Source organism: Trichosurus vulpecula, chromosome 4 (assembly GCF_011100635.1).
Source record: "Trichosurus vulpecula isolate mTriVul1 chromosome 4, mTriVul1.pri, whole genome shotgun sequence".
NCBI classification, from domain to species: domain Eukaryota; kingdom Metazoa; phylum Chordata; class Mammalia; order Diprotodontia; family Phalangeridae; genus Trichosurus; species Trichosurus vulpecula.
Window position 1 is genome coordinate 56095192 of NC_050576.1, and position 72089 is coordinate 56167280.

At 37.6% G+C, this 72089-nt stretch overlaps 1 pseudogene; it reads left to right on the plus strand.

Moving 5' to 3' along the window:
- The first annotated feature begins 21470 nt into the window (after nucleotides 1–21470).
- LOC118846727 lies at nucleotides 21471–27112 on the plus strand (annotated as a pseudogene).
- Nucleotides 27113–72089: the final 44977 nt, after the last annotated feature.

Genomic DNA, 72089 nt, shown 5'->3' on the forward strand with positions numbered 1-72089 from the left:
TTAATGTCTACAAGTTGGTTTCCTCATATGTAAAATGAGGATAATACTAGTACTTCCCTCACAGACTTGATGTAAAAACCAATGGAGACAACATATGTAGAGCACTTCGCAAGCCTTAGGGCATAATACAAAAGGGAGCCGGTAGCAGTTGTCAAAGCAGTAATTATCTTCATAGATGTAGCCAAATAGCTTCAGTTTCATAGTCCATTACAATAATCCTTATAGTAATTACTTCAACGCTAAGCTTTCCAAAGCACTATCCTCACAACACCACCAATGACGTGGCATGTGCAAACACTGTTAGTCTCATCTTCTAGGTAAGGAAACTGAGACTCAGAGAAATTGAATGACTTCCCAAGGGCCATCCAGCTCATAACTTTCAGCAGGTGTAAAGCCCAAGGGACTTGGAATCTTGTAGTTAATCCCACAGAATCTAACACATTCCAAAGAACTTAATGCCATTTTTTAATTGATCCCCACACTTGGAGGTGGAGGGAGAAGAAATCACCTCAAAAAGGAAGCTAAAGTACAACAGGGTGCTCTGTCTCAGGAGCCTGAATAAAGATGGCAAGCCTGGCCCAGAAGGACGATTCAGCTCTGGGGAGAGAAACTATTTCAGGATTGTTCTCTTTGGTCAAAACATAACACAGAGTATTGATGGAAAATAGGTCCTTTGGAAGACCTGACACTCTTCTCCTCTCCCAAGGACAGGAATGATCTGGGATCTACTCCTTATGATTCTCTGGTCTCCAGCCATACATTAGAGAAACTTTTCTACCCCTTTAGTGCAATCAGATTGGGAAGAGGCCATTTGTCTGGTGGATTCTACAATAGGAACCCAAACAATGTTCAGGGAATAATCACTGGGGACTATTTTTAGTCCTGCAGCACAAACAAGCCAACAGTAACCCCACGGGAATGTGTTCTGTTGTAATGGGTAATGAGCTGAACATATTTGGTGCTATATTTTAAATGTTAGCCCACGTTGGAGCAGTAGCTGGTTACCCCATGAGGGAGTGTGCATTGCACAGTGCTGTGAGAACAGAGACAGATGGTAGAAATCAAACAAAGCCATAGACTCCAAAGAGGGAATGCTTTTCTTCTCTGCATTGTTAAAATTGATATTCCTTTCAGAACAATGACAGTGACCTTCAAAGTACTGATAGGAATCGAAGATCTCTTTCCCCTTCCTTTGCAAAACCTGGCAAAGGGCTATTTCTTTAGTTGCCAGGCAGAACGCAGCCAAGGACCAACTCATTTAATTTTCACTTGAGACATTGGGCACCCTTCTTTCTGCATGCCAGGATAATCAATGAAGATATTTCTTGATTGCTCTCAAGGAAGCCATCATATAGAATGATCAAAGCTCTGGAAGGCTACCAGAAGAACTATTCTTCTGCAATATGGGGCTAGACAAAGTCCAGGTCTGCCTTAGCAAGAAGTGATTAGATCTATGTTCAACCTTCTGAAGGACTGTAAGATTTCTGTTGGTAGGGACAATGCCTCATGATATTTGTATATTCCTCTACCTTCCAGCACAGTTCTGTGTTAGTAGTGTTCCACAGTAGATGTGCAATAAATATTCATTAAATTGGCATAGTAGCTTGACAGAGCCACTGAAGAGCAAAATCAAAAGTCACTGGGGAAAACAGATTGGAATCTTTGGTAAAAAGTACAGGTTGAAGAGGAGGAGAAGGGAATGAGGCAAGAAGCATTTGTTAAGCACCTACTGTAAGCCAGGCTTTGTGCTAATGCTTTAAAGTGATCTCATCTGATCCTCACAATAACCCCGGCACTATTATTATGTTCATTTTATTGTTGAAGAAACTGAAGCAGACAGAGGATAAGAATCTTGCCCAGGGTCAGGCAACTAGCAAGTATCTGAAGTCCTATGGGAATTCAAGTCTTCCTGACTCCAGATCTAGCACTCTATTCACTGTGCTACCTACGTAGCTTATGTTAAAGCATGTAATATAAAACTGAGCTAAGGACATGGGTTTACACGTTTTATTCTTTTCCTTTTTCTTTTCTTTCTTTCATTTTTCAGAAGGAGTAGGATACCAGGCTTGCAAGAGAGGAAACTCAGGATCTTTCATGTGAAACAGTTTGAACAAAGACAATAGAGGCAGGTAGCTAGATTGCAGGAAGCAAGTAGCTGTACGTGCTGACTGTCTGAGAAGAGCTTGTTTTAAGCTTAATCTTAAGGCTCATATAGATAGATAGTGCTCCCTGATTGGATGAAAACTCTTCTTTTGCAACAGAGCTGGACCTGTTTGACCTGGTCACAAATAGGGGATACAGATTCGACCAGATTTGAGGTGGGACAAAGGGAACAAGAGAGAGATGAGATGAAAACAACACCAAGGGACTTTTACAGAGAAAAAGTTTTAGAACTTCTATATGGGAGGGAAATTTCTAGGCCCAAAAGAATGTGAATATTAGTGGTTAATTATGCATGCATAAAATAGAGAGACCAGATGTCCACTGGGGACTGGGTCATAGGTAGATAGGGGGTAGAAAGAAGGTAGAAACTATGTATATGCCTTGGGCAGTCAACTACACACATGTGAGGCAGCCAGTTGGCACAGTAGATAGAGTGCTTGGTCTAGAGCTAGGAAGACTCATGTTCCTGAGTTAAAATCTAGCCACAGACACTTACTATCTGTGTGACCCTGGACAAGTTACTTAATTCTGTTTGCCTCAGTTTCCTCATCTGTAAAATGAGCTGGAGAAGGAAATGGGAAACCACTCCAGTACCTTTACTAAGAAAATTCCAAAAAGAATCACTGAGAGTCAGACATGCCTGAAAAACAACTTAACACCTACACATATGTAAGCTATTTGGATGAGACATTTAAGTTTCTGGGTGCTGCTTTAATAGGACACTGCTAAGACACTGGTCAGCACATTTACCCTACAATATAGCTTCACTTGCCACTGTTTCCCTGGGTTTGTGAACTTTGGGTGAATAAGCATAGGGCTTATTGGTGGGGCTGTTGAAGGGAAGGTTGGGTGAAGAAAAATAAGGGGGTGGATCTAACATGACAACACATGAGTCATGAGTCATCCTCCTGGATACTGTGGAAACTGGGATTTCTTCTGTTCCTTGCTGAGTTTGGATATTGGATATTGCTAATGGAGCATATTGCTGTGGGGCAGAGATCTCATTGGTCTTATTGATTCCTGGTTTGTACAACCCATGGGGATCTGGGCATCTTCTGGACTCTCTGCTTGAAAGCAGATCAGATCAATACAATCACAATCCACACTTCCAGAAGACTGAAGATGATGCAAGCCCTTCATCTCTTGACGAAGAAACTGTGGATTCAAAATGCTGAACAAGGGCGAGATTTTTGGACATCACCAGCAATTAGATTCAATTTGATCAACCATTCATGTTTGTTACAAGGGTTTTCTTTCTTTCTTTTTCTTTTTTTTTGTTGGGAGGAAAGCATGTGAGAGGGAGGGAAAAGAAAATTGCTTGCTAAGTGAAAAAATTAAAAATTAAATTAAAAACAAAACAAAACAGAATTTTTGGCTTAAGCCCCAAGCCCAGGAGAAAGAATTCTTTCAGACCATTCTTCCTGATCTTGAAGACTCATTCCTGTAATATCGATACCTTTTTCTCCATTGACACAGCCATCAACCTAGTTCAGCAATTTGTCACCTCTTGTCTGTACTTTAGAAAAGTTTTTATAAATTTTATTTATTTATTGCTATTTATTTATTTATCATTTATAAATAAACACTGTGCCTGGCACATTTTCGTTGTTCAGTCATTTCAATTGTGTCTGATTCTTCGTGACCCATTTGGAGTTTTCTTCACAGATATTGAAGTAGTTTATATTTCCTTCTTCAACTCATTTTACAGATGAGGAAACTGAGGCAAACAGGGTTAAGCAACTTGCCCATGATCACACAGCTAATAAGTATCTGAGGCTAAATTTGAACTCACAAAGATCAATCTTCCTGACTCCAAGTCTGGCACTTTATTCACTGTGGCACCTAGCTGCCCCCATGTGCCTGGCACATAGTATGTGCTTAACAAATATTCATTGATTGACTGAAGAGTCTACTAATTGGTGTCCCTGCCCTGACTCTCTCCCCACTTCAATTATCTTTTATTCCCCAATTCATCCTCCACAAGATGCCAAAGTAATTTTCCTAAAATTCAGGTATGACCACATCATTCCTCTGTTAAATAAACTCTAGCATTTATTATGACCTCCAGGATCAAACATAAACTCCTCTGACATTTATGGTCCTTCACAATCTGGCACCAGTCAACCTTCCTGCCTTCTTATACATTATTCCTTTTTACACATGCTACATTCTAGCCAGGTTGGCCATCTTAATGCTCTTTATACATAGTACTCTATCTCTCATTTCAATGCCTTTGTATTAATTGTTCCTGATGCCTGGAAAGTGTTCCCTCCTCATGTCTGCCTCTTAGGACCCCTAATTCTATTCAAGGATCATCATATGAGCCTCTCACTATGTGAACCCTTTCTTGATGTTCCAAACTACTTGATCTATTTGCCCAAAATTGGGAGAATTTAAGCTCCTCTGGGGGCAGAGACTGTTTGATTTCCATTTTTGTTTACCCAGAGTCCAACACAGTGCCTGGAATCCAATAAGCATTTAATAAAGATTTCTTGACCAACTGTCTGGGCCATTGATTTTGAGAGTCCTTGCTATGAGCAGATTTATTTCCTTCATATTTTAATTTTATAATATTAAATAATTAATTTTTGTCTGTATTATTAAGACGAAGCCTTAGTAATCATTAGCAATGCCTCATCTGGAAAAAAAATATAGAGGGCTGCCAAGGGTGAGGACAAAATGAGCCCCAAACTACTGAGCAATGGGGAGTATCTCCCTGTTGCCTTTTGGGTCCTCTGGTTAGAGCACACATTTCTATGAGTACCTACAAAGTCGAATTGGTTTCCCCTCAGTGGCCCAATTATAATTATATTTATATTATTGATTAAAAAATAGACTGACTCCATACCTAGTCCATGGTCCCAAAATGATCATAGGAACATAGATTAAGACAGGCATGTCAAACTCAGAAAGAAATGGGGATCATTAACTGTACTTAAAGATCCCTGAAGATTACATATTGACTTAGAAAACCTTGTGTCTGTGTGTACATACATATATATATGTATATACACATATATGTACATATATGTATGTACATATACATGCACAAATATGTATTAATATATAAACATTAGTTAAAATTAATGTATCAACCTTAAATTAAATTAAAATTAATATATCAACATTAAAATCAAATAAGAACTATATTTTAATCTGGTTCAGCTTGCACTAAGGTATGTTGTGGGCCACACGTAGCCCTTGACGCTGATGGTTTGAGAGATGAAAGGGTCTTCAAAGATCATCTATTTTTCCACCCTTCATTTTTAAAATCTGATACTCAAACTCAGGTCCTTTGACATCAAATGCAACATTTTCCATTAAATATGACACTGCTTTGGAAAAACAGAAACAAACAAAAACACATTGTGATTCACTACAAAGAATACTTTGTATAGACTGTGCTCAGGTGTCATACAAGTTATATGGGAGCACGTGGGATAGAGTGAGACTGAAGTTGAACGAATATAGTGCCCAGAATTTGAACATAAGGAGTCCACAGGTATATAGGAATGCTAATAAAGGGAAGAGAGTACTCAAAGCACTTAGTATTATACTTTCTTAGGCAACTGGTGTTCTTTGGCTTATTTTCATTGATTGCATCTCATATCACAAATGCATTGAAGACCTCTTCATTCAACAAATATTTTTAAGGGTCTACTATGTGAACATCTATTAAGTGCACACGATACAAAAAAACGAAATGATTCCTACCCTTACTGGAGCTTACAGCATAATGGAAGAAGAAAGAAAGTTTTAAGCATGCTTTGAGGTTTAATGAAAATGGAGAGACATAGTGTTATGAGAAATTCCAGGGAGAGATCTGACTTTGAACTGAAAGCTTCACACTACACCCGTCCCCCCACACCTAAGTACAGTAAAATAATTTGAACACCTTTTCTGCCTCAGTTTCCACACTCTGACATCAGTGGACCATTTAACTTGGGTTGGGAAAATCCCTTTAATTTCCTTTCAATGGTCACCACACCTCTCATAATGCATGTAATAAGAATTATAAACTGTTATCAATCTTATGAAAGAATACTCCAAATTACTATTAATAAGATAAATGCAAGTCAGATCAACACTCATGTTTTACCTCACACCCTGTAAATTGGTAAATATGACAAAAAGATGGGAAGAATCAATGCTGGAGGGATTTTGGGAAGGCAGCACACTGGAGCATTGTTGGTGGAGCTGTGAATCAGTACAACAGTTTTGGAGAGCAATTTGGTAGTATGTGGAACAAATGACCATAATTTCCATACCTTTTGATATAGATTCTACTACTAGGTATATACCTTAAAAAAGTCATTGATAGGAAGAAGAAAGTTCTAATATACACCAAAAATATTTATAGCAACACTTTTCGTGATAGCAAAGAATTGGAAACTAAATAAGAAATGAAAATGGAAACAACAACCACAAGACATCAAAACTGAATGTTGTAATATTTACAAAGAATAATCAGAACTCCAAAGAAATATAAGACCCCCTAGGAATGGTAGTAGGTCGATAAGTGTGGTATATTGCATGTATTTGCAGTTGTTTTTGATATATTGATCATTTATATTGATTTTTCCTCTTCTTTTCATTTACCTTTAAAATAGTACTTCTTGTTTGGCTTGGGATAGGGGTCAGAAAGAGGATACTAGGAGAAATTGCTGTGATATAGAAATAGAAGCCATAAGACTTATTTAAAAGCCAATTTTATCTAAAATCTTGCAATTCTAAAAGTAAAATTATTTGGTTTTAAATCAATAATATTTCTTAGGCTCTCCTAAGAATAACTTTGGCAAGACAACTTGGTATGTTAAAGAACAAAACAAAACAAAACAACACAAGTACTACATATTCCTCAGAGTTGTGAGAAATATACTTTATAAACTGTAAAAAAAAATTAATACCAGCTATTGCTTTATTTCTTTGGCAGACTCTTAACATTAATCACAAATCTGGAGTAAACTTTTAAATAAAGAAAAATCAAGACTATGTTTTCTCTTAAGTACTTTCATTTCTTTGTCTGTTTCTGACATGAAAGCTTATTTCTTGACAGTTATTATACTGAACACCAAAACAGTGTCAGAATTGACTTTGTTCTTCCCACCTGAACTTCTTTTTTTGTATACAAGAAATATCTAAAAAATAAACATACAGAATGAAAATGAAAGGGTGGAACAAAATTAGCTATACAGTTGCTGAATCCAAAAAAGCATGAGTTGCAATAAGCTATGCTGTTACACCCACCAAAGGTAAAACTAAAAAGACTATAACTTAGATTTAAAAGAAAACAGAGAAACTACAAGCAACTTAAAGTAACTATGGACAATCAACTAATAATACTAAAACATGTATACTAAATTCCACTGCATCTAAATTCACAAAGAAAAAGCTAGCTGAACTATAAAAAGAGAGACAAAGATATAATTGTATGAGATTTTTAATGTTACTCAAAACTGGACGAATCTAACAGAAAAGTAAATAAGACAAATAATGAACTAAAACCAATGGTTTGTATCATTTACTTATTTGGCAGATTGGTGAAGCCTTTGGACCCCTTCTCAGAATAACGCTTGTAAAGGCACAAAATAAATAAGATTACAAAAAATCAATATTATTGAAATATAGTTATTAAAACATTTTAAAAACCAAGTCTACAGACCCCAGATTAAGAACCTTTGAAATGAACAAAATGTTACAGAAGAGATGAAAAAGCTAAGGTGCCCTCTGAATAGAAACATTAAAAACTATGTATTTCTCATCACCACATGATACTTTTAAAAATGGAACACATTTTAGAGCACAAAAATATTAAAAAGCATAACCACTAATTAACTACATTCATGATGACTATAATGGAATAAAATGGTCATTAATAAAGGAACATAAGCAAAAATATGAATCTATTTTAATAGTGATATTGTGATTGAGTGGATCACAAAACAAATGATAGGAACAATTAGTAACTATATAAAAGAAAATTTTATTAAAAATTTGTGAGACAATGAACCATAATTTCTGAATTGCAAGAAAAGCAATTCTCAGAGGTGAAATTATAGTTCTTAATACATACCTTCATAAAGTAAAAAAGGAAAAGATGAATGAATGGAATATATGCTTTAAGAAACAAGAAAACCAACAAATTAGCAAATAGCGAGGATACTAAAGAGAAAAAAAATAAAAATGAAAGAAACAGATGAAATTTTAAAAAATTAAAAAAACCTAAAAGCTGGCTCTTTGCAGAGACTAAGAAAATTAATAAATGTCTAGCCATCCTGGTTAAAAAAGATAATAAAAATAAAAAGTGAACAAGGCAAAAGTCACAACAGAGAAGAAATAAAAATGATCAGAACCTACTATATGTAATTTATATGCCAGTGAAATTTAGAATTTCTAAAATCTAGAAGAATTAAAAAGGAATGGAAAATTATTTATAAAATTATTAAAGACTCAAATTATCAGAACATCAAGTAGGTGTCTTAAATAATCAAATGTCAGAAAATTAAACTGTATTAGCTATAGACAAATTACCAAAAGAAAAAACAACATCCTGTCATGTGGGTTTACAGGTGAATTCTAGCAAACATTTAAAGATCAATTAATACTTATGCTACACAAATTATTCTATGTCACTGAGAAACAAAACTATCTACCAAAGTCCTTTTATAACATAAATATAGTCTTAATATATTAACCAGAAAAGGACAAAAGATACAGAACTTGAAAAGAAAAAGTCATGAATAATAGCATAAATTTTTAAAATAAATTACTAGAATGAGAACCAAAAAAACCTTCACTGAGTAATTATTCATTATAACCAAGTTGGACTTATATCAGAGGGAAGAATAGAAATGATCCATTTTAACCTGATTTTATACACACATACACATACATACATACATATATGTGTATATGTATGTACACACACACACACACACACCCCTCAAATATAACATTATTTGTATTGGGGAAATACTAGAATCTTTCTCAGTAAATATGAGTAAAGCAAGGGTTCTTTCCCCATTTTCTTCCCTCCTCCATTTTTTATTTATCAATGTTCCAAAGATTCTAGTCAAAGAAATGACAAGAAAAATAAATAAAAGGCGTAAACATCAGCAAAGAGGAAATGAAACTACTCTTTTTGTTGATATGATGATTTACTTAGAAAATATCAGAGAATTAGCAAATAAACTAATTGAGACAATAGCTTCAAGACAGAAAATAAAGCCACAAAAATCAACAGTAATTGTTCATAGCAAAAACAAAATCCAGGAGGAAATAATAAAAAAGAGAGAAATTCCACTTAAAATAACTACAAAATGTATAAAATATCTTGGAGTAAATCTACCCAACTCACTCACTTGGCATGTTCAGGGAGGATGAGAACCTCTGGCATGAGGGCTTGCTGAGCCCTTTTCAGGGCTGTTCATCTGTCCACTTTTGATGTCCATCTCCACCCAACACTCACCTGTGGCTCCAAGAATCTGTAGCCATGTGCAGTGGTTACACCCCAGTAAAGTGTTTCAATAGATGGGCTAAACCAGGTTGAGGATAACTGACAGGCTTCAGATGTGTCAATGAATTAGAGAGATGACTACTCCAAGCATATGAAGAATTTCCTAGGTGGAATGGACAGATTAGAACAATTCGTCCCAAGAGCCATGAGGACAGCTGAAGCAGGTGCTATGGAGTACTTAGATCTTGGTCGAGCATTGAGGATTCCAAGGTCACCCACTGCATCCTGGACCATTGTCAGTTATCTTGACTTTTGTCTTGCCACTAGACTTTGATGACTCTGGAAGAGAGAGTGAGGTTGATGGCTTTATGTAGCAATGCTTCATTTAAATCTAACTCACGCATGAATCATGTCATTGGTCACTCATGATGTCATTGGTCATTTTCCAAATCAGAGAATGAACAACAATCAATTTCCTCAAGACAAAGATAATACCACAATACTATCCTTTCAAGGAATAAAGAATGGCAAATAATTGAAATGATACGAATTGCTCATGGTTGAATAATAAAAATGGCAAAATGACTTAAACTAAATTAAAATTTTACTGTTATACTCATTAAAGAACCAAGGAAATAATTTTATAGAGCTAGACAAAATAACATCAAAATTCCTCTGAAAGAAATAAAGGTCTGAAAATTTAAGGGAAATAATGAAAATAGGAGGAATAATTTCAATTTATACTGTAACTATGTGCTGAAAAATATTGAGGATTGGTTAAAAAATAGAAAAGTAAATAAGTAGATAAGGAAGAATCAGAAATAAATGACTTCAGTAACCTACTGTTTAACAAACCCAAGGCACTTCAGTTAATACCCTTTATTTGATAAGAACTTCTGGGGAAACTGGAGAGCATTTTGGCACAAATTAGACTTAAATCCATAGTTTACACTACATACCACAATAAGCACAAAATGGATATGTGACCTAAATATTAAAGGTGATGTCAGAAACCCATTAGAAGAGAATTAGAGCAAATAATTTTACAACTATGCCTAGGGAGAGATTTCTTAAACCAACAACTGATAGAGATGCAAGAAAGTCCTGCAACTAGCTCATACTGACTCAGCTCATACTGATTTTTCCCACTGTCTTGTAAGTTCATTGCCGCAGCAGTGGCCAAAGCAGTGGTGGTAACCATGGTGTTGTGTAGCAGATAGTTCTCCCATCTACCTCCCTTCCCTCTCCTTCCCATCCTCTGTATCTCTATTCCTATCTCTTTCTGTCTCTATATCTTTTGGTTTTATTCTGTCTTGACAAGCTTCTTTAGGGACTGCAGGTATAATTTCCATGCAGCATATATTACATACACATGTCATAGTGGTACATGCAGATATGAAGACCAAGCAAATATCTTTAACAGCAAAGCAAAAACAAGGCAACAATAACCTGCAGAATGACAAAATATGCAAAATATCAGTGTATATGCAAATACACTAGCAAGTAAATATGAATAGTTGATAGACTGAAGTCGCTACGACACATAACTAACACAAAAGCAAACAAACATGACAAAGAAAATGATAAAACAAAATTAAAAGTATCAGTAATTAATAGATGCATTAATGTATGCAATTTGTTCAAAACACACATTATATAGGTAAATATTAGCAGTGTCATCAGGTCACATACGTACCTGGTTCTGCAGTTGCCCCAGTAACTTTGTAACTTAGTGTGGTCACTGGCTGAATAGACCCAGCTCTCTTGTGACCTGCTGATCAGTCTGATGCACTCATGAACTTGTTAATACAAACCTGAAATAAAAGAACATAAAAATGAATGTTTTAAAAGTCCAAAATAAAATTTCAAAATACAAGTATCTTCAATGCTTGTAGCAGCAATGGAGAAAAATTTTGCTTTAGGTAAGCTTGAAGGAAAAATTAAAGCAATGTGTAAACTCCCAATCAGAGAAAAGAAAATTTTAAATTCAAAGAAATTGATCCTCAGATAAGGCTCCATATGTCACAGTGACTGGGGGTTTAAGAGTTTGGCTGAAGGAAAAAAAAATATCTTTGGCCCTTACCTTAATGTACATAGAGCTACTCTTTCCCATCTCCTCCATTCAAGGAGTTTATAACTTAGATTTGTATGATGCTTCAAAGCTTATACTTTTCTCAGAACTGTAAGCTAAATAGAGAAGCATTACTCTAAGTTTAAAGATGAGTAAACTGTGCCTCAGTGGCTAAGTGGCTCATACAGCTAATATGATTAAAGTGAGGTTTGAATTCAGGTCTTTTGGTCTCCAAGTCTGACACTATCTCCACAACTAGGATAGTCTGGTGAGTCTCCAAGGTTCTGATTATAAGAAGTCTTTTTAAATTTAAAATAATTTTACAGGGCAGAGCCAAGATAGCAGCTGGAAAACTCCCTGGAGCTCCCTGCTGAGTCCCTCCAAAAACCTACAAAAAATGGCTCTGAAACAATTCTAGAACTGCAGAACCCACAAAACAGCAGAGGGAAGCAGGGCTCCAGCCCAGGACAGTCTGGATGGTCTCTGGGTGAGGTCTATCCCACATGGAGCTGGGAGCTGGGAGCTGAGAGCTAGGAGCTGGGAGCTGGGAGTGGAGCAGAGCAGAGCCCAGCATGAGCTGCTTGGATCAACCAGACCAGGAGCTGGGCGGAGCGGGCCCTAGCGCCCTGAATCAGTGAGCTGCGGCAGTTACCAGACTTCTCAACCCAGAAACACCAAAGACAGCAGAGAAGGTTAGTGGGAAAAGCTGCAGGAGTGGAAGGAGTTCCCTGTTCGGCCACCACCCTGAGGGCAGCAGAGGTGGGGCAGCTACAGCTGCAGTTGCTTCCGGCCCCAGGCCCACCTGGTGGGAGGAATTAAGTGGCGGATCAGAGAAGAAGTGCACAGCCTGCTGAAGATCTAAGCCCAGTCCGGGTTGGGGGTTCTTGGGGAAGGAGGAGTGCTGGTGTGGCACAAGCCCCCCTAAATGTGGAACATAGAACTCTTTAGTCTACAAGCAGTCACACCCCGCTGAAAAACTCGAGGGTCAAGTTAGTTGGTTGGGAATATGGCCAGGCAGCGAAAACACACCCAGATTCAGTCTCAGACTTTGGATTCTTTCTTTGGTGACAAAGAAGACCAAAACATACAGCCTAAAGAAGTCAACAAAGTCAAAGAGCCTACACCAAAAGCCTCCAAGAAAAACATGAACTGGTCCCAGGCCATGGAAGAGCTCAAAAAGGATTTGGAAAAGCAAGTTAGAGAAGTAGAGGAAAAATTGGTAAGAGAAATGAGAAGAATGCGAGAAAACCATGAAAAACAAGTCAATGACTTGCTAAAGGAGACCCAAAAAAATACTGAAAAATACACTGAAGAAAACAACACCTTAAAAAATAGACTAACTCAAATGGCTAAAGAGCTCCAAAAAGCCAATGAGGAGAACAATGCCTTGAAAGGCAGAATTAGCCAAATGGAAAAGGAGGTCCAAAAGACCACTGAAGAAAATACTACCTTAACAATGAGATTGGAGCAAGTGGAAGCTAGTGACTTATGAGAAATCAAGATATTATAAAACAGAACCAAAGGAATGAAAAAATGGAAGACAATGTGAAATATCTCCTTGGAAAAACCACTGACCTGGAAAATAGATCCAGGAGAGACAATTTAAAAATTATTGGACTACCTGAAAACCATGATCAAAAAAAGAGCCTAGATATCATCTTTCAAGAAATTATCAAGGAGAACTGCCCTGATATTCTAGAGCCACAGGGCAAAATAGAAATTGAAAGAATCCACCGATCGCCTCCTCAAATAGATCCCAAAAAGAAATCTCCTAGGAATATTGTCGCCAAATTCCAGAGCTCCCAGATCAAGGAGAAAATACTGCAAGCAGCCAGAAAGAAACAATTTGAGTATTGTGGAAACCCAATCAGAATAATCCAAGATCTGGCAGCTTCTACATCAAGAGATCGAAGGCCTTGGAATATGATATTCCGGAGGTCAATGGAGCTAGGATTAAAACCTAGAATCACCTACCCAGCAAAACTGAGTATCATGCTCCAAGGCAAAATATGGATTTTCAATAAAATAGAGGACTTTCAAGCTTTCTCAGTGAAAAGACCAGAGCTGAATAGAAAATTTGACTTTCAAACACAAGAATCAAGAGAAGCATGAAAAGGTAAACAAGAAAGAGAAATTGCAAGGGACTTACTAAAGTTGAACTGTTTTGTTTACATTCCTATACGGAAAGTTGATGTGTATGATTCATGAGACCTCAATATCATAGTAGCTGAAAGGAATATGCATATATATATATATACATATATATATATATATATATATAAGTGAATGTGCATGTATGTATATATGTATGTGTGTGTATATATATATATATATATATATATATATATAGAGAGAGAGAGAGAGAGAGAGAGAGAGAGAGAGAGAGAGAGAGAGTGTGGACACAGGGTGAGTTGAAGATGAAGGGAAGATATCTAAAAGAAATAAAATCAACTTAAGGGATGAGGGAGGAATATATTGAGAGAGGGAGATAGGGAGAGATAGAATGGGGTGGATTATCTCGCATAAAGGTGGCAAGAGGAAGCAGTTCTGTGGGAGGAGAGGAGAGGGCAGGTGAGGGGGGGAATGAGTGAATCTTGCTCTCATCAAATTTGGCCTGAGGAGGGAATACCATATGTACTCAATTGGGTATCTTACCCCACAGGACAGAAGAGGGAAGAAGATAAAAAAATGGGTGGGATGATGGAGGGGAGGGCAGATGGGGGTGGAGGTAATCAAAAACAAACACTTTGGAAAGGGGACAGGGTCAAGGGAGAAAATTCAATAAAGGGGGATGGGTTGGGAAGGAGCAAAATATAGTTAGTCTTTCACAACATGAGTATTGTGGAAGGGTTATACATAATGATACACATGTGGCCTATGATGAATTGCTTGACTTCTTAGGGAAGGTGGGTGGGAAGGGAAGAGGGGAGAGAATTTGGAACTCATAGTTTTAAAAACAGATATTCAGAAACAAAAAAAAAGTTTTTTGCATGAAACTAGAAAATAAGATACACAGGCAATGGGGTGTAGAAATTTATCTTGCTCTACAAGAAAGGAAGGGAAAAGGAGATGGGAGGGGAGTGGGGTGACAGAAGGGAAGGCTGAATGGGGAACAGGGCAACCAGAATATACGTTATCTTGGAGAGGGGGAGGGTAGAAATAGGGAGAAAATTTGTAATTCAAACTCCTGTGAAAATCAATGCTGAAAACTAAATATGTTAACTAAATAAATTTAAAAAAAACAATTTTACAGACCCTCACATGGTAGTAATTCTATAATTAGTGTTAGTTGCTCAAGAAAGTAGACAGTGATTTAAAAAAGGCTGCTCAGAAGTCAGTAATGCATTGAAAGGATTTTTAAGAATATAGGGTTTCCCCAAATTGTGATTTTAAGTGAATGACAAGAGGATATAGACTCCTTGTCTACTGAAGACCAAAAAGATGAAAGGCCTACACCCTACACCCCACCATCTCCTATTTAAATGTTTTTGTTTGCTGTATTGTCTAAGTGTTTACTAAAAGAAACTTGTTTATCTAAGATATTGGTGTGTGTGTTTGTGCGTGTGTGTGTGTGTGTGTATGTGTGCATAGTGTCATAAGAAGTAGTGGATTGAAGGACTATAGTTGCTCTGGAAAACATGTAAAAAGAAAAGGAAATTCTCTTTCTCAATCAGTGGATGTATCCTCTGGCTACTGGCTCAATATGAAGCAGAGACATTACTCCTTATAAACTGAATTATAAATCTCCCTAAAATATCAGGAAAAAAGAAAAATGCCATTCAAATTCAGATATTATTACAATTCTGAGCACAATTAAGCTAAATAACGGTGTTAGGGCAAAAGGTTTGGCAAGTAATGCACAGGAGATCCTTTCCTTGGGAGACAACTGCCTTGGGGACCTCAGATGCATTTGCCCTTCTCTGAAGGTCTCTTTAGAGTCTCATTGTTTTCTCCCTCATAGTGGAGGATTAGAATGTGGTGACTAAGCAAAAGTCACAGCCATAGAGATGCCAGAGGGGAGGAACTGATAAAGATTTGCTCTGCCCATACAGGAGTGAGGGTCAGAGAGAGGGAGTAGATAGTGTTCCTCTTCATCCAAATGCCTTGAACTCCCAACTAGTATGCTTAATATTGTTATTCTTCACTAAACATAATTATTTAGCTAAAGCTCTCCATTTCCAGCCAGAGAGAGAGAGAGAGAGAGAGAGAGAGAGAGAGAGAGAGAGAGAGAGAGAGAGATTTACTTAGGTGCATCCTTGACTTTTTATTCATTTAAATAAATTCAGGTAACTCTATTAATAACCAGGAGGAGAAATACAAATCTCAGAAACTTGAAGGAATGATATTCAATAAGTATGCACTAAATATTAAGCTGGAAAACACAGTTCAGACCCTTCATTTTATGGAGTAAGGAAAAGAAACATATGTATCTAGAAATGTGAAGCAGCTTCCCCCAATTTCAAATACATAATAAAACAAATACATGAACTGGTATTTAAACTAAGCTTCTCTACTGCTTCTCAAATGTGTGCTCTATTAATTTAACAAATATTGATTGAGTTTCCACTATGTACACATGATGGACAATATGGAAAATACAAGGGATAGATGTAAGAAGCTTCCTACCCCACTGAAATGTGTTAAATATAATACAGATAATGATGATGATGATGATGATGATGATGATGATGATGATAGTGATGATGATGGTTTCTGACTTTTATATAACACTTGACACACATTATTTCATTTGAGAAGTATTTCATGAAAGCCAGAATACAGAATATAAACACTGAATGTTCTTAGACACACCCATTTTTTGTCCCATTTCTGTTCGTCAAGGGCACCTTTTGCTAGAAAGAGTGTGGACTCACAGAATTTTAGAATTAGAAGGCAGCATAGCAATAATCAAATCCATGTCCTTATTTTTATAAATGTAAGATAGTTTTGTGGTCACTGTCTAAAAATTAAAACAAAGAAATGACTGCCTAGCACAGGGCATTGATAGATATTTGATCTGCAGTCTGGCCCCCTCTCTCCAAGGGATACTAAAATATCTATCTTGAAGAAGGAGCAGGAGGAGGGCTCAAACAAGGCATTTGCTTCTTTCCCCTTACCTCTTTCCAAGAGGGATTTTAGTCTAGAATTGTATCCATTCACCATACATCAAATAACTGCAAACTTAAGGCTATAACACTTGGAGTTGAGCCTCAGGATATATGCCACTTTCCCCAATTACTATCGAGAGGAGAGTAATAGCTTAATATCACCAAATTAGCTCTCTTTCAGCAAACATTAGTTATATAGACAATCATCATGAACAGGGAATGGTGAGGAAACACATTTTTGGAAGCAAAACAGTAAATAGAAGTCAGGGAAATTATAGAGATTAGAATAGACCAAAGAATATATAAGAGCAAAGGTGCTATTTTGTTAGGAAGATGTAAGGCACATAAGTTCCACCAAGTGAAGGGGAGAAAATAGACCTTTAGTGGAATAAAGGATTTTCAAGCAATTCTGATAAGAAAGCCAGAGCTGAATTGGCACTGTGAAATATAGACATAAGAGTCCAGAGAAATCTAGAAAAGGAAATTTATATAAGAAATTGAAAGGAGTTGTATATAGTGTACTCCATCAATAATGCAGCAATGTGCTGTTTTCCCATGGCCCACTAACAAGTTATTTTCTCACCATCTACCTCACAGGTAATTTTATTCCATTTCCCTAATTTGTTTATGATGTGACCTTTTACATCTGGTTCATGTATCTATTTGGAGCTTATTTGGTATAAGGTGTGGGGTGTCTGGGCAGTTGTTTTTAATCAAATAATTCCATATCCTAGGAACTGGGGTCTTTGTGTTTACTGAACACTAGGTTAAAAAATTCATTTGCTTCTATATGTTAGGTACCCAAACAGCTGCCTTCCCACACTGGAACTTTCCTCTCTCCTTGTGGTCTTCTTACCCTGGGCCATCCCTCCAACTCTGCAACCCCTTTCTTTTATTGGTAATCTTTCCTAGAGCCTCCATTTTGAGGAAAGGCACAAGACAGCCATTCTTCATCCCTGCCCCAGCTCTGCTGCTGATGCTCCAGACCTCTCTACTGCCCCCCTCTTCCTTTTCAGCTTCCTTTTATGTTATCTTTGCCAATTAGGATGTTTACTATTTGAGGGAAGGTACTCGCTTTCCTCATGTCACATATCACCAGTACTTAACAGAGGGCTTAGCACATAGTAGGTATTTAATGAATACTTATTGACTGGCGAACACAAAGGGAAAGTATGATGGGGGGAATGAGTAGACATTAGATCAGCCTCACTTTTACCTGAATGAACACAGGAGGGTTGAATGCACACACACACACATACACACACACAGAGTCAATTTGATGTAAAAATACATGTAACTCAATAAAGGAAAAAACAGGGATAGGGCAGGGAAAGGAGTTGAGAGGGGAGATAATACTGGGGAGGAAGTAGCTGCAAGTATAACAAATTTCTTATTCCTTAAGGAGGAACTTAAAGGGGAAAAGGAAAAAAAAACTAGAATCTAAAGGATGTCTTAGATTGACTCTCAAGACAATTGAGGAATTGTTGAACAAATTTAGGTTTAAGAATGGAATGCAATATTATTGTGCTGTGTTTTTGTACAAAAAAAGCCAATGCAACAAGAATTAGGAGGGAAGCAGAAAATTGGGAGAAAATCTTTGCAACTAGTATCTCTGATAAAGGCCTCATCTCTAAAATATACAGGGAGCTAAGCCAAATATATAGGAATACAAGCCATTCCCCAATTGAGAAATGGTCAAAGGATATGAACAGGCAGTTTTCAGAGGAAGAAATTAAAGCTGTCTACAGGCATATGGAAAAATGCTCTGGATCGCTGCTGATTAGAGAAATGCAAATCAAAACAACTCTTAGATACCACATCTCTCCTGTCAGATTGGCTAAAATAACAAATCAGGAGAATGATAAATGCTGGAAAGGATGTGGGGAAATTGGAACATTGTTGCATTGCTGGTGGAGTTGTGAGCTGATCCAGCCATTTTGGAGGGCGGTGTGGAACTATGCCCAAAGGGCTATACAAATGTTCATACCCTTTGACCCAGTAATACCACTTCTAGGGTTGTATCCCAAAGAAATCACGCAAGCGGGAAAAGGACCCATATGTACAAGAATATTTATAGCAGCTCTCTTTGTGGTAGCCAAGAATTGGAAAGCAAAGGGATGCCCATCAATTGGGGAATGGCTGAACAAGCTGTGGTATATGAAGGTGATGGAATACTATTGTGCCATAAGAAATGGGGATGATGCAGACTACATAACAACCTGGAAAAACCTACACGACATAATGCTGAGTGAGCGGAGCAGAGCCAGGAGAACGTTGTGCACAGCCACAGATATGTGGATTCCGTGAGGACCAACCCTGACATACCGCGCTTTTCTCAGCAACCTAAAGGGCAAGGACAACTCCAGGGGACTCACGATGGAGAATGCTATCTTCATTCAGAGAAAGAACTGCGAAGTTTGAATACAGACTGAGGCACACTACATGCTCGCCTTTTCTGCTTCTCTTTTGTTTTTGTTTTTGGGTTTTTTTTTTTTGTTTCTGTTTCTTCTTTCTCAGGATTCATTCCATTGGTCAAAATTCTTCTCCACGACCTGACTAGAGCATAAATTAATTCAATGCGAAGTAATACATGACAGTTATATGGGACTTCATGCCGTCTTGGGGAGGGAGGGGGAAGGGAGGGGAGAAAAACTGGAACTCAAAACTATGTAGAACCGTGTGTCGTAAACTAAAAATAAATAAAGAAATTTAAAAAAAAATATTATTGTGCTGTAAAAATGACAAAGGGGATTGGTTTCAGGGAATCCTGGAGAGTATAAGTTCTCATCAATGACATGACCAACCATGTCTCCAGAAGACCCATGAAGGACCACATTACCCACCTCCTGAAAAAAGGGTGATGCAAGGCAAAAGGGTGACAAGATGGGTGCAGAAAGAGATATATATTTTGGACATGGCTATTGTGTATTCATTTTCTTGAATTATTGGCCGAGGGGATTGGGAGACACTGAGGTAAGAGGGATAAGGGTAGTCTAGTGACATTCCTTAAGCTGAATGACAGTTGGGAGGGGGAGTGGCTTTTCCAAAATCGGGTGACTTTCATGAAGTTGAGACTTTATTTCACAAAATGGTGGATAAATGGCCAAATGAAGCTACTCATCCTTTTTTAATATAACAGTTAAAAATAACTTTAAAGGGAAAAACCTCAAATTATTTTTATTGAAAATTGAGGATTCTAATACATTAAGTAACTAGCTCCATTTAGTTTAATTCAACAAATATTTGTTATATGCAATATTTATCATACCAATAGTGAAAAGAAAAAAATAATATAACTTCTTATTTCTATGAGAATATTGATTTCTTCTGCATCGATTCTACAATGTAATATATTTTGTGCTGTAGTGATTTTTATAGTTGAGTCTTCATTTGCCTAAAGCCACACCTTTCCATGTTTTTGTGCTTAGGAATTTGGATTTCCCTCTGAGTTAGCTTAAAAGGAAAGTTGTTATCTCTCATACTATTATCCCCTGGGATACTTCCTGGATATGTTTGTTAAGCCCAACAAGTTAACTTATCATCCCCCAAAGCTATGTAGTCTATCCTTGTCTGTCTGTTTAATTTAGGGGAGTTTTTATTCTCTTTCAAGGAGACAGAAAGTCTGGTAGTTTACATCCCCTAGCAAAGATTACATGTATAGATGGGTCCCATGAATCAATCGAGCATTCCTTAATGACAGAGAGGAGTGATTACTAGCCCCATGTGGGTGCTAGCTTGCTGTCCTTGATGTAACCAATTACGCCATTTTCCCCATCTACCCAACTCTATTCTTTGTTCTTTTGTACTTAGCAAAACTATGAGGGTTAGTAAGCCATCCTTCCTGGTCTTTGGTTATTGAAAGGCCATAGATGCAGTTTATTGGTAACTGCTAGTGTAGCTAATAAATTGATCATGGTCAGACCATTGTCTCTTAATTTTCAAACATGGTAACATCCATGATTTTGGTGTTCCCTCTGCTATTGGCATTTGCAACCATTTAAACTTTCTCATCCTCCCTGATCCTTGTTCATACCTTTCCATATATCTTCCACAGATGATTTACCTAAATATCCTGGGAGTGTTCTAGATCTTTGCCTATACAGTTGTACTGGACATCTTGCATCCTTGGTCTTGGTCTGCAGTCATATCTACTTATTCTTTTCCCATGAAACATATACTTGATAATGTTTTTTCTTCCTTTTCTGCTTCAGTTATTGACAACATGCTATGATCTACTTAAATCTACTATGTATCTACCCACATCCATTTGAATTACCTAAAATTTTGATTCTTTGTAGATTGTTTCATTCAGTGATTCACTATCACATAGCATCAGAGTTGAAAGACAAACATTTGTGATAGAGGTAATTTTTAAAAAGCTCTGGAGAATTTCCCTAATGAAATCTAGCCTACATGTTCTTTTTATTCAACCCTGGGTTCATGCCATTTTCTATTTGTAGTCTCTTTCTAAAATATATCCATTGAGAGTTAGGCATGGGACTAGCCAGAGAAGCAGTAGAAGAAGAGGAGGAGGAGGAGGAGGAGGAAGAGGAGAAGGGAGGTGGTAGCTTTGGCAGTCAGAAAGCAGAGCCAGAGATGGGGGAGAGAGAGCCTGGCTCTAGAGGTGGTGGCACCCTGAATACTGAAGTGTTGACTACAACCTTTCACTATACATGAATAAAAGCTGGTTGTTCTTGGCTCAGGAGATGTTGGAAAATCTGCCCTGACTACAGTTTGTCCAAAAAATACTTGTTGAAAAATATGATCCTATGATAGAAGATTCACATTGAAAGCAAATTGAAGTAGATGCTCAACAATCCATGCTTGAAATCTTGGTGACTGCAGGAATGGAATAATTTATAGCAAGGAGAGATTTGTATATGAAAAATGGACAAGACTTCACATTAGTCTTCACCACAGCACAGCGAACATTTAATAATTTACAAGATCTTCCAGAACAGATACTTCAAGTAAAAGACATTGACGAGGTGCCAATGATTCTTGTTGGTAATAAGCATGACTTGGAAAAGAATTGAAAGAGTTGTAGAAAAAGAGCAAGGACAGAACCTAGTAAGACAATGGAACAACTGTGCATTCTTAGAATCTTCTGCTATATCAAAGATAAATGTTAATAAGGTCTTTGTGACCTAGTTGGGCAAATTAGCAGAAAAAAAACTCTTTTATCTGGGAAGGCAAATAAAATTGCTTTAATATACAGATGCATTATAGCTCTAGCCAGGTCCAAAGAACTGTTACTGTCCAATTCAACGGGGACAGCAGAATTCCAAATTTGTCAAACCTACCCAACATTTTAAGTGGACTTTTCCTGTGGCAGTACCCTTTAAAAAGTCGGTGAAAGCTACTGTATCAGTTTGCACATTCTAGTCACTTTGCAGTGTCTCAGGAGATGTTTGCTTATAATAGTTTAAGTATGCATTTAGTAAAGCCAGAGGTTATATCCGGTATTATTGCTAAGAGACACATGGACGGAAAGAGTGCATGATATCCTTTAAAGTGCCCTATGCTTTCTACTGGAGAGTACAATAATGTAAATCATAAAAGCACCATTGTTTTAGCATGATCTTAGAAGAAAGTCCAAAGAGCTCCTATATAGGCTACTCTAGATAACCTTGCTTCTTTGATATTTGTAGCTTATTGTGATTTTTAAAAAAAGAAGTACAAGATCACCATTATTTTACAAAAGGGCTTTGATTAGCACAGTTATATGGTTTAAAAAAAGTTTTGAAAACCCTGTAGAGACAGTGTTCTTGTTTTTAAAAATAAGATATTCCTCTCAGCATAATGTCTTAGATAAATGACATTACCTTTAATATCCATTGGGAAAGAAATTTCTAGACTTTTCAATTATATATTGTATATTTCCCTTTTGTTTTGGCTGAGATGTTAAATGGTGGAAGAGTACTGTGGCTACGAATGTGAGAAGTAATTTTAATTATGTGTAATTGGTCACAGGGCCCAAGCTGCAATAACTAACTTTTTTCAGATTTATTTAACAATGTGCTATTGCTTTGCATGCATTTAATGTCTGGGTGTAAAGGTGTGTGTGTGTGCAAAAGGGAGCCACAGTATTTAAGTTGATAAGCCTAATTATAGCTGTTTTGAGGTAGCCAAATGTAAACTAAAAGCCTTAAAGTGCTGCAATTTTGTATAACTTAGCATCTTTAAGTCTGTTTCTTTACCTTTTGTTTTCTGTATTATTCCTATTTTTATTGTATATGCTATGTTGCATGAAGGATGTATTTATTGCATTATTATGTATAAATTTAGAACTCTGCTTTTTCACATGTATTTGTAATGTCTCACCTGTCTTTGTGATGGTCTATTTGTATAAAAAATTGCTACTGAGAAATATGTGCATTCTATAATGTTCTCATTCAGAAAACACCATGAACCTTTCAGTTCAAAAATCTCCAAGTGTGTTCATTTCTATATTTTCCGTTTTTTAAAGTATTTCTGTCAGATTTCTCCAGCTTTCACAAACTTGCAATTCTATTATTTTTATGATGTAGATATGTACTGTTCAGGTGCACATTTGATATTGGTTTCTTTATCTATGGTTTCTGTAAAGCTAATGTAGTTTTCCCTCTTCTCCCTTGATACTTCTATTTTCTTGACATTTTGAGTATGATAGCACAATAACAATTCCTGCTTTGGGGGATTCACATGATGCATAATCAATTTTGTTCCATTTTCATTCCATAGTTTCTTTCTTTCTTTCTTTCTTTTTCTTCCTTCCTTCCTTCCTTCCTTCCTTCCTTCCTTCCTTCCTTCCTTCCTTCCTTCCTTTCTTTCTTTCTTTCTTTCTTTCTTTCTTTCTTTCTTTCTTTCTTTCTTTCTTTCTTCCTTTCTTTCTTCCTTCCTTTCTTTCTTTCTTCCTTTCTTCCTTCCTTCCTTCCTTTCTTTCTTTCTTTCTTCCTTTCTTTCTTCCTTTCTTTCTTTCTTTCTTCCTTTCTTCCTTCCTTCCTTCCTTTCTTTCTTTCTTTCTTCCTTTCTTTCTTTCTTTCTCTCTCTCAACAAATTGTTAGATAAAACAATAACAGTTTAGTGAGGCTCAGAATCCATATGTCCATGACTTTGTACTTCTCCTAACTGAAGTGACAGAGACAGAACCCAGAACATCCAGTCTGTTCCAAGTGCCTTTCCCAGAAACAACTTCAATCTGTGCACATTCCAATCTCACACGCAGCTTCATCTTGTACATCCTAATCCATTAAGTTCCTTTTAGACACCAGAAATCTTCAAAGCATTTAACATAGGGAAGTTTGTCAAATGGGTTATTTCCAACTGCTTTGGGCTCTATTCAATAACACTTTCCATGATTTGAGGGAAAATAATGCTACTAGGATTAGAAATGATATTTTGTTGGAAAAGGGAAGAGTCAGTCAGAGGAGTTGTTAGGGAAGAAAGGGTACTTGTTAAACGAGAAATTAAAGAAATTCAACAATATATTAAAAGGCCTCTAGGTGATCTTCACCCAGACATATATTCAGTGGGATTTTAAGGCACCCAAAGGATGAGGTACTAACTTGTACTAAACACAATAGTGAGACAGACATATAAACCTAAATACTAATCTCTTAAAAGCAATAGGAAAAAGAGTATACTGTGTCATTCGCTGGATCTTTCTTATAATGGGACCCACAAAAGCAGAATTCAGTGGAATACAGATTTCTGCAAAGGTATTTCACTACTTCAATACAACACCATCTTACTTGTGACACAGTCCCAAGGCATGAGAACATTGAAGATTATAGAGATATTCCACTGTATCTTGGGAAAGGTCCGGACAAATTCCATTAGGGAGTTGTAGAGATCTATTTCTTTGAACTGATTTGGATCTCCCAGTACTTTGAGTCTATTAACATTTCAGTCTGGTACTATTAATACTTGAGTGATCAGAACTTAAGAATAACTTGAAGGACCAAGCTGCATCAATTGACACACTGATTTTTTTTAATCCATTAGTCTAAGAAAATAGAGATAGTAGGATGAAACTCTTATCTCAAGGTAAAATTATAATTTTTTTATCAATTGACACACCTGATCATTCTAGTGTGAATTAGTGAATATTAAAGAAAAGTTCTGACCCAAACTATATGGGAGCCAAGATATCTGAGTAAGCAATAAATCTCTATAACTTTTCCATATTTACCTTCAAACAACCATAAAATAGTGCCCTTAAACAAATTCTGGAATAGCAGAACCAGGAATTGGATGGGGCAAAACAATCTTTGAGCCCAAGAACCTTGGAAGATTGATAAGAAAGGTCTGTCACACTTGGGTAAAAGAGAAATGCAGTCCAGGACAGGAAGCATCCCAGCAAGGCAGCAGTAAGCCTCATCTCAGCAAACCATCAGTAGATCCTGAGCCCCCAGCTCAGTGGAGTAGGCAAGCACCAACATCAGGCCCCCGTGTGCCTCAGTATAGCCAGGAGAATGGGCAGACTCCAGGTCTGAGAACTGACAAATGCTTCAGCATAGCCCAGAGCAACAGGCAGCTTCCAGCGGACAGACCTCCACGTTCTTCAATGTAGCCCTGGGCAAACAGGTAGATGTCAACCGTATGTGTGTCTAAGCAAATAGGCAGTGGCCAGACCTGACCCTCACCACTTGTGGAAGTGTAGAACTGGGCAAACAGGCAGCCACCAGTGCCAGATCACCACATACTTCAGTATATACCCAGAGAAACACAGAAACACCCCACTGGCTTCAGCACACCCAATAACCAGCAATAGGACCCCAATAAATACCAGGTGAGCTGCTAGACCCCCATGGCCTCCAGAAGTGCCATCCACCCCCACTGCACCCTCTCACTGCAACATGAAACACTAGGGTTCCCCATGAGCCTCAGGGCAACATCAGTGCAGCAACAGGTAAACAGCCAGGGCTTGCAGCTCCTGGCACAAGAAGCCTGAGACAGTGTCCCTTCCACCCTCATGTAATATCATTTAAGTTGGGACTTTTTTTTACTGTTTTAGAATGATAAATTAATTAAGTGTCTTTGATTGAGCCTTACTAGGTTCAAAGCCCCAGGCCCAAACCCCTATCTACTAGGTGCTAAGCCTTTGTGGGCACGAAGCCCTCAGGGTCCTAAGGGGAGTTGCTAAGACCAGAGCCAATAGTAGGAGCCTAAGTTCTGGTTGCTCAGATGACATTTGATGATGGCTAAAGAGTGTATAAAAAGGGAGAACAGAGCTATTTGCTTGAGGCTCTCACTCCAGGAGCAGTGTTGGCATGAGACTATGGGCAGCTGCTCTAAGAGCCTCCCAGCTCACCCAGATGTTGATGGTTTCTTGGAAACTAAGAATTGTATTTGGTCTCTTTATAATGTATGTTTGTGTTTGCTCTGAAGTTCAGGGTGCTGGCTTTTTCCTCTGAACTAAGTGAATGATATTTGTATGTTGGACTGAAATAAGATTGTTAACCCCCTAATGCTACTTTCCTTAGTAAAGCAAACTAAAGAACCTGTGCTGGCAGCATTCTTGTTGTTGGGCTTGTGTTGGTCTTTCACCCCCACAGCAGCTGCTAGCCGAATTGTTGCAACACCTGGGTGCAGAGCTCAAATTTAAAAGAAAGGAAAAGGGCCAAAAAAGCTGAGCAAAAAATTCATCTGATCATAGAAAGTTATTATGGTGACAGGGAAGATCAAGACACAAACTCAGAAGATGACAACAATATCAAAACACCTATGGGCAAAATCCTCCCCCCCCCAAAAAAAATAATGGGAATTGGTCTCAAGCCCAGAAAGAATTCACGGAAGAGCTCAAAAAGGAGCTTAAAAATCATATGTGAGAGGTAGAAGAAAACAAAGAAATGAGAGTGATGCAAGAGAATTATGAAAAAAAGAATCAAGAGCTTGAAAAAAGAAAACAATTGCTTAAAGAGTAGTATTGACCAAATGGAAAAGGAGATACAAAAACCCACTGAAGAAAACAACTCCTTAAAGAGTACGATTGGTCAAATAGAAAAGAAGGTACAAAAGATGATTGAGGAAAACAACTCCTTGAAAGTTAGAAGGGGCAAGTGGAAGCTAATGACTCTATAAGACATCAAGAATCAATCAAACAAATTCAAAAGAATGAAAAAATAGAAGAAAATGTAAAATACCTCTTGGGAAAAACAAATGACCTGGAAAATAGATCCAAGAGAGACAATATCAGAATCACCGGAGTACCTGAAAGCTATAATCAAAAGGAGGACTTGGACAGGATCTTTAAGGAAATTATCATGGAAAATTGCTCTGATATCCTGGAATCAGAGGGCAAAACAGGCATTGAAGGAATCTACCAATCACCTTCTGAAAGAGATTCCAAAATAAGAAAAAAAAAACTCCAAGGACCATTAAAGCCAAATTTCAGAACTGTCAGGTCAAGGAAAAAACTACTGCAAATTACCAGAAACAATTCAAATATTGGGGAACCACAATCAGGATTACACTGGACTTAGCACCTGCCACATTAAAAGATCAGAATTCATGTAACATGATATTCTGGAAGGCAAAGAAGCTAGGATTACAAACAAAAATCACTTATCCAGTGAAATTCAGCATAATACATCAAGGGAAAAAATGGTCATTCAATTAAATAGAAGGATTTCAAGCTTTCATAGGAATAATACCAGAATTAAACAAAAAATTTGATCTCCAAATCAAGAGCCAAGAGAAACGTAAAAGGGCCAAAAGGGACAAGAAAACATAAGGGATTCAATAGAGATAAATTGTATACATCCCTACATGAGAACATGATACCCGTAATTCTTAGAAATTATATCACTAATAGTACAGTAGAAGGAATATACATAGACAGGGGGTGGATTTGAGTGAATGATATAAAAAATTAATTAAATGATAAGAAAAAGGAGTACACTGGGTGCAGAAGGAAGGAGAGGTAGAATGGGGTAAATTATTTCACATGAGGTGGTACAAAAGACCTGTTACAGTGGAGGGGAAGATGGGAGGATGGGCAATAGGTATTTCTTGAACCTTTACTCTCATCATTGCTGGTTCAAAGAGAGAAGAATATACACAATCAGTAGAGTATAGAAATCTATCTTACCTGACAGGGGAGTAGGAAGGGAGGTCAGATCAGGGGAAGTGGTAGACAGAAGCAAAACACTGGTGAGGAGGGAAAGAGTAAAAAGAGAGAGAAGACAAACAGGATGAAAAATAAGGTGGAGGGAAATACAGTTAGTAATCATAACTGTGAATATGAATGGAATTAACTCTCCTATTAAATGGAAGAAGATAGATTGAAAAAAAACAGAATCCTATAATATGCTGTTTATAAGAAACACACTTAAAGCAGAGAGAGACACAAAGAGTAAAGGTAAGGGGCTGGAGCAGAATCTATTATGCTTTAGCTGAAGTGAAAAAAAGCAGGGGTAGCAATACTGATCTCAGACAAAGTAAAAGCAAAAATAGACCTAATTAAAAGAGATAAGGAAGGAAACTACATCTTGCTAAAAATTACCATAGACAATGAAGCAATATCAATACTAAACATAAATACATGAAGTGGTGTAGCATCTAAATTCTTAAAGGAGAAGATAAATGAGTTACAGGCATTATGAAATGCAAAATAAGTAATTTTAAATATATTAAAATAAAAAGCTTTTGTACAAACAAAAGCAATGCAACCAAGATTAGAAGGAAAGCACAAAGCTGGGAAACAACCTTTACAGACACTGTCTCTGATAAAGGCCTCATTTTTCAAATATATGGAGAACTGAGTCAAATTGATAAGAATACAAGCCATTCTCCATTTGATAAATATATATTTATATAAAGATATAAAGAGTTTTCAGATGAAGAAATCAAAGCTGTAGTCAGGTAAAAAAATGCTCTAAATCACTTTTGATTAGAGAAATGCAAATTAAAACAACTCTGAGGCACCTACCAGATTGGCTAATATAACAGAAAGAGAAAATGGTAAATGTTGGATAGGATGTGGGAAAATTGGGACACTAATGTACTTTTGGTGGAGTTGCAAACTGATCCAACCTTTCTGGAGAGCAATTTGGAACTATGCCCAAAGGGCAACCAAACTGTGCGTACGCTTTGATCCAGCAATACCACTACTAGGTCTGTATTCCAAAGAGATCATAAAAAAGTAAAAAAGACCTACATGTGCAAAAATGCTTATAGCAACCCTTTTTGTGGTGGCAAAATATTGGAAACTGAGAGCATTCCCATCAACTGGGGAATGGCTGAACAAGCTATGGTATATTGTTCTAATGGAATACTACTGTGTAATAAGAAATGATGAGCAGGCAGATTTCAGAAAAACCTAGAAAGACTTACAGGAACTGATGCAAACTAAAATGAACAGAACTAAGAAAACATTGTACACAGCATAAGCAACATTGTGTGATGATCAACTATGAATGACTCAGTTCTTTTCAGCAATGCAATGATCTAAGACAAGTACAAAGTACTCAGGAAGGAAAATGCTATGTGCATCCAGGTAAAGAACTGAAGGACTCTGAATTCAGATTGAAGCATTTTTTTTCACTTTATTTTTTCATGGTTTTTTTTTTTCAGTTTTATCTTTCACAACTATGACTATTATGGAGACATGTTTTGCATGATAGCGTATGTACAACCTATATAAAATTGCCTGCCATTTTCAGAAGAGGGGAAGGGAGGGAGGGAGAAAAATTTGGAACTCACAATCTTGTAAAAAAATGAATGCTAAAAATTGTCTTGACAAGTAATTGGGAAAATAAAATACTATTAAAAAAGAAAATGTTTTGAGAAATATTGTCTTGCCTTCCATAGGCAGGACAAGTAATATTCCTATTTTACAGATGAGGAAACTGAGGTGTAATGATGTTATTGAGAAGGTCTGGTAATGAAAGAATTAATTCTGTGATGTAACATTTCTTTCAAAAAAATGATTTCTATATCTATTAGAAAACACTGGAGGATTATAGAAATACATTTACAGTTTTAAAGTTTCTTCCAAATTAACCATGAAAAGAAGCCCAGTGTAAAAATCAATATTCTGCTTCATTTAGAGAACCATTGATTTTTTTCCCCAAGCAAATGTTTTGTATTGTGCCCTTAGATCAATTTCTATGAAGATTTCACCATCTATGCTAATGTTGATGATTATATGTATTTACCACAATTCTAACCTGAAGAATGCACAACTCCCCTTAAGATGCCAGTTTCAGCCTGTAATTTGGCAGTCAAAAAAAGCTCAAGCAATTCTGGGCTGCAATGGGAAAGGCACAGTGTCCAGAAGGAAGGAGGTAGATGGTGCCTCTGTTATCGATAACCCACACCTGGAATATTGGATTCAGTTTCAGAGAAAGATCATTGAAAAACTGGACCACAGTCAGTAGACAGCAACCAAAATGGTGAAAGATAATGACTTTACATCGTATGATGATTGTTAAAAGTAATTGAGTATTGTCAACCTGGAGAAGAGATAGAGAAGAGAAGACAGGAGCTAGAACTGGTAGCTGTGTTCAAATACCTGAAGGTCATAGAGAAGAGGAATTAGATCTATCCTATTTATGCCCTCAAGAACCAAACCAGGAGTGATGGGTGGGAGTTGCTAAGAAGCAAAATTAGGCTTGATGTCAGGAAAAAAAAAAACTTCCTAACCAATTGGAGCTGTTCCCCAAATGGAAAGAGCTGCCTCTGGATATCATGGGATCCTAGATCTGTTGGAAGGGACCTCAGAAGACCCCATTTTAGAGATGAGGAAACTGAGGCCTATAGAATTTAAGTGACTTGCCAAAAGTAGTCTAAGGTGTTAAGCAGAACCCAGGTCCTCTGCTCCCACATCTATTAATCTTTGATATTACATTAGAGGCCTTTAAGTACTGGCTGGAAGACCATTATTTTAGGTAAGTTTGAATATGGACTCCTTTTAGATATGCCGGCCCAATTCCTGCTACAATTTCCAATCCTGTGATTCTGTAATTTGAGCCCTATTATTGGTAGTGAATTACAGAATTTTGAGCTAGAAGGGATCTCAGGGGCCTGCACATAAAATCTTTCCTTCAACATCTCCCTCAAGAGTTCATTCATGTCCTACTCATGCATCTCCAGTCATGGGGCATCACACTAACAGTTTTGTAGCACTTGAAAGTTTGCTTTTATTATATCAATCCTAAGAGGTAAATAACAGTACAATATAAGCCCCATTTTATAAGTGGGGTAAATTGAGTCTTTGGGAATTTAATTGACTTGCTCATTTTCACACAGATGATAAACACATGAAGCAGGATTTGAATCTATGAGTCCTGAAAACAACACCTGTACTCAAACCACTACCATGTTACCTCTTATAAGGAAAGATGAAGGGATATGATGGGAAGTAAGTCTATAGAGGTAAATTAGAGCCTAAGAGCTAGAGCTATCTTGCGCCACCTCTGGGCATTATGGTCCCAAAAACATTACAATGTATTTGAAGACGGTTATAGCCACTCTCCTCTTTCTTCTCTGTCAACTTGGAGGAAGAAGGTAGCTGGGAATGCAACCCTGATCAAAGGACTAAAATTGGGGTAAAAGGCCTTGCTCTGTCTGCCTAGTGTAAGTGTTAGTTGGCATTACCTCATGGCATTTTCAAGGTTCACCCCAGTTAATCAATGTTAAGAGACCAGCTAAACTTCATGATGAAAGAAGTGCTTATCAAGTATATTTCACCTATACAATCATATTTTGATCCTCCCATCTACTCTGGGCAAGGATAATTAGCTTAAGGCTATTCAACTAATGAGCAGCAGAGCTGGTACTTGAACTCTATTGCCTCCAGACAAAATGACAATGGTTTGGCTATTTAGTAATCCAGTTTGTCTGGTAAGATAGCTAAGTATACATTTAACTCCATCAGAACCCAATTACTAATGTACACATTTGTGATTTACTGTAGTTATGCACTGTAGTTATTGAAAACATTACTGAGATTGGATTAGGGAAGGGGAAGGCTAGTTATTGTATTTGACTCACTACAATAATAATAATAACAGCATTTATTGAGTGCTTAACATTTGAAATCACTTAACAAATCTTTTTGTCCTCAGCACAACCCTAAGAAGTAGTTTGGTATCTCCATTCTATAGATAAGGAAACTGAGGCAAAGGGTAAGTGACTTGTTTAGGGTCACACAGCTAGTGCATGTCTTGGATTGTATTTGAATTTATGTCTTTCTGACTCCAGATTCAGTGTTCTATCCTATCTGCCTACCTGTAAGACAATCTTAGGAGTCTGGAATGTCAAGGTTATAATGAAGGTCTACTGGCACTGCCCAAAATACGAGCACCTTGAGCCAAGAGTAAAAGTGGCCCAAATGATCATTTATCACAAAATAGCCTTTGATTCACCCCATTTAGCTCACAAAGAGTCAGATGTGACTGAAATGACTCCATGAATTTGAATAGACGATCACTGAAGACTTGTCCAAGATTGAAATTCTCTGATTCTCTGAAATGTTATATGGATGAAAGAATATTCCATTGGCATTGGACTGGGAGTCAAATGACCTGGGTTCTAATTCCTTCTCTGTTTCCAACTTACTGTGTGACCCTGAACAGTATCAATGAAAACTGATTCCTATATAGTACTAGACATTTGTGGTTTTATTCAATCCTCACAAGTTTGAGACATAGGCGTACAGTTCAAGGATGAATCTAGCCACATCTACTTCTCCGGGTTGTTGTGAGGGTCAAATGGAATAATATTTGTCAAGCACTTTGCACAGTGCCTGGCACATAGTAGATGATATATGAATATACAAATGTTTATTCCCTATTAAGCGATTTACCCACACAGGTGGAATTTAAACCTGGAACTCTCCTGACTTCAGGTCCAGATGGCTTTCTACTATATTACATTATCTTCACAATCCATAGTTATTGCACATCAACTGACCCCTGCGTCTTGACCTTTCCTCATCTATAAAGTGAGAGGGTTGGATTCCATGATTTCATAATATTCCTTTTCATCATATTTCGTAATATTTCTTTTTCCTTTCAAATCAATGAGTCTCAGAGCTACCATTTAGCTGAGTAGCCTTGGGCGAGCCATCTTACCACTCTCCAGGACCCAGTTTCTTCATTCATGAAATGAGGGGTTGAAGCAACAAGTTCCAATATTCTATGACTGTAAAAATTGAGAAATTGAGGCACAAAAGAGAAAAAGAGGGGGATGTCATCCATAAGGAATAGCCAAGATGAGACGGGGTCCAGTTTTCTGCCTTCGCCATCTATCTTACGGCCCACATTATCTCCCTGAGCAAAAAGAGTCACACCATGATTGTTATCATTAACTTCAATTGGGAAATGAAGGTCTGGGTAAGAAGACAAAAAACAGAGATAAAACAATCTCCCTTATTAGATCTGGGGGAAACCAGAAGGCCCCTGAAACAGACAGTAAGGCAGTTAGGCCTTTGCTTTAACTTGGTTAAGGATTGGCTGCTGGACCTGCTGTCTATTTTTAAACTGATGGGTTCCAGCCATAGTATAAGGGAGCTCTGAATGTTCGCCCTTATTCTCTTTCCTTTAATAACTGTTGACAATTCTTTGGGGTCTTGAAGGCCCAAAGCAGGTTCAGAGCTCTTCTGAAAGAAAGAACAGGAAATTAACCAGAACTGCTGGATTTCCTATTATCACTAGCAAAAAAGCATATATACAAGCAACACCCAGAACCTGGGCACTGTCAAAATTGCTTTCCAAGTTTGATTTTGTCCCAAATCAAACAAACAACTTGGAAAACCTGGTTTAAGCAGATGTTTTGCTGTTTCACCAAAGCCTTGTGGTTTTTGTTTTTTCCCTAACATTAGGTTTCCTCCACCTGATATGAATAACTTATATTCATATGGTGCTTTAAAATTCCCAAAGAGTTTTATATATATGTTACCTATTTTGAGTCTAACAAAATCCTTTTGAGGTAGCCTGTGAGGCAGCTGTGATATCGAGCAAAAAATCAGTCAACATGTCTTTTTCCCCCTCTCACCTCCACTTAATAGCATTTTATTTTTTCCAATTACATATAAAGATAGTTTTAACATTCACTTTTATACAATTTTTATTTCCATTTTTTCTCCTCTCCCCTCCCCCCCGCTCCAAGACAGCAAGCAATGTGATATAGGCTATATATGTGCAATCATATTAAACATATTTCCACATTAGTCATGTTGTAAAAGAAAAATCAGAAAAAGGGGAAAACCCTGAGGGAAAAAATAACAAAGGGGGTGGGGAGGGAGGGAAGGAGGAAGGGAGAGAGATAGAGGTAGAGAGAGAGAGAGAGGGAGAGAGAGAATAGTATACTTCACACTGCATTCAGACTACCATTCTTTCTCTGGATGTGGATAACATATTGAGTCTTTTGGAGTTGTCTTATCTTAGATCATTGGGTTGATGAGAACAGGTTAGTCTGTCAAAGTTGATCATCATACGATATTGCTGTTACTGTGTATGATGTTCTTCTGGTTCTGCTCACTCCACTCAGCATCAGTTCATTCAAGTCTTTCCAGGTTTTTCTGAAATATACCTGCTCATCATTTCTTATAGCACAACAGTATTCCATTATATTCATATATACCACAGTTTGTTCAGTCATTCCACAATTGATGGGCATCCCCTCATTTTCCAATTCTTTGCCACCACAAAAAGAACTGTTATAAATATTTTCATACACGTGGGTCCTTTTCCATTTTTTTATGATTTCTTTGTGATACAGACATAGTAGTAGTATTGCTGGATCAAAGGGTATACACTGTTTTATAGACCTTTGGGCATAGTTCTAAATTGTTCTCCAGAATGGCTGGATCAGTTCAGAACTCTATCAACAATGCATTAGTGTTCCAATTTTCCCACATCTTCTCCAACATTTATCATTTTTCTTTTTTTTTTTGGTCATAGGTGTGAGGTGGTACCTTAGAGTTTCAACAAGCCTTTAGTAAAAGCCTACTAGGCATTGTGAAAAGTTCTGGGGAATACAAAGAAAGGCAAAAACACACCTTGCTCTCAAGGAACCCACAGTCTAACGAGGGCATGAGTTTAGAAAGAGTTCTGCATTTGGAAGAAGACTTTGCCATGAATCCTAGCTCCTGATATTTGCTGTCTATGAATATTATAACTTCTCCAAGCCTCTGTTTTTCCTACTATAAAATTAGGTTACTAGTGTTTGTGCTACCTACCCTTCTACCCCCATTTGTTTTGGGCAAAGTGCTTTCTAAACCTCAAAGTGCTATACAAATGTGAGTTAATATTATCCTCCTTTTGCTATGACACATGGTTTACATGATTTGACATTGAATTTGCAAAATTTTGACATATTCTTTGCCATGAAACCACACTTCTATCACATTGGATATTAAATGCACCTTTGATGAACAGTCTATTTTTACCAAATCTGGCCTTGATTGTAGCCCAAAACTTTTCATTGCAACTTAAATCAGATGAGTTTCAGGCCACTGAAACATGTTTATCTCCATCTCTTGGGTAAAATTTTTAACTTTCTTGTTGTGCGGTATGATTCTAGGTATGTTACTGTGTATAATCTCCACTTGGGATTTTTTTCTAATTTCCAGGAAATTCTGCCTCTCAGTATGTAATATATGTATCATTTTTTTCAACAGAGAAAAGCCTTCCAGGCCCTCTGGAAGTTACTCTCTCTGTGTCTCTGTCTCTCTATCTCTTTCTCTTCCTCTCTATTTCTCTGTGTCTCTCTGTGTCTGTCTATCTCTGTCTCTGTCTCTGTCTCTCTTTGTTTGTGGCATGGTTGTTTTAGAGTCTGATGAAGATGTCCAGATCTTACAGTCTTAACTTTTGACAATGCTTTTAGTATAGCCTTGAACGAAAAATCCGGTTTTATGCATTAAAAGATTACCTTTTGCCACTCTTCAGTAAACTAATATTTATAACGATAAGCACTTTTTTCACAGCAATGGTTATCAGTCATTCTTTCAAGGATCTTCCTACTGTCTTTCCAACCTGAAAAAGCCTATACCATACTGTTGAGAGATCAATAGCAACCCTTTCCACCATCAAGTTCCTATGAAGATCTTTGCTTGTTTTAAGAGAAGGGATTGTTTTTTACAGTAATAGTCTATCATTTCTTGAGCTTCAATGTGAAGTAGAAGACTTGAAAAAAGTGTGAAATTCTCAATTTCCCCACATCAATAACAGGCCACTGCAGTATCTCTAACAACCATTGAAGTGTGCTCTTCAAGAGCCTCATTTTTTGCGTATTTTCTTACAAGTAACAACCATTCTTAAAAATCTTAGATTTCAAGATATACCAAAAGAGATCAATGAAACAAGTGTACATGGCATGAAATACAGTATTCAAGGGATAAAGAGCTAATGCTTGGGAAGTTTGATCTTATTTCTCCTGGTCAAGGTTAGATGGTCTGGATCAGCCAAGTATTTGTAGAAGCACACATGTCCATTAATGCCACAAAATGAAGCCATGTCAAAATTATTGCTGATCACAATTCACATAGTTTTGTTACTGTATAGATAGTGGGGTAGTTTGCCATATCCTTCTCCAGGTCATCTTATAGATCAGGGCTGTCCAAAGTGCAGTCCGCCTGTGTTTACTACGGGCATGGGAATTGACATAAATGCTTTAACTAAAGCATTTGTGCCGATTTCTGTGCTTGTGGTGGATACAGGCAGGCCGCATGGGGGCACATGGCCCATGTTTTGGACAGCCCTGTCATTGATGAAGACATGGGGTTAGGTGACCTGCCTGGGGTCATATAGCTAGCAAGTGTCTGAACCTGGATTTGAACTCAGATCTTCCTGACTCGTTGCCTGGTGCTTAATGCACACACTACTTGTACATGAAATAATCTCAACAAAATCACAGGAGAGTAAGAGGCATGTTATAGTGGAAGGGGCATTGAGTCAGGAAACCTAGATCCAACCTCCAAAATGCTACTTACTAGGTGAATAGCCCTGATCCAAACTTTTTCCTATCTCTGAGCTTGTTTCCTCTTTTGTAAAGTGAAGGAGCTAAACTAGATGATTTCTGGATTCCTTTCTTGCTCTAATAATTCTATGAGTTTATGTTGAAAAGGCCAAGCAACCCCAGCTGGATCCAAAGACAAGGCAAAGCATAGTGTGCCTGAAGCAAAGGTAAATTATGTCAAGGCTTACTTAGCCCTGGGGAAGGAATGCCCTTTCCTTGCTTATCTCACCTTTGGGAAAGATTAATGAGCTTGCCTTTGCAAAGAGCTTTGAAGTTCTTAGAAAAAAAGTGCTAGAAAAGTATAAAGTATTATTCTTAGTGTTAGAAAACTGCTGATTTCAGGGAAATCAACTGGAGCTCTGCCGAATTAGTAACTCTTCAACTATCCAACTCTTTACAAAGACTGAGGAAAGGGATTTGGGCTTGTGATGCTTATCAAAAAGTGACACCCACAGCTTAGTCATGAACAAGGAAAATTTTTCAATAGCCTTGCTTATTTTAGGTTGTTTTTCTTTTTCTTTACATACCTAAGTAAGTGTTCCAGACATAAGCCTTCTTTTTGTGCTCACATTCTTTTAAAGTATCTGGAGGACTGAAGAGAAATTTTCTAAAGGATGTTTTATCAAAGGGTCAGCTAAGCTTCAAGTCATGTAGTTTTAAGAATACAAATCTATAAAAGGGCAGGTAGGTGGGTGTTTAGCGATATGGTTGCTGTGCTGGAACCATGGAATCATTGGTTTCAGGCCTAAAACATACATCTGAGGCCATCTAGTCATCCCTCTTCATTTTACAGATAGAGAAACTGAAGCTCAGAACAGCAAACCATCTTTCTCAGGGGCAAAAATGGAAGCCTGGACTTAAACCATATCTCATGACTTCTAGTTCAATGTTCTGTCCATTCTATTTTACAAAAGATTTTTTCCTGTGACTCAGTAGTATATCCTGAGGTAAGGCAGGTATTAAATAATCTCCCACAGCATATAGATCACATGCCACTAGAATCACAGAATATCCAAGTTGGAAGAAAGCCCAGAGGTCATAAGCTTGTACCTGAATAAGAAATGCCACCTCCAACCCCATCCTTTACAGTATTGGCAACCAGTGGTTATCCAGTTAAAGAACTCATCGGAATATCCTATTTCATTCCAGAGTAGTTCTAAGTGTTGGGAAATTTGTTTTGTTTTTTCTATTTCTCTGATCCTTCTACCCACTGCACTCCTAATTCCCTCCTGCAGGACCAGGCACAGCAAGACTGATCTGCCTTTAACATAAAAGCCTTTTAAAGATTTAGAAGACAGCTACGATACCCCACCCTCTCGCCAAAATAAGAAAAGAATCTATCCTAGGCTAAAAATCCCCATTAAGTACTTTCACCTGGTCCTGGTGTGTCATGTCCTCTGACCTTTCATCTTATCACCATAGTTCAAATGGACAATTTGTGCCCAACTTGTGGTAGAGCCTCCTGAGCTCATCTTGGTCTGATCAGCCACAGTCAGACGCACTGTACTTGGACCCTGACATCATGATGTCATTTTGGTCCTCTTCAAGTCTGAAGGACAACAACAACACTCTTCCAATACTTCCAACTTGTTAATGCCTGCCTTAAAATCTGGCACATAAAACTAACCTAAGGAATCCAGATATGATCTGACTAGGTTAGAGTAGAGCAGGGCAATAACCTCCCTCATTCCAAACACCATAATTCTATTATGTGGGCAAAGATCACATTAGATAGGCTTTTTGGTCACGATGTCACTCCATTGACTCATAATAAGCTTGTAGTTTACTAAAACTCTTGGTTCTCTTTCACATCAGCTCCCCATCCCATCTTCATAATTGATCTTCGTGAACCCAAGGATAGGATTTTACTTTTGTCCTTGTTAAATTTCATCTTCTTCTGCATATGTCCCATTCCAATGGCTTCTTGTGGCTTCCAGATAATTTCAGTTACTCACTAAATCAGTCTCTTAGAAATCATATAGCATCCACCTATACAGTCACTTCTATAGTATATCCAAAGAAATAGTTCTGCAGCATTTTCTTGAAGAACTCCAATGAGGTCGAACCCACTGCCTCCTGAAGCAGGCCATGCCACTTGTAGATATTATTTATTATTAGGAATTTTTTTCTTACATTGTAAACATTTAGTTTGGCAACCTCCACTCACTGTTCCTAATTCAGCCCTCTTAGGCCAAACAAAACAAGTCTAATTATTCTTCCACATGACAGCCTGTATATTTTATATATACCTAGCTATTTACATGTTATCTTTCAGGCTAAAATGTGAACCCCTTAAGGACAAGAACTGTTTATCTTTCTTTGTATCCTCAGCATTAACACAGGGCCCACCATAGAGTAAGCACTTAATAAATGCTTGTTGACTGGCAAAAAAATCTTTTAGTCATTTATCATTTCCTCCTTTAAGAGTTATCTTCACCAGGTTAAATCTCTGTATTTCCTTCAATCAGTTTTCATACAGTCTGACTGAGAGTCTAGTGCTAGACTCTTAAGCTTAGGCCTTTCCTCACTGCTCCCAGAAGTGTCAAACATGAAAGCCCCAGGGCCCCATGTAGCTTGCAATTCTGGGACTGCATTCAAATATAATTGGGAAATATTTAACAAAATAAATAAAAATACAGTACAACTTATATGATGTTAATTTGTGATTTTCTAAGTCAGTGTGCTGCCCCACAGGGATCCATTTCTGTGAGTTTGACAGCAGTATAATGCTATTCTATGCTGCTTCTCTCTATATATTTTTCAAAGACTAAGTCGGATGAATACAGACTATAAAAGGTCCTACCAAACTGGAAAGTCTTCCAAGTGTACTTGGAAGTAATTGGAAGACTGTAGTCTTATATGAGTTTGTGCTCCAAGGATGAACCTAACTAAATTTAGAGAGGCTTATCACTAGAAGGTTGACCACCCATTATTTTTTTTTCTTTTTTGGCTACAGAAACTCACATATATGTTTATATAGTAAGGATAAGAGAAACTGGAAACTCTAACGGTAGAGAAAGAAACCACATGGATGAAGTTGAGATTTTCAAAAGATTTATTAAAAGTTAATTCAGTCTTATAAGATTCACCCCTCATTTTAGCCTGTCAAAATCTTTTTGTTTCCCAATTCTGCCATCCAACAATGACTATACTATCTAGTTTCATACTGGACTGTACCAGACCATTGATTTCACTGGCTATCAATGCAGATTGGCAATTTTTTTACAGCTTGTGGTAGTCTTAGAGTTACTTGGTGGCGTTGAGAGGTTGGGGCCATAGGGCAGTATGTATCAGAAATGTCACATTAACCCAGGTCTTCCTGGCTCTAATAGTAGCTTTTTATACTTTGCACCATATTATATCTGTTTCCTATTATCCACAGATTTGATAAGCATTCGAGCTAAACCTTCCACTAAGTCATTGATAATGACAATGTTGAACAGAAAAAAAGGCCTTGGACAGCTCCTGTCTTGTTTCTCCTAGCATCAGTCTTGAAGGTCTGTTCCCAATTATCTGTGTTAACTCTGTCATCTTCATTGTCACAGTCCTTAGAAAAAGCATTAATGTAACTCTTCTAATGTTTTCTTCTCTTTAATCTCTAAAGAAGAAATGGGAAGCAGAACGAGAAGACAGGTGAATTGGATTAGAGAATCCTAGAGTTAAGTGGTAAAGTAGAAGGAACAGGAAGGAGAGTTTAGATGATTAATTAGCACAAAGAATGATACACATGCATAGATCCATCCATAATAAGAATGTCATCAAGGCTACTTCACAATTAAGCTGAAAAAAGCCTTGACAAAGATAAGTGGACCTTCCAGGGATCTTGGCAACCAGTTTCAAATGATGCTTTTCTCCCAACCTATCATTCTCAGAACCTGAGAATAAAGAAAGAAAATCATTCTGTGGTGATGGAGGGTTGAGCAAGATGAAAATCATTTTCAATAGCCTCAGAATTCTTAGGTCCTGATCTGAGAGTCCTAGAATAGAATTGCAATGTGTTTGAGGAAAACAGAGGCAAAGGTGATTTCTGGTAGTAATGAGAGGGCTATGCAGACCCTTTCCGAAGACAAAAAAAAGAGGTTTAGCAATTATCTTGACAATTTTATTCCCTGGATCAGTGTTTATTATTTATTATATATTGTCTCAGAAAACCACACATTAATATTATCTATGTTGTATTTTTATCCATATTGTTAAACATTTCCCAACTACATTTGAATATGATTCGGGTATTATTCTGGGAGTGTTATGGGCCACATATTTGACACTTCTGATCTAGATAACCAGGCTGGGATATGAAACCAAAGGTAGGCTCTTGGACATGAACTTACTAATGGGGATATCTATGAAGAAACACTAATCTCCTGCTCTTCCAGACCCCCACTTCTTCTTATTGTTTGTTGTTGTACTTTATTGTTATTTTTTGCACCACAGGTATTTCCCCAATATAATCACCCCTGGAAAGCACCCCATTTTTGTCACAAGGAAAAAGAGTTAGGCAAAACCAACTGGTACAATGACTGCTCCAACAACATCTGGACACCCAAAGTCCACCACCATGTCACCAGGAGGAAGGATGTATGCTTCATCAGATGTCCTCTGGAATCAATATGAGTAAATGACTTTAATCTAAGTCTAGCTGGCTTTTTAGTGTCATTTTTAAAATCCTGTTATAGTCACTGTGAAAATTGTTCTGGTTCTGCTCACTTTAATGCTATAGGATCATTGATTTTGAGCTAGGAGGGACCTCAGGGGCCTCTAGTCTGATCCCCTCATTTCACAGGTGAGGAAATTCTGAGGATCAGCATTGTTGCATAATTTACATGCTAACATGGGTATTAACTAGATGCAGTATGTTGCAGTGGAACGAGCTAGACTTAGAACCACAGAACTGATTTGTGTTATTTGCTCTGTTTATATAATTTCTGCTTGTAATTTCTGTTTGTAGTCTCTCTGAAGTTCAGGGTGCTGACTTTTCCCCCTGAACTAAGTGAATGATATATGTACGCTTAATTAAAGTGAGATTGTTAACCCCTTAAAGTTGCTTTCCTTAGAAAAGCAGATCAAAGAACCTGTGCTAGCAGCCCTCCTGTGTGCTAGTACAAACTGCATTTTGCTAAATTGTCTGTTTGATACCAATTTATGCTTTACCTGCTTGTATTTCATTTTGTTATTTTTTAGATTACATGTCTAACTTTCCTAGAACCCTAGAGGTTACTTGTTTGTTCTATTTTTTACAAGTTTCAAATGAATATTTTGTTGTTTCTTCTTTCAAGTGCAAAACAAGTCTCCAAAGAAAGTCCTAGAATGGATCCTAGTATTAATTTGAGAGCCAGCTTTCCCCAGGGCTATTTCTTGGTTGATTAGGCTTTTCCATGACCTCCTGGCAAGTTTCTGCCAGCTTTTAGACCACATAACAAGTCAGTTTCCAGCAAACAAAGTCATTTAGAAATAAGCCTTGTAGTCAGACCATAATCTTCTAACTCCAGTTATGGATTTGATGACTCAAAATTATTCAAAAACAGATTAAATGATGACACAAAATGTTAGTTGGAAAAGGAAGGAATGGAAACCATCCAACTAGCTTCTTTCAGTTTATGCTAGCATCAGGATGTGACTTTCAGACAAATGTTCAGAAAAATAACTTTACTTGCTGAAATTGTAGTCTTTGCCACTGATTCAGTCATAGAACCCAGGGTTAGAACTGAAAGGGCAATAATAGCCAACTAGTTCAATCTTGTCATTTTACTGATGTGGGAGCTGAAACCTAGAGAGGTTAAATGATTTGCCCACAATCACACAGATAATATATGACCAAGTTAGGATTTGAACCTGGGTCCTCAGACTCCCAAATCAGTGCTATTTCCACTGTTTTCTATGCCATTATAAGGTCATAATAGCTCTTACTCTGAAGCTTATAGGTTCAGTCTTAGACATATGTGGACACTATGGCTGCCTATATAGCTTGGATTAAGGGGGCAATGCTGGTTTTCTTCTTGCTGCCAATGGTCCTGTTCTTGAAACTACTTTGTCCTTGGAGTGGCTCCCTTTCTGTATTCATGTCTGTCTGGAGTGCATCTCTCTACTTCCTGCTAGATGCATGTAACAACAATGCTACTTGCAGCTACTGTGGCTGTGTAAGGCCAATAACACCAGCACACAGGACGGCTGCTAGCACAGGTTCTTTGATCTGCTTTTCTAAGGAAAGCAACTTTAAGGGGTTAACAATCTCACTTTAATTAAGCATACATATATCATTCACTTAGTTCAGGGAGAAAAGTCAGCACCCTGAACTTCAGAGAGACTATAAACAGAAATTACAAGCAGAAATTATATAAACAGAGCAAATAACACAAATCAGTCTATCCATAGCTATACATACATAGTTACCAGAGAGACAAGCAACAACATCTGGGTTTTTCAAAGCTAGGGGGCTCCTTAACAATGGCTACCCAGAGTCTTATCTGGTCAAATCACACGACACTCTTCCAGTGAGTGAGAGCACCCCCCTGGCTTTGAAAACCCAAATGTTGGTGCTTCTCTCTCTGGTAACTATATATTGTGATTTGGTCAGATAGGTAGAAACTTGTCTGTTGTTTTCTGTTATTCCCTCTGCTCATAATTCCTTTTTGTATTTTCTCTGAAAGTTCACAGTGCTAACTTTTTCCCCTGAACTAAGTGAATAATATATGTATGTTTAATTAAAGTGAGATTATTAACCCCTTAAAGTTGCTTTCCTTAGAAAAGCAGACCCAAAAACCTGTGCTAGCAGCCCTCCTGTGTGCTAGTGTTGTTGGTCTTCTCATTGGTCTTTCACTGCCACAACAGCTGCTAGCAACATTGTTGATACAATGCAAAATCTCCTAACTGGATGAATAACTCCACTTCAAAGTGATATGGAGAAAACATTTTTCTTAATTGTAAATAAATAAATGTAGAGGTAAAAAGGTAGAATTTTTCTAATTAAAGAAATTAAATTACAGGAAAAATAATGGAGATGAGAGGAGGAAGGAGAAGACTAACTCCCCTTATTCCCTTATCAACCACTAAAATTATCTTCCAAATCTAATTTGTACGTGTCCACTTATATTATCTCCCCCAATAGCACGTGGGCTTTTTGAGAACATGGCTTGTTTTTGTGTGTTTACCTTTCTTTTTATCCCCAGAATTTAATGCAATGGCAGGCATGCATTACTTGCTCAAAATATCACTGCTGGCTTGTTGATTGATTTCTGGTTGGTTGGTTGATTGCCCATTGTTTTGTTACTACATCCACTCTATGTATGTATATATAAGTGACTGTGTGTCTGTGAGAAGGGCAGTAAATCCTCCCTTCATACTGCTAGTCCAACATTTGATCTATCTAGCACAAAATCTACTTGGGGTATTTTTTTGGCAAAGTTCAGATTCCCAATTTCACCAGACTTCTCTAGTAGCATGTTGGGGATGCTCAGGCATTACCCCTCCAAGGTCCTTATACTAGAATATCTGAAGAGTTAATGTGGCTCACTTCTTAAATGGTCTAGAAATGAACATTCCTGGAAGGATTGTTTTCTTTCAGTTTCACTGTAGTCATTATTAAGCAATTACTCACAAACACTTAGTGTTGCAAAGGCTGTCATACAGTGATGTTAGCTGGTTTTGCTCAACTGTTTTTAAAATCTGTTATCATGGAAGACTCTCTGGGTAAAGAAGCATATAATCAGAAATAAATGTCAAATTAATGCCAAAAGGCATTAATAAAGCAATTTTTAAAACACACAAATCCTATGGCCCTCTGTGACCCATTCTGCTCACTTTTAGGCCAGTCATCTCTTAATTTTCCACCTGGCTGCCCTCTTCTGGACTACTCCATCATGCCCTGATGCTGAGTATCTTTCTTCTCCCCCTTCCCCTCCTTTTCGGCTTCCTTTTTTGTATTTCCTTCCCTCATTAGACTGTAAGATCCTCAAAGCCAGGGACTATCTTTTGGTCTTCTTTGGACGTCCAGCACTAAGTACTTGACATATAGCAGACAATCAATGCTTGTTGACTAATAAATCTGGTATCATTCAGTAAATCCCACTAGACTATGTGAATGACATATTGGATTTTACTTTTACCTTTTAAAGACACAAGGGTAATTTTTACAATATAGCCCTTCATTTAAAGAATGTTAGCTGCTAAATGTTGGGGAATAGGCAGGAGAATCCAAGAACCTTTCTCACTTTTGAAATAAGGACCAGAAACTTAGAATAAACATCCTACAAAAATGTTTTCTTAAAATTGTTTGTCCTCAAGTTCTTGCTACCACATATTTTTTCAGGGTCCCTCTGCTAGGGAGCCAGTATCCCATGCTTTCTCTAGTTATTTAGGACCTTTGCTTCACCATCCCACACTTTCCCAATACTTTTCAGGTCAAGGCGGGCCTTATGCAGATAGAGAGTAGATAGACAGTCACCTACATATTACAGTCTTTGGGGTGCTAGGGGACCCCTTTAACTTCAAAAAAAATCTTTGGCACTGGCCTGTTGTTGATGTCTGAAATTCAGCCACTAGTAATCAGTTCTTTAGGTGGTGCAGTGGATAGAATACTAGGTCTGGAGTCAGGAAAACTAATCTTCATGAGTTCAAATCCAGCCTCAAACACTTACTAGCTGTGTGACCCTGGTTAAGTCACTTAACCCTGTTTGTTTCAGTTTCCTCATTTGTAAAATGGGCTGGAGAAGGAAATGGCAAACCACTCTAGTATCTTTGCCAAGAAAACTCCAAATGGAGTTATGGAGAGTTAGACACGCCTGAACAAAATGACTCAACCACAACAATCTATTCCTTTTTGTTAAGCATTACCCCTCCCTACATCCACTTAGATATAAATACATCTCAGTAGGTTCACACAGTGACCTTTTAGCATCTTAGCTTAAAATAGTTTTATATAGATGGCGGCTGGTAAGCACGGACTAGAGTGAGCTCCGTACCCAAGTCCCTCCAAAAACCTATAAAAATGGCTCTGAACCAATTCTAGAACGGCAGAACCCACAGAACAGCAGAGGGAAGCAGGGCTCCAGCCCAGGACAGCCCGGATGGTCTCTGGGTGAGCTCTATTCCACACGGAGCTGGGAGCTGGGAGCTGGGAGCTGGGAACGGAGTGGAGCAGAGCCCAGCCTGAGCGGCGTGGACGATCCAGACCGGAAGCCGGGCGGAGGGGGCCTTAGCGCCCTGAATATGTGAGCTGCGGCAGTTACCAGACCCCTCGACCCACAAACACCAAAGACTGCGGAGAAGGTTAGTGGGAAAAGCTGCGGGAGTGGAAGGAGTTCGCGGTTCGGCTTCCAGCCCCCGGGGCAGCGGAGGTGGGGCAGCTACAGCTGTTGTTACTTCCGGCTCCAGGCCCACCTGGTGGGAGGAATTAAGTGGCGGATCGCAGCAGGGGTGCACAGCCTGCCGAAGATCTGAGCCCAGTCTGGACTGGGGGTCCTTGGGGAAGGAGGAGTGCGGCTCTGACAGAGCTGGCACCTCCCCCCCAAACGTAGAACATAGAACTCTGTAATCTACAAGCAGTCATACCCCACTGAAAAACTCAAGGGTCAAGTTAGCTAGTTGGGAATATGGCCAGGACGCGAAAACGCGCCCAGATTCAGTCTCAGACTTTGGATTCTTTCTTTGGTGACAAAGAAGACCAAAACATACAGCCTAAAGAAGACAACAAAGTCATAGAGCCTACAAGCAAAGCCTCCAAGAAAAACATGAACTGGCCCCAGACCATAGAAGAACTCAAAAAGGATTTGGAAAAGCAAGTTAGAGAAGTAGAGGAAAAATTGGGAAGAGAAATAAGAAGGATGCGAGAAAACCATGAAAAACAAGTCAATGACTGGCTAAAGGAGACCCAAAAAAATACTGAAAAATACACTGAAGAAAACAACACCTTAAAAAATAGACTAACTCAAATGGCAAAAGAGCTCCAAAAAGCTAATGAGGAGAAGAATTCCTTGAAAGGCAGAATTAGCCAAATGGAAAAGGAGGTCCAAAAGACCACTGAAGAAAATACTACTTTAAAAATTAGATTGGAGCAAGTGGAAGCTAGTGAATTTATGAGAAATCAGGATATTATAAAACAGAACCAGAGGAATGAAAAAATGGAAGACAATGTGAAATATCTCCTTGGAAAAACCACTGACCTGGAAAATAGATCCAGGAGAGATAATTTAAAAATTATTGGACTACCTGAAAGCCATGATCAAAAAAAGAGCCTAGATACCATCTTTCAGGAAATTATCAAGGAGAACTGCCCTGATATTCTAGAGCCACAGGGCAAAATAGAAATTGAAAGAATCCATCGATCGCCTCTGCAATAGATCCCAAAAAGAAATCTCCTAGGAATATTGTTGCCAAATTCCAGAGCTCCCAGATCAAGGAGAAAATACTGCAAGCAGCCAGAAAGAAACAATTTGAGTATTGTGGAAACCCAATCAGAATAACCCAAGATCTGGCAGCTTCTACATTAAGAGATCGAAGGGCTTGGAATGCGATATTCCGGAGGTCAACGGAGCTAGGATTAAAACCTAGAATCACCTACCCAGCAAAACTGAGTATCATGTTCCAAGGCAAAATATGGACTTTCAATAAAATAGAGGACTTTCAAGCTTTCTCAGTGAAAAGACCAGAACTGAATAGAAAATTTGACTTTCAAACACAAGAATCAAGAGAAGCATGAAAAGGTAATCAAGAAACGGAAATTGCAAGGGACTTACTAAAGTTGAACTGTTTTGTTTACATTCCTACATGGAAAGATGATGAGTATGATTCATGAGACCTCAGTATTAGGGTAGTTGAAGGGAATATGCATATATATATATATGCATATATATATATATGTTTAAGTATATATATAAGTGAAAGTGTATGTATGTATCTATGTGTATATGTATGTATGTGTATGTATGTGTATATATAGATATGTAAAAGAGAGAGAGCAGACACAGGGTGAGTTGAGGATGAAGGGAAGATATCTAAAAGAAATAAAATGAAATTAAGGGATGAGAGAGTAACATACTGAGAGAGGGAGATAGGGAGAGATAGAATGGGGTGGATTATCTCGCATAAAGGTGGCAAGAGGAAGCAGTTCTTTGGGAGGAGGGGAGAGGGCAGGTGAGGGGGGAATGAGTGAACCTTGCTCTCATCAGATTTGGCCTGAGGGGGAATACCATACATACTCAGTTGGGTATCTTACCCCACAGGAAAGAAGAGGGAGGAAGATAAAAAAAAAATAAAAGGTGGGGGGATGATGGAGTGGAGGACAGATGGGGGTGGAGGTAATCAAAACAAACACTTTGGAAAGGAGACAGGGTCAAGGGAGAAAATTCAATAAAGCGGGATGGGTTGGGAAGGAGCAAAATGTAGTTAGCCTTTCACAACATGAGTATTGTGGAAGGGTTATACATAATAATACATGTGTGGCCTAGGTTGAATTGCTCAACTTCTTAGGGAGGGTGGGTGGGAAGGGAAGAGGGAAGGGAATTTGGAACTCAAAGTTTTAAAATCAGATGTTCAAAAACAAAAAAACTTTTTGTATGCAACTAAAAAATAAGATACACAGGCAATGGGGCGTAGAAATTTATCTTGCCCTACAAGAAAGGAAGGGAAAAGGGGATGAGAGGGGAGGGGGGTGATAGAGGGGAGGGCTGACTGGGGAACAGGGCAACCAGAATATACGCCATCTGGGAGTGGGGGGGGAGGGCAGAAATGGGGAGAAAATTTGTAATTCAAACTGTTGTGAAAATCAATGCTGAAAACCAAATATGTTAAAGAAATAAATTGCATTTAAAAAAAAATAATAAATAAAAAAAAATTTAAAAAAAAAAAAAAAAAAAAAAAAAATAGTTTTATAAACACTTTCCTAGAAGATAGGACAACAAGATAACAAGATAAATTTTATTCTTCCCCATGGGAAAGGGTATAGCTAAGAGATGTAGGAGGCTCCATAGGCAAACTGACCTCTTTTGGACTTTACCCAAGGCATCCCAGTTCCAGCTATGAAATACATATATAGGAAGAGAAGTCAATGTCTTTGAGTGGTGAGCAATGGTGTATGAGTAGTCACTCAGAAGAAAGAAAGAAATGACATTTTGTTTAGTGTTGGGGTCCTCATTTTCCCCATTAGTTATATGAATCAACAGCCACACCTTTGAGTTATAGAACTATTTTAGCTAAATGAGGAACTAAGGTTTAAGGAGCTGATATTTTCATCTGTGAATGGAAAAGTAAGGCACTTGGGGATATTTGCCAAAGGAATATTTTACAGAGGAAGAAACAGAGGCAAACAGGGTTATCAGCCTCTTTCTCTCTCACAAAAAAGAATGGCTCTAGCTTCTGAGAACCTGGATTCAAATCTTCCTTGTGACGCTTACTATGTGACTTAGGCAAATTGTTTGACCTACTGGGACTCAATTTTTTCAACTATAAAACAATAAAGCTGGACCAGATTAGAGGTTCTTAATCTGCGATATATGTCAGAAGGTCTGTGAACTTGGATGAGAAAAAAATTGCATTGCCATTCAGTATAATTGTTTGCCTTTTTAATCTTGCATATTTTATTTTGTGTACTTAAAAACATTATTCTGGGAAGGAGTCCATAGGTTTCACCAGATTGTGAGATGCAATCTATTATGGAAAAAAAATTCAAAGAACTCTTAGACTAGAGGTCTTTAAAATCTCTTGCAGCTCTAGATTTAACTTTTTATCCATTTGTTAAAAAAATAGAGTTCTTATGTCTTTCAAAGTTGTTTATCTCAATAATATTGTACAAGAACTTAAAAAAATTAACTCTAATAAACACAATGAATAACCCCAATTGAGAGGACTCAATGAAACATGCTACCCTTTTTCTAACAGAGGTGGACTCAAGATGCAAATTGAGACATATTTTTTTTGGACATGACCAATGTGGGAATTTGTTTTGTTTGATTACACACACACACACACACACACACACACATTTGTTACCAGGAATTTGTCTTTCTTTTTCAACATGGGAGGAATTTTTATTAACTGAAAATTTTTAAGTTAAAAAAAACCACCATTGCCGAGGCACTTCATCAACGATTGGAAAAAATCATTCTTTATTGCTGTGGATCATCAGCCCAAAGACACTTTCTAGAGTATCATGTAATCATTAACTTCTGAATCTCTGATAATAAATCAATTCAATAAGTCTTAAGGGCCCACTAAATATAAGGTTTGGTGCAAAGAACAGGGGATACAAAGAGGGAGAAAATGGTTTCTGTCTTTAAAGGACTTATTATATTCTACCACTGTTTCTTATCACTGATGTTTTGCTTTATGATCTTGGAACCGTGCTTAGCCACAAAGTGCAGGATGGACCTGGGGTACCAATCATTTGCTACTCCAAACTAATGTCATCGTTGGAATGAAACACTTTGACAAAGAAGCTCTTGTTCTCACTGTGGGAGTCAAAAAGTTTCAAAACTAGTCAGTTGCTTTGTGCCTTTCAACTTAAAAGGATATATTCCTCTTATGAACCTCTTTACTTGAGGATAAACCTACACCTTTAATTATGTCAACGCAACTTAGCCTCAAGTCTTTTGCTCAGCACTTGTGTGTGAATGCATACATTTATTTACAGATTTGGAAGAGCAAAATAAACTACTAGTTGTTCCTAATTCTCTTTAACTATAGATCCCAGACAATATTTTGCAAACTTCCACTATATATTTTTAATGCTAGATGAGATTTCTGAACCATACCTTCAGGCTCATCAAAGTACAGCATGAATTGTGAAATATGGTATTGGTCTTTGTTTTGAATTAGTAAAGCTGTTGATATGCCAGAAATGTAAGTTATATGCCTATAAATGGTGCCCTTTTATGGGGAAACACAATTTTTATTACAGAAAACAATTGTGCTAACTAGGTAGGGCACACTACATGCAATAGACCCTAGAATTATTTTATGAAAACCCTGGCTAGTGGTTAAGTCTCATGGACTGGAATTGATTCTTATATTCAAAGTACTGCAAAGGAGAATAACACATAATGTGCCAAAATAACTTGATTATCTATGAGAAATGACCAAGAAAACCTTAATCAAAAACCAATTTGTATTGATTTGGTAGAAGAATATTTTTAAAATATTTATTAAAATGACTTACTTGAAATGTTTCTAGTTCTACCTGTTAACTACAAAATTATAGTTTTAGTGTCAGCTATTTGCAACACATTAATTTCCACACACCTAATTTCTAATAATTGTTCCACATTTCCCTCATTTTGGTTTAAGCAATTTGTAGACTAGAACTTCATGCAGATTTTCATCAGTGAACATGGTTACCCTAAAGCAAATGAACAGACTGCAAAGACAAGGCTTTCCTCAAGTGGATGATTGGAGAACATTGGCTTTCAAAAATATGCTCATATTCAATGAGCCAGTACTGTTGAATTAACTTATTAATGTAACACCCCAAGATTTTTATTGATAATCTTCATTTATGGTTAGCTATGGGGTCACATAAAAATGTGATTTACATGTTGCTCTAGCTGTACTTACTTTTTTCACTTTGAATATTTTTCCAATTACATGTAAAAACAATTTTTAACATTTATTTTTTAAAGCTTTGAGTTCCAAATTCTCTCCCTCCCTCCCCTGCTTTCTCATCAAGAAGGCAAGCAAATTGATATAGGTTATACTTTTGCAGTCATACAAAACACATTTTCATATTAGTTATGTTGTAAAAGAAAATAGAGATTAAAAAATAACTCAAAAGAAAAACAAGAAAAACAAAGTTTTAAAAAGTGTGCTTCTATATGCATTCAGATTCAATCAGTTCTTTCCCTGGAGGTGGATAATATTTTTCATCATGAGTCCTTCAGAATTGTCTTAGATCACTGTATTTCTGAGAGTCAGTAAGTCATTCACAGTCGAGTATCATAAAATATTTCTGTTAGTACGTACAATGTTCTCCTGGTTCTGTTTGTTTTACTTTGAATCAGTTCATGAAAGTCTTTCCAGGTTTTTCTGAGAGTGTCCTGTTCATCATTTCTTATAGTATGATAGTATTCCATCACAATCATATACCACAAGTTGTTCATCTATTCCCAGATTAATGAGTATCCCCTCAATTTCCAATTCTTTGCTACCACAAAAAGAGCTGCTATAAATAATTTTTTGTACAAATAGATCTTTTTTCATTTTTATTTTATCTCTTTGGGATATAGACCTAGTAGTGTTGTTGATGGCTCAAAAGGTATGCTCAGTTTTATTACCCTTTGGGCATAGTTTGAAATTGCTCTCCAGAATAGTTGAATCAGTTCACAACTCCACCAATAGCACATTAGTGTGCTAATTTCCCCAATCCTCACCAACATTTATCACTTTCCTTTTTTGCCATATTAGCCAATCCTATATGTGTGAGGTTGTACCCCCCATATGACCATGTATACTTGTGATTTCTTTTTCTGAAAACTGCCTGTTCATATTCTTTGACCATTTATCAACTGAGGAATGACTTGTATTCTTATAAATTTGACTCCCTGTGTATTTGAGAAATGATATCTTTATCAGAAAAACCTGCTGTAACTTTTTTCCTAGTTTTCTGCTTTCCTACTATTTACTTTAGTGTGTTAAAAATTATGCATTTAATATCCCATCATGTTCTTCCTCTCTATTTTGATCATAAATTCTCCCCTTCTCCATAAATTTGACAGGTAAACTATTTCATTCTCCCCCTGCAATTTGCTTATGGTAATTCCCTTTATATTTAAATTATGTACCTATTTTGACCTTATCTTGGTATATAGGGTGCAAGACATTGGTCTATACCTATTTTCTGACAAACTCTTTTCCAGTTTTCCCAATTAATTATTAATCTGTTTCCATGACCCTTTGTCGAATTTAATTTTTATTGTGTTTTGGTCTGAAAAGGACACATTTTATATTTCTGCTTTTCTTTATTTGATTGTGAGGTTTATAAGCCTTAAAACATCTCCAATTTTTATGTAAGTATCAGTACCACTGAGAAATAATGTATATTTCTAATCCCATTTAATTTTGTCCAGAGGTCTATCATGTCTAACATTTTAAAAGTTCTGTTTAATCTCTTTAACCTCTTTCTTGTTTTGTTTTGTTTTGTTTTTTTTTGCTATATTTATCTAGTTCTGAGAGGGGAAAGTTACTGTCCATTTCCTTCTGTACCTCACTTAAACTTTCCTTTAAGAATTTGGATGCTATACCATTTGATGCATATATGTCTAGTATAGATATTACTTCATTGTCTATGATACCTTTTTGCAAAATGTAGTTTCCTCCATTAACTTTTATTTAGATCTATTTTTGCTTTGTCTGAGGTCATGATTGCCAACCCTGCTATGTTTTTTTACTTCTGCTGAAACATAATAGATTCTTCTCCAGCCCCTTATCTTTACTCTGTCTCTCTGCTTCAAATATGTTTCTTGTAAACAACACATTATTGGATTCTGTTTTATAATCCATTCTGCTATTCACTTCTGTTTTATGGGTGAGTTCATTCCATTCGCATTTACAGTTATTATTACTGTGTATTTCCCTCCATCCTGCTTCCCTCCTCCCTATTTATCCTTCTCTTTTTCTTCCTTTTACTTTGTCCATCCTCAAAAGTGTTTTGTTTCCAACCACTGCCTCTTCCAATCTACCCTCTCCTTCTCTAATCTCCCTCCCTTCCTACTTCCCTGTAGGGTAAGATAGATTTATATCTCCAACTGGATGTGGATATTGTTCCCTCTTTGAGTCAATTCAAATGAAAGTAAGTTTCAAGTACTGCCTGCCACCACCACCCCCATCTTCCCCTCCACTGTTAAAGCTCTTTTGCACCTCTTTTATGTGAGATAATTTATCCCATTCTACCTCTCCCTTTCCCCATCTCCTAGTGCATCCCTCTTTCTCCTACATACTTTTTTTGGAGATCATACCAACATAATCAACTCACACTCATGCCCTCTGTCTATGAAATGCCCTAGTAATGATAAAGTTCTTAGGTATTACAAGTACCATCTTCCCATGAAGGAATTTACATTTTTTTTACCTTATTGAATCCTCAGCTGGGAAGTTTTTCACCCTTTCCCCCTATTGGTTCTGCTGCTCCAGATTTCATTTTGATGTATTATTTTAATGTTGTTCAAATGGGAATTTGGGAAAGGGGGATCCATGCCTTTACTTCCCCATTTTGATTCCATCCCCACCCCCAACCCCTACACCTACATCTTGATCATTTTTACCATGAGATATTGACTTTTCTAGCAATTATGGAACTGGACTAAGGCCTTAGAGTTTGTGACAGAATTCAGTTGACAAATGGGCCTGTATAGCATCAACTGAAATAATCTTAATCTCAGGATTATTTGACAACAATATAACAATTAGAAGTACAGGGAGGGGATGGAGGTGGGGAGATGAGAGGGATTGGCCAATCCTTGGTTTATACAATTCCTACATAAACTTTGGAACAGTGGAATCATTCTGTAACTGGTTCCTGTCCTCTAGTCACATGGTAAAGAAAATCTTTTTTATTAGCTGTGAAACCAGATTTGACGTACATTCAAAAAATATTAACCAGCCAGAGTAAGTCTCCAGGTCTGTTTCTTTCTCACCTGACTGCCATGGAGTGAGAAGGCAAAGAATGCAGTATATATATGAATGGGAAAAGAGGCCTTGGCCTTTTATCTTTCCCAACCTGGCTGTCACTGTATAATCTGTAAATCCATGGCCTTGCTGTTGGTTCTATTCATTGTGGCTATTATTTCCTGCTTGTAGGAGGAATATCGGCGGCAGCAACAACCTCTTAAGCTTTAAAAGGTTAGAATGGCAGGACACCAGAAATCTGGGAGACGGAGACATGTTGTGTTTTGTAGACAGCATAGACCATAAGGAGCAAGGTCTTAAAACAACCTGTTTGACCCAGCCACAGATTGAGAAGCAGCCAAAAGCAGTCATTCATCTTTGGAAATGAACTTGGTCAGGTGAATACTAGGAAAAACTGATTTAAATTTGAGCCCATAATTCCCGAGGACCAAGGTGGTGGAGAAGACGATGTGTCTCCCATTGTGCGTGTGGAGGGGGGATGTTTGTACTTGCTTTATCTTCAAAGTAAATAAAAGCTAATTGATGTTAACTGATTCTGAGGCATTAATTACTGGCAGTGAATGGTGGGGGAAATAATAAGAGGAACTCAACTTGATAGCATTAGAGGAAGTCATTCCTGATCAGGGGTAACCTAAAACCCTCATGTGGAGATACAGCTGACCTTGTTCTGGGAGAGTGATTTCTTAGTGTGGGATACCCAAACATCACTTTATTCTAGGTGTAAAGTGTAAACTTTGAGGTGTTGACTTTTTCATATGGAGTAGCTTGATTCTGAAAAGGGCAAAATACTTTTTTTTTTGGAAAGAAAAAGTTATATCAACTGGCAAATGATTTAGTATACTGCTTCTGTCATAGATGAATGTCTTGATGCCTGAAAAGAATAAGAACTTTGGTTTAATAAGAATTACTAAGAATGTATATGAGCAGAGTTGTCAGAAGGGATTTGACCAGTTTTGAACATAAAATGATTGTGCCATAAATATAAAGACTTAAATCATCATGTGAAAGATATCTTGTTTGTATATGAACTGTTTGGTAGGTTAAATGGGCAGAGAAAGAACTTTATTTATTAAAAGCTGTAAAAATATAAATAGAAAGAAACAGTTTTCAGGACACAAAGTGAGAGGGAGGATCAGTCAGGAACTTTGAGGGCATTATGGTCCCTCAGCTCATTTGCATATAGTTATTTTAAGACCAAAGGGGGTAAAAGGTAAACAAATGAAAAATCTTTTAACATCTATGCAAATAGATTCAACTAAATAAAGCCTATTGTTTTCTCAGGGGAAATTTGGTGAGTTATTCTCCTTTAAGTGAAAGGTAAATCCCAATAGACTTGAATTTAAGCCATTGAAAGCTGTAGAAGACAGTAGACTGAGGCCAAAAATATTGAATAGCTTCCCTACCCTTGCTTCCCGCCCCCCCCAAAAAAAGAGGCAGCAAGGAGTCAACAGTAGCTTTGTTGGAGCTTTTGTCTGGGACTAATGTACTAAGGACACTGAAGTCGGCAGTCCACAGTTGTGAGTTTTCCTGAACACAAAAGTTTTTTTCCTCATCTTTCCTTTCCAGGTTCCTGTGTTTGTCCACTCTTCCCCACAGTAATGAATGCACTGGTGAGAGAGTATGACTTAGGATTCTTTATGAATTGTGATGCATTTTATTATTCATGCACTTGCTTTAACATATGTATTTGTCATTTATTCATTTATTTTGATGTATTGCTAAATAAATGGTTACATTTAAGATCTAATAAACACCATTCTTGTGGTGTTTGTGTAGATGGAATAATACCGGGCACAAGAGTTCAAGTACTGTATAAGAGGAGTGTGTTCCCTTTCAATGGGATGACCCCTAAGATTCTAGCATTTCGAGGGGAACCACATGGTGGTATAGAATATAAGCTCTTTGAGGTCAGAGGCTGTTTTTTTTTCTTTTCTTTCTATTCTCAGCACTTAGCACAGTGTCTTGCCCATATCAAGCACTTAATAAATTCTTATTTGCCGACTGGTTATTCTCTGGGAACCTAGAACTGCCAGCATCAGAAATGGACGGAATAAACAACCTATAGAGTAAGTCCATCTGTTCGCCCACCTAGGTAAGGGGGAGTCATGCGCTACACAGTCGGGGTTCAATCCAAAGTCATCTGGTAATGAAAGGAAATAGTTCTTTTCTGGCCAGGATACTTGCTGTATAAGACAGAAGCAACCTCCCAGGGCATTCTCCTTGATGACTATAAGAGTGTATTAGCTAAGGAGGTTAAGGAAGTAGTTTTAGCCACTTGTGCTCTTAGCAGGTCTGACCTGCTCAAGGATGAACAACTCAAACATTCCTCACACATCTGTATAGTCAGCCAGGCCCCAAGACTCCATTTATTCGTGTCTTGACCATCAGGCAGGGCTAGGTTTTACTCACTATAGCATTTCCAAAATCAACATTAGCATTGCTAGTTCAAAGAACTTAATACTTTATTCCCCTGTGGATCAACTCAGCACTCTCTTAATTATAAATTGTAGGATGCCTACCTGGGCTGATGCTGCTGCCCTCCCTGTCCACCCCTCTGGATCCCCCATACTTGTCTGCCTCAGCTTCATCCCTCCCATGGTTCCATTATACTCCTTCATCCCCTTTGCAATGTACCCTCTGGAACAGGCTCTACATTAAATTACCCTGTAACTGTCTCTATATTCTGTATTATATACATATGTGAGTGTATATATGTCTGTGTGTATAGGTATGTATGTATGTATATGTTGCTTACCCTGTTCGAATGTAATCTCCTTGAGGGCAGAGACTATTTTCCTATTTGTCCTCGTAGCCTCGGCACAGTGCCTGGCAAATAATAGCTACTTAACAGATGTTTTTTGAAAATGTTTATTTAATAGCACCCCTAGCCTTGTTCCTGGCTCCTGGACTTCAGAATAATATTGCTTCATCCTGGAACTTCCTCAGAGACTGGGGCCTCCGTGTCCCAGAACATCCAACCACTCCTGCATCCTCTCTCAACCTGGAAGAGCCTTCTATAAAATTTGACCCCTTCTCCCATTGGCAAGGTCTTCCTGGGGCCTTCATTTTGTGGAGGGGCTAGGCTTGGCCTTCATTCCTCTTCTGTCTCTGTTCCTGACTTCTGAACTTCATGTCACATAGTATGTTGGCTCCCCTTCATTTTCAGCTCCCCACCACCATTATCACGTAGGTTCCTTGAGGGCAGACTGTTCTTTTTGGTTTGTGTTAGTATCCCCAGCACCTAACACAGTGCCTGGAACGCAGTAATTACTTAATACATGCTTGTTTCCTTCCTGACTTCACTAGAAAATAAAATAAAATAAAAAATAAAAAAATAGAAAATGTTTATTTAAGATGCAATGTTATGAAATGCTACTGCTTTTATTATTTAAATTTCTGGTAGCTGTTCTATTCATTGTTAGTTCCCTAATTGTATACCTAAGTGATATTATGGCAAAATTACCTGAAAACAGTTTTGTAGCAGTAAAGTACTGTTATATTGAAATCAACTCTAATGAAATTATTTGTTCCATAAGGTCCAACTCTTTATGACCCCCTTTGGGGTTTTCTTGGCAAAGATACTTGGGTGTTTGCCATTTTCTTCTCCAGCTCATTTTACAGATGAGGAAACTGAGGTAAACAGAGAGTCACACAGCTAGTAAGTATCTGAGACCAGATTTGAACTCAGGAAGATGAGTCTTCCTGGCTTCAAGTCCATACTCTATCCATTGCGCCACTAGCTAGCTAGTGAAGTGATTTTTGTTGTTTATCCTTTGTTCTCAAAGAGGACCATGACATCAGGGAAATGATGACATGATTTGCAGTTGAATTTGATTTGAGGGAGGGAGGGATGTGAGAGGTCACCAGCCTCATTTTCTTCTCTGGAGTCATTTGGGTCCTGTGGCAAGATATAGATCAGGAAGCCTGGAAATGGCACGCCAGTGAACTGATAACAACAGACAAAGGTGGGAGAGACTTCAAGCCAGGAGCAATGACACTTAAAAGGACCCAACTCTAAATCTCAATTCCTAGACTCAACAAGCAGTTTCACTGGAAGACAATTTGAGATACTGAGTTTCACTAATCATGATTAGGCAGTGGAAAAATAGAAACGAAGCAGCATGGGTTGGTGAAAGAAATCATTCCATTAAATTGTTCTCATGAACTAATAAACTTTTATTTTATGTGTTATGGTGGAAAGAAATCTAAAATTACCCAAGTTGAACCTGCCCATTATAAATTTCACCTCCTCTGTTTTATTCTGTGTGTATATGAATGTGTGCTTAAACATCATTTTATTACCATATTTGGCAAATCTGTCAAGGGAAAAAATATTAAATTTGCTGTAACAGAACTTCTGGCATGCTCTAGGGTGCTCTACTACAAATAAATATACCTTATCTGATCCGGCACATTTTCCCTCTCCTAGTAAATGCTGAGAAGACTTGCCTGGCCTGAACCACCATTCTTGCTGAGGCTTTTGTGCTTCAGTTGAGGTCAAATTTTGTAACTATTCAATTCCTGTAACAGGAAAGAAATATCAATGAGGCATTAAAGAGATATTAGATGTCTATGAACTGGAGCTCTGAGGAACATACCCACTTCTAAATGGATGATTGTTTTAACATAAGCCATACCCCAGATGTGGTAAGATGGAGAGGTGGAGAGAAAGAACTACAATTATTATTTGTGTACAGAGGAATAAACCATGGACACTCTCTAATGGAAATGAGAGAATTACTTCTCCTTCTGTTGCTGCCCTGAAGAAGCAAGTGTGAAATAAGAAGAAATATTACATTAGACAAGAAAATGAGATCACAGAAAGGTTGTGTTTGTCCTTCATTTTCGAAGAGGACCATGCCATCAGGGAAATGATGACATGATTTGCAGTTGAATTTGATTTGAGGGAGGGAGGGCTGGGCAAGGTCACTAGCCTCACTTTCTCCTCTAGAGCCATCTGGATCCAGTGACCAGATATTCATCAGGATGGGAGACCCTGGCCCTTTTAGACTAAGACTTTTTCATGTGCTCATTTAGCGAATAGGCCAGAAATATAAAGGGCTAGAGATGTGTCAGGTATTATCTTTGAAAGAAAATTGCATTAAGTATCAGGAGACCAGGATTCTAATCCCAGTCCTGTGAGGACTCACTGCATGAGACTTGGGCAAATAACTTCTCTCTGGGCCTCAGTTTCCTTTTCTATAAAAAAACATTTGGTGTGCTCTGGGGACTCTTGGTGGTCCTCAAGACCCTTTCAGGGGATCTACAAGGTCAAAACTATTTTTATAATAATATCAAAATGTGAGCTAGGGGGTGGAGCCAAGATGTCGGCTGGAAAGCAGGGACTAGCGTGAGCTCCCCGCCGAGCCCCTCCAAAAACCTATAAAATGGCTCTGAACCAATTCTAGAAATGCGGAACCCACAAAATAGCAGAGGGAAGCAGGGCTCCAGCACAGGACAGCCTGGATGGTCTACGGGTGAGGTCTATCCTGCATGGAGCTGGGAGCGGAGCGGAGCAGAGCAGAACCCAGCATGAGTGGCGCAGACAACCAGACCAGGAGCTGGGCAGAACAGGCCCTAGCGCCCTGAATCAGTGAGCTGCAGCAGTTACCAGACTTCTCAACCCCCAAACACCAAAGACAACAGAGGAGGTTAGTGGAAAAAGCTTCTGGGTACAGAGTTTTAAAAGCAGTTCAGGTTTGGCCACCACCCCGGGGGCAGAGGAGGTGGGGCAGTTACAGAACTACAGCTGCAGTTGCTTCTGGCCCCAGGCCCACTTGGTGGGAGGAATTAAGTGGCAGATCAGAGCAGGAGTGCAGAGCTTGCTTAAGATCTGAGTCCAGTCCGGGTTGGGGGTTCTTGGGGAAGGAGGAGTGCTGGTGTGGCAGAGCTGGCACATCCCCCCAGTCTTGGAACATGGTTTTAACTCTACAAGCAGTCATACCCTGCTAAAAAACTCAAGGGTCAAGTTAGTTAGCTGGGAATATGGCCAGGCAGTGAAAACACACCCAGATTCAGTCTCAGACTCTGGAATCTTTCTTTGGTGACAAAGAAGACCAAAACATACAGCCAGAAGAAATCAACAAAGTCAAAGAGCCTACAGCAAAAGCCTCCCAGAAAAACATGAACTAGTCTCAGCCCATGGAAGAGCTCAAAAAGGATTTGGAAAAGCAAGTTAGAGAAGTAGAGGAAAAATTGGGAAGAGAAATGAGAAGGATGCAAGAAAACCATGAAAAACAAGTCAATGACTTGCTAAAGGAGACCCAAAAAATACTGAAAAATATACTGAAGAAAACAACACCTTAAAAAACAGACTAACTCAAATGGCAAAAGAGCTCCAAAAAGCCAATGAGGAGAAGAATGCCTTGAAAGGCAGAATTAGCCAAATGGAAAAGGAGGTCCAAAAGACCACTGAAGAAATTACTACTTTAAAAATTAGACAGGAGCAAGTGGAAGCTAGTGTCTTTATGAGAAATCAAGATATTATAAAACAGAACCAAAGGAATGAAGAAATGGAAGACAATGTGAAATATCTCATTGGAAAAACCACTGACCTAGAAAATAGTTCCAGGAGAGATAATTTAAAAATTATTGGACTACCTGAAAGCCATGATCAAAAAAAGAGCCTAGATATCATCTTTCAAGAAATTATCAAGGAGAACTGCCCTGATATTCTAGAGCCACAGGGCAAAATAGAAATTGAAAGAATACACCGATTGCCTCCTCAAATAGATCCCAAAAAGAAATCTCCTAGGAATATTGTTGGCAAATTCCAGAGCTCCCAGGTCAAGGAGAAAATATTGCAAGCAGCTAGAAAGAAAGAATTTGAGTATTGTGGAAACATAATCAGAATAACCCAAGATATAGCAGCTTCTACATCAAGAGATCGAAGGGATTGGAATATGATATTCTGGATGTCAGTGGAGCTAGTATTAAAACCAAGAATCACCTACCCAGCAAAACTGAGTATCATACTCCAAGGCAAAATATAGACTTTCAAGAAAATAGAGGACTTTCAAGCTTTCTCAGTGAAAAGACCAGAGCTGAATAGAAAATTTGACTTTCAAACACAAGAATCAAGAGAAGCATGAAAAGGTAATCAAGAAAAAGAACAAGAGAAAGAAATTGCAAGGGACTTACTAAAGTTGAACTGTTTTGTTTACATTCCTACATGGAAAATGATGTGTATGATTCATGACCTCAGTATTAGGGTAGCTGAAGGGAATATGCATATATATATATGTATATATATATATATATAAATCTTTCTTTATGTATATATATGTATATGTGTATGTATGCATGTCTATATGTATGTGTGTATATATATATATATATATATATATATATATATATATAGAGAGAGAGAGAGAGAGAGAGAGAGAGAGAGATGGCACAGTGTGAGTTGAAAATGAAGGGAAGATATCTAAAAGAAATAAAATCAAATTAAGGGATGAGAGAAGAATATATTGAGAGAGGGAGATAGAGAGAAATAGAATGGGGTAAATTATCTCACATAAAAGTGGCAAGAAAAAGCAGTTCTGTAGGAAGAGAAGAGAAGGCAGGTGAGGGGGAATGAGTGAATCTTGCTCTCATCAAATTTGACCTGAGGAGAGAATACCATACTTACTCATTTGGGTATCTTACCCCACAGGAAAAAAAGGAGGAAGAAGATAAAAAAGGGGAGATGATAGAAAGGAGGGCAGATGGGGGTGGAGGTAATCAAAAACAAACACTTTCGAAAGGGGGCAGGGCCAAGGGAGAAAATTCAATAGAGGGGGATATGTTAGGAAGGAGCAAAATATAGTCTTTCACAACATGAGTATTGTGGAAGGGTTATACATAATGATACACATGTAGCCTATGTTGAATTGCTTGACTTCTTAGGGAGGGTGGGTGGGAAGGGAAGAGAGGAGAGAATTTGGAACTCAAAATTTTAAAAACAGATGTTCATAAACAAAAAAAAAAGTTTTTGCATGCAACTAGAAAATAAGATACACAGGCAATGGGGTGTAGAAATTTATCTTGCCCTACAAAAAAGGAAGGGAAAAGGGGATGGGAGGGGAGTGGGGTGACAGAAAGGAGGGCTGACTGGGGAACAGGGCAACCAGAATATATGCCATCTTGGAGTGGGGGGGAGGGTAGAAATGGGGAGAAAATTTATAATTCAAACTCTTGTGAAAATCAATGCTGAAAACTAAATAAATAAAAAAATAAAGTACTGAGCGGATAAAAAATATCAAAATGTTATTTACCTATTAAAATATTCTCTTCTTCAGTCACATATCTGCATGAAATAAGATTTTCTTCATATACTTCAACCTAACAATACATTGTATAAGACTGAATGCAGAAACATACGAAAATTCAGCTGTTTTCTTTTAAGAGAGATAAAAGATTTGCAAAAATATGTGAAATAATTCCTCTCTTTCTTTTCGCTAACTTACTGTTTTGAAAAATATATTTTTCATAAAAAATTATGCTATCTTATGATGGATTTATTACTAATTTAAGTGAATTAATAATTTTTTAAAAAAAATTATCTGTCTCAATTTCTAATAAGTCAACAGACAACCAAAATAAATAAAAGTTCTTCGAGGTCCTTGGTAATTTTAAGAGTTTAAAGGTACCTTGAGACTACAAATTCTTGGGAACCACTATCCTACACCTCCCTATGATTCTATCATTATATGGAAAAGGCAAAAGAATCCATCAAACATCAATGAAGGGAGAGAGTGGGGGCTGAATTAATTAATGTATTCATATATTCAACAAATATTAAGTAAGCATGTGCCCTATACAAGTCACTATGTTAGATTCTCTGTGAAAAACAAAGAATTAAAATCCATGGTGTCTAAATTCATGAAACATATTATCTAGTACACAGTATTTTTATTTTTCTCACCAATGTTGTAATAGTTTATATATATATATATATACATATATATATATATGTACATATACACACACATATAAATGTTTATGCATCTATATGAAGGCCATATCATATATATATATATATATATATATAAAAAACATTATATATATGAATATTATATATATATATATATAATAGGGTGATTTTTTTTCACCAATTTTTAATAGTCGAAAAACAATGACCATGAGATTTTGTATTCTCAGTACTTTTCAGTCAATTGTGTGATTGTAAAAATGTGATCTGCTATAAAACATAACTTGCCAAAATCTGTCTATTCCTTTCTCACACCCTTTTCAAGAAATGCTCTGAATATGTGGGTAGATTATTCTCATTAGAATTTTGTAGAGCTAAGAAGTATGCACATGGGTAGGTAGCAATTGACACATACTCAGTTGACTTTTTAAAACAGGAAAAACCATGATTTTTTTTCAAGGATTTGATAGCTTTTCTTTCTATATCTTGAGAATCAATACCTCAGTTCCCTTAAAACTGTATCACATCCAGTGTCATCCTCTCCTGTGTAAACTTGTTTAGTTCAGTTGATGTTCTCATCTTTATTTTCCTTAGTTCCATTTTCAGTTCTTTACAATGCACATTAGGGATTATTATGTTAAAGGGAGGGAAGAGGACAAGTGTTTATTAAGCACCTACTATGTGCTAGGCAATGTGCTAAATGTTCTACAAATATTATTTCATTTGATTTTTGTGCTAAGGAATCCAACTGTGGTAGGTCCAGTTTTATTGTTGGACAAAATAGTTTGTTATAGAAATCTGTAAAGGTCTTTTTCATTTTCCATCTGTTTAATAATGCTTAGCACAGTGTCAGGCACAATAGAAAGCAATAAATGCTTGTTGATACGCTGACTTCTAATTTCTTCCTTACATTCAATTGTAATGATCTCACTTAGGTGAGCTTCTCACCAAGATTTTTGAAATCATCTGCTGTAATCCTTCATGAGATTTTATAACCTGGTCCTGATGTTGTATCTCTTGTCCTGGAAAGAAGAACAATAATGTGCTATCTGAAATGGTTTTCAGGCTCTTTTGATCTCCTTGTTGTGGTGATTGACTTACATTGGTTAAACATTCTTAGGAAATGGTGATAGTCTATGCCACTACCCTTCATCCTTTCATCTTTTTATATATTTCCATTTTTTTCTTCAACACTCTTACTGAAAAATATACCCATGACTTACACTGGTGAGATTTGTGTATGGTCAACAAGCCTTTGGTAGCATATATACCTTACTCCTTTACCTTGTTTTTTCATTTTTAAAAATCCAGCTTTGCACAGAAATAGGTCATGGTACAATGGAGAGAGTTCTAGATTTTAAGCCAAGAAGACATGGTTCAACTCTTACCTCTAATTCTTAGTGGTTGTATGTCTCTAGGAACTGGACAATTCATTTAAATTCTCTGAGTCTCAAATTTCTTTGTGTATAAAATGTAAGTGGGGAGCTTCTAGGTGGCACAGTGGATAGAGTACCATGCCTGGAGTCAGGGAGACTCATATTCCTGAATTCAAATCTGGCTTCAGATACTTCCTAGCTGTGTGACACAAATCACTTAATCCTGTTGGCTTCAGTTTCCTCATGGGTAAAATGATCTGGAGAAAGAAATGGCAAACAGCTTCATTATCTTTGCCAAGGAAATCCCAAATACAGTCACAAAGAGATACTACTGTAAATGACTGAATAACAGATAGTGAGGGGCTTGGATTAGATTATCTCTAAAGTCCCTTCTGGCTCTAAATCTATGTTCTCATGACCTAAAAAAATATGTCAATTCAGCTTGGGGAGTTTTATCAAGATCTTTCTAGAATTTCTCTACCTTCTTATCTTCCACAGTAGGTGTTGATACATAAATTGAAACCACATCCATGGTGGTCTTTTTGCAAAGTTTTCAGAAGCACTGCAATTCAAAATGAATTGGCCCATAAAATTATATTTTCGTATTGCCTTTACATATACAACAAAGCTAGTCCTTTTGACTTCTTTATTTGCCTCTCTGTGGAGGATGAGCCATCCTTTGATTTGGCTGCAACTTCAATTTGTCTTTTGTTCTCACTTGCCATGAGAATTTGAAGATGGAAAAGATTCATTCCTTCCAGTAGCATGTGTCCTCTTTGGCTACTGGACAAAGACCCCACATTTAGAGTACCCACAGCTAAATCAATGTGGGTAGGCATGTTATTCTTAGTGCCCTCTACTCTTTTTCTACAATTCTGAAACCAACACTGCATAAGCAGAGAAGGCCTGTAAGCCATTCATCTCCAAGTAGCCATTTTACTAATGAGATCCAATACCTCATTATGCTGGGTCTCAAGGCAGCAAAACAGTTTCTTGTAAGAACCATACTCAAATCCTTTCCAACATGGCAGAACTGGCTGGAGCTTATATTTTGCTTGTACAGTCTTTAAGAATCCAATTACCTCTAAACCACAATAAAGTATCAGTAATTCTTCATGTAGAATTATTCTGATGGTGAAAACTGACATTTATATAGCTTCTTAAGGTTTTCTAACATCTTTACAGATTGTTTTATTTAAGCCTCACAACAACTCTGAGGTGTAGGTGTCATCATCCCCATTTTATAGGTGAGGAAACTGAGGCTGAGACTTTAAATGACTTATAATAACACAGCTAGCAAGTATTGGAGGTAGGAGCCAGGTTTTCTTGATTCCAAGTCCCTACGTCATGCTTATTATTATTATCATTCCCATTTATGTATATATATATATGCACATAATCCTTGCCTTAGGCATATATATACAAATATATTACATATATAAGATGTGCACACATATAAATATATTAAGCACATATAAATACATTGTATAGAACAAATCTCTCCCTCCCCACATCATTTCTTCATAAGTTTGGTGCTGCAGCCTAAAAATCTCCTATCAGCCAACATTCCTCCCTTCAGGTTGTACACCCACTGGTATACCATTTTTTTATGGTAAGACTAAAGATGCACAAACATAGGGTCCAGATAAGTTTTCAGGTGCCAAGACAATGAGTGCTCTAAGATTCCAGAGAAGGAGAAATTACTTCCATTGAAGTTGTAAGAAAGGTTTCCTATTTGAACAACTGGTTAAAAAGTAAAAAAAAAGATCAGTTTATGAGTTGTCACCTTCATGACAACTAAAAACTGGTCCAACTTATTTTTTGGACTTAATTAATTTAACAGATTATTTTGACATCATACGAGCTCAGACAAAGACTGAGACTTGAAAAGCTCAAACACACTTGAAAAGAAATCCAGGTAGTTAAAATACTAGAAATAACACTAATGCACAAAGCTCTACTTTTACATCTTTGCAGACACATAAAAGTGGCATGTCAATTTTCCCCAAATTCTCACAGTACTATGGGTTCCTGGCTAAAGACCAATTTCTGTTCCTTTAAGCTGCAGACTATGCAGAGAAGGTAATAGCCCTGTGGAAAATTAGGCCTGTGGGGTTTCAGAAAGTGGATTTCACTGCTGAAAAGTCAAGCTATCTGTCAGGGAAATAAACAGACTGACTGGCAGGCTTGCTTACAAAAACATACAAAATCCAAATTATACCCCAGTTTTAATGAATTCATGCATCTGTTCTTTGGATGTTCCACCCTAAGGGACCAAAGATAATTCAAAAGGCAGGTCCTCCAGGGACTGGAGGATTTAAATTTCCCATAGACATTTCCTATATATAGTAGAAGAAACCAAAGTAAAAATATGACCAAGAAAAATAATCACCATGAGACTTAAGTCATATTTAAATGTCCAACAGGAAGAGAAACACTCTATCATAGTTTATCTGTGGATGTTTCTAAATATCCTGATGCATAGATATAAATATGTACACATATATAAATATATTAAGCATATATAAATATACATTGTATAAAACAAACCTCTCCCTCCCCACATTGTTTCTTCATAAATTTGGTGCCACAGCCAAAAAACCTCCTATCAGCCAACATTCCTCCCTTCAGGTTGTATACCCACTGGAACATCCAACTGAAGGTCCAAGAAGGCCAGGAAAGGAACTGAGTATGCAGCTTTGATATTAATATGCATCAATGACTCTGCTAATCACAAATGAGAAGACAAAGCTAAGGTGAGAACAGATTCAGATTTTTTAAGGCAGCTTGGTGTAGTCTAACAAGTTCAGAGACTCCAAGTTAAGAACCCCTGGAAATTAGGAAACTTTGGGACAAGTCTCATAACCTCTCAAGGCCTCAGTGGGGCATCCCAAGGTTCTGTTTTGGGCTCTCACCTCTCTTTCTAGGAGACCTCATCAATTTCCATGGAATTTGGCAAGTATCTGAAACTGATATATCCAGCCATAATCTCTCTTCTGAGCTCCATTTTGATACCACCAACTGCTTATTGTTAGATATTTTCACCTGTATAGTGTAACCATTTTCTAGGAAAAGCTCAGCAGATGTCCCATCAGCTGCCCCCCCCCATAAGCCAGAGCCTGCCCTTTGCTTTAGTAGGATGCAGGCCAAATGATCAGGGCTTCCTGCCACAAATTCTACATCTTTAAAGACATACCCCTAAGGTCCTATAATGTCTCCTAGGGTCAGATCTAGCAGAGTGGAGAGCTGAACATTATCAGAGCTACAATATTCCTATGCAGGCAACTTAGCCTCTGAGCCCAGACATCGGCCCCCCTCCCCAAGACCCCACTTGCTTGTGAGTATACTGTTTCCAGTTTGGCTTCCTGTGTTGACCAATGAAAGGCTACTTGTACCTTCCTCAGTCCAATGGTCTTATTCATATTCTGGTACTTGCAGAAGAGAATTTGGATGTTCCATAGACATTTCTAATTCAACATATCCACAAAGAGCTCATAATATTTCTCCTGAAACTCACAACTCCTCCTGACTTCTGTACTTCTATTGAGAACACCATCAGCCTTGCAGTTACCCCGGTTCAAAAGCTCAGTTATCCTTAACTCACCCTAGTTTCCAAGTCTTGCCAGTATCACCTTCTCAATCTTTCTCTCTACTCATTCAACTATCACAAGTAGTTGGGGTTCTCGTCACCCCTTGCCAAGACAATAAAAAATTATAATAGTCTACAATCATCATAATAATAGCTAACATTTCACATAGCACTTTAAGGTTTGCAAAGCACTTTACATTTATCTCATTTTATCCTCAACAACCTGGGAAGTAGGTGCAGTGATTACTCCCATTTTATAGAACAGAAAACTGAGGTTAGGAGCAGCTAAGTGATTTGCCAGGTTCACACAGTGAATAAGTATCTGGGGCAGATTAGAACATTAGGTGATGGAATCTCTCATGAACATCACAGGGATACTAGAGAAGTTGAAGTCTCTAATGACCTTTGAGATAGAGACAACCTGCCATAGAAGTCCAATTGCTTTCAAGTATTGGTGGATATCAGGTATCTCAAATGAGATTATATGTGTAGAGCACTTATTAGGACAACTACGAGGTAGGCACTATATAAATGCTCATTTCCTCCCCTTGCCTCCAGTAAGGAAAATTTTATGTAATTATACTGATGCTTAAATGGGTTTCTGAATACTTCATATTGTGACCCTCTTGAATTCAGTCCTCTTCCTGTCTCTAGCTGTTTTGATGTTCCAGCAGATTTAGCTCTCCTAACAAATCAGTTTTCCTTTTCAAAGCTTCCAAAGACCTTAAGCCCAGGTGTGTTAGATTTTAGGTCAAAGTTACTCTTCTACTTTGATTAATCATACTATAAACTTTCAATATTAAAGGTCCTTTTATTTCTTAAAATCTATAAAACATAAAAGCTGAGCTGGATTTCTTGCTATTTCTCAAAGTATATATTCCATCTCTGCTTTGGCACTTTGCATTGCTAATCTGTATATATCTTTGCTGGAATGTGGTGAAAAGGAAAAAGTGGGGAATATGGGAAGAGATAGAAATAGATCTAAAACTATGGTATTGTGACAGCACTGTCTCTAGTTGGCACTACTTAGCTGTCAAAGAAATCTATGGATTCACTTCTATAACTTCCAAGGGCAGAGAATACTTATACCAGCGTGGGTCCCAATTGGGGAAAAGCCATAATAAACAGTAAGAACTGAAAAGTCATTAACTTAAACTCTGTGAAAGGTAGAAGTCTGGGCATGGTAACCTGTTAAAAATTGTAACTTAGATCCAAAATCATAAATTAGACACTGAGTCATAACTTAGATGAAAGTCATAACACAGTGACCAATTTGTGACCAGCTCACGACCTGTACACAATCTTGTGTTTCAGCATTTACCCATCAACATTGGCTTAACTCCCAAGCTTGGAAATGAGCTAATTACTAAGCAGAAACCCCAAATATCTGCCAATCTTCAGTGAAGCATCCTATGGATCCTCCTCCCTTCATCTGATTTCTATAATTACTATGGGGATTTTGGGGGGGTCTTTTGTGGGGATCCACTGAACTGTCTGGCAGGCCACCCAGATTGCCTCTGTTTTATAAGTAACTATAATGATTGATTAAACTCCTTTAAAAATCTGGAGTTCCTTGGCCTCTTCTTTTGGCATCAAGAACACTCCACGGTTATGGAGGAAGGATAGGGTTCCCCAACCAGGGGGATTCCAGACCTTACCATTGGCATAGTAGGCAGGATACCAAAAGAATGCCAAGGGAGTAGGGGACAGGCCAGGGGGGAGTCCCTGGATGGCCTCCATGTTGGGGGGTGGCCTTGTGTTGGATACGTGAAGACCACTGTGTAAGTATGGAGATGCCCTGAAAATGCTGGAAGGACTAGAGTCCCCTCTTGGTGGGAATGTGTTCCATCAGGTAGGGAAAGGGAGGGAGACAGGTAGTGGCAGATGTGAGATGGTCCTTTTCTCACAGCATTGAAAAAAAAAGCCACTATCAAGTTCTTAGATTCAGAGACTGAGAATAGGAAGTTACAGGAGGAATTCCACCTAGAAGGAAACAAGCAGAAAGCCACTGTTCTCATAGATAAGTAGTTATCCAACAATATAAAGAAGGAGAAACATAGAAATGCTGATTAGCCAGGTTGAAGAGAGTTAAGCATGTAGACAGGAAAGTGATAAGGCATGTAACTGCAAAAGAGTATCTCCTCTCCCTCTGTCCATAGCTGACTGCAGCAGCCTGCCTGGATGAACGGAAGATAGAAATAGAAAATATGCTCAGCGAAGTCAAGATTATTTGAGTAGGGTAAGAATTTGAAAGAAACAAGGCATGTTTTGGCATATCTTCCATTGTCTTGTTAATTAAATCCCTAAAAGTTTTATATCTATATCTATATCCATCTATCTAGATAGATAGATATCCATCTATATCTATATGTCTCTATCTTTCTATATGTGCACATATATACACACACATATTCTTTCTCTCCCTCTACATTCTTGAACTGTGGCCAGGTTCTGGGATGTAAAAGGACAAAAGATAAAAAAGGGGGGAGATCTTTTTCCCCAGAATGACAAACTTATTAAGAGAAAGTCATTTCAGTGATTATAGAGAGATGGATTTGGGGGCTGTGTCAGTGAAAGTTTCAAGGCAAAGAGAGGAAAGAAAAAATAAAGTGTACATTTTGGAATAGAACTGGTACTTAACCCTTTCCTGATTCACAAAAGGAGAAAAGGTTTGTGTGAATGAAGAAACAAGCAAAAGATAAGTGAGTTTGATGGGAATATCTAGTTAGAATTTAGGGAGGCTTACAAACTAAACTTAAGAACTGGTCAATTTTGAAATAACTTTTAAAATTGGTGTGTCTGTTAAAATAGGAAACAACTGAAATTATGTGAGATTCCTATTAATTTTGAGGTATCATAGAGAGCTATGAGTAAATTGATAAGATATGGGATCCTTCCAAGATTGTGGAACCAAGATTTGAACTAATTAAAACATGCCCTTAAGTGTGATAATTGAGGTAGATTAAATTCTAATATCAGATTGCTACTTTTACAATCTTTGGCAGTGGATTGGCTGGAAATAGTGGACCCCGTAATGTGAAATGATTGGAATAAATAGCATCTGTGTTAAATATAATGCTACGGTCAGTATTAAAATCATAACCTCAAATTCTGTGCAATATCATTTGGAACATGGATCGAGGTGTAATTGAATTCATTCTGGTCACATTTTAAGTGAAATGTGTCACTCCTAATTTGATGCTTAAGATAACTTGGAATTTATTATATTATTGGGCATTAAGACAATCTGAGAAAATGCATGGATCTGAAATTTGTTAACTGGGTGACTTTAATTAAGTTATTATTAGTTGTGACTGGTATACAATGCCAATGGTGATGAGATGCTGATTTCTCCCTGTGAGGTAATTTGGAAATGCATTCAACAGGACTGAAGTTAATTGGCAGTGGGTTTGTTTCAAGTTTCAAATACACAGTATCGTTTCTGATTGGTAAACTTTTTGTGTCAGTTATGTCAAGCAACTTAGATGTTATTGAAATATGAACTGAAAGAAACTAAAAGATTGTAGGAAAATTGTTTAAAACCAATTATGTTATTTTATCAATTCTGCTAACCCTGTTTTATGGTACTTTGTAACAGCCATTTAGAGAACAGGATATTTCCATCTTTGCCTGTAATTAAGAGGAAGTTAAGTCTACAACAATTTGGCTAATATTTTTGAAAGTTGGAAGATTGTCATCTAAGTTATTTGGGGTTATTGTTTTAATGTTAAAACCTAAAATTGGTGATGAATTACTGTGTGTGGAAAGGAAGGGATGAAGTGAAAGCCTTGTATGGATTGGTTCTGTCCCTTCAGAGCAGTCTTCTTTGGAGTATGAAGGTGTGTAGCACAGTTGGTCTAT